The 71,684-nt window shown below is 40.5% G+C and overlaps 3 protein-coding genes across 20 annotated transcripts in view; 1 reads left to right on the forward strand and 2 right to left on the reverse strand.

The window, feature by feature from the left end:
• Positions 1–19,039, reverse strand: part of ATXN3 (ataxin 3) — a 19,470-nt gene extending 431 nt beyond the window's left edge. Inside the window, exons 1-12 of one of the 17 annotated variants that reach the window (XM_024205981.2) lie at positions 18,958–18,976; positions 15,700–15,788; positions 14,062–14,226; positions 13,573–13,617; positions 12,005–12,090; positions 11,450–11,516; positions 8,298–8,385; positions 7,741–7,873; positions 6,846–7,021; positions 6,113–6,236; positions 4,161–4,246; positions 1–3,283 (exon numbers count right to left, since the gene is read on the reverse strand). The exon at positions 1–3,283 is cut by the window's left edge and continues 431 nt beyond it. In XM_024205981.2, coding sequence (XP_024061749.1) covers positions 3,189–3,283; positions 4,161–4,246; positions 6,113–6,236; positions 6,846–7,021; positions 7,741–7,873; positions 8,298–8,385; positions 11,450–11,516; positions 12,005–12,090; positions 13,573–13,617; positions 14,062–14,226; positions 15,700–15,720 — 1,086 coding nt within the window. In that variant the 5' untranslated portion in view covers positions 15,721–15,788; positions 18,958–18,976 and the 3' untranslated portion in view covers positions 1–3,188. Of the gene's footprint in view, positions 3,489–4,160; positions 4,247–6,112; positions 6,237–6,845; positions 7,022–7,740; positions 7,874–8,297; positions 8,386–11,449; positions 11,517–12,004; positions 12,091–13,572; positions 13,618–14,061; positions 14,227–15,699; positions 15,789–18,957 lie in introns of those variants that run through there. The other 16 variants (XM_024205983.2, XM_024205980.2, XM_024205979.2 and 13 more) reach the window with 16 other exon arrangements.
• A 2,857-nt stretch (positions 19,040–21,896) lies between these two features.
• Positions 21,897–27,893, reverse strand: NDUFB1 (NADH:ubiquinone oxidoreductase subunit B1). The gene is made up of 2 exons (XM_029911482.1): positions 27,067–27,893; positions 21,897–22,083 (listed from the first exon to the last, which is right to left on the reverse strand). The coding sequence occupies exons 1-2, from the start codon at positions 27,243–27,245 to the stop codon at positions 22,047–22,049; spliced, it is 216 nt and encodes a 71-aa protein (XP_029767342.1). The 5' UTR covers positions 27,246–27,893; the 3' UTR covers positions 21,897–22,046.
• Positions 27,894–31,314: 3,421 nt separating this feature from the next.
• On the forward strand, positions 31,315–57,217 carry CPSF2 (cleavage and polyadenylation specific factor 2). Of its 2 annotated transcripts, XM_024205976.3 has the most exons (15): positions 31,315–31,419; positions 38,508–38,688; positions 41,165–41,324; positions 41,433–41,538; positions 43,331–43,460; positions 44,877–44,992; positions 45,595–45,782; positions 46,302–46,592; positions 47,900–48,000; positions 49,287–49,487; positions 50,169–50,321; positions 51,275–51,500; positions 53,372–53,674; positions 56,777–56,911; positions 57,019–57,217. In XM_024205976.3, exons 2-15 carry the CDS (start codon positions 38,540–38,542, stop codon positions 57,109–57,111), a joined length of 2,352 nt encoding a protein of 783 aa, XP_024061744.1. In that variant the 5' UTR covers positions 31,315–31,419; positions 38,508–38,539; the 3' UTR covers positions 57,112–57,217. The 2 variants fall into 2 exon arrangements, with proteins under 2 accessions (XP_024061744.1, XP_024061745.1); XM_024205977.3 differs by lacking the exon at positions 31,315–31,419 and having other exon boundaries at positions 38,545–38,611.
• Positions 57,218–71,684: the final 14,467 nt, after the last annotated feature.

The raw sequence follows: 71,684 nt of genomic DNA on the forward strand, positions 1-71,684 counted from the left end.
CACTAACGCTACAACATTAGGATGCAACTTCAGCTTCGAAAGATGGCTACTGCTAGCAAAAGACTCAAGTAGTTTAAACTTTATTTACAAAAGTGTTTCACAATTTATACATGTCAGTAAGTGCTTATCACTTAAAGAATGCACATTGAGAAAATGAGATCAGTTTTTATTGATGGCTTCTTGGCAGCTCCACACATTCTGTACTTTGGATCTACACTGTAATATGTGTATTGTCACTAGTTCATATTCACCTTTTCCTTTGGTGCAATTAATGTATGTAGCCTCCAGGGCTACCTCTTAACTGATTCACTAACAGGTAACCAGTCTGAGTGAGCTTACTATTCCTCAGAATGCCAAGTGCACATTTAGCTCACTTAATTTTTAGATGATACTGTTTATTGAAAGGAATATGGTTATCCATAAAATCTAATTCACCCTGTTGTGCCTTTTAAGCATTATATGATCTTACATTCCTTGTATGCTACAATACTTAGGCAGTGAGGTGGTTTGAGGATAGATTTGGTGCTTTAATCATGAACTTCCATGCTTTAGTGATTATAAAATCAAATCATTAACATCACTAGAATATAGGAGTTCAGATTTTTATATAGGAATGCTACAGTATATAGCCAAAGAAATATTAATTTATAATATAACATAACTGAAGAGGAAGTTAGCAATTACCATGTCTTAAAAAAGAAGTCTTTACAAATCTGTATCCATTTATAAAGATAAAACCCTGCATTTTAAATTAAGTCAAATGAGATCATCCAGCTGTTGTTTGCATCATGCCAAAAAGGAGAATGTTTATGACAGGTAAAATGTAGGCAGAGAAAAAGAAAAATCATGATGAATTTCCAGCCTCACAAAAACAGTATTTCATGCTTTATATGCATCCTTTCCCACTGTCATTTACAAGGAACAGTCAATCTTGAAGCCAAAATCTATACTGATAAGTTTGTGCAGCCATTCAGCACTGCAAAGTTGTGTGTGTGTGTTTTTATTTGTTTGTTTGTTTGTTTTGTTTTTTAAAGCAGTGACTTTGTTTTAAAAACTTGGTGCAGCAGGCATGGCAAAAGAGTTAATCTGTTAGTCAATTAGGTAGACTGAAATGCACAACAGTATTGCCTACAAAGGATGAGAATGGTGGAAGTAAAAAGCAATTCTGAAAAGCATTACTTGTCTTCTGGTCAAATCCACATTGCCTTACTCATGCAAGTGGTCCTACTGAAATCAGTGGAAATTAAGCATACAAGTAAAGGAAACAGAATTTAGCCTAAGGATCTATCTTACAGTAATATTCTAAGCCATCAAGAAGCCATCATTCTACACAAATCTTTACCAAAACCTAACGGCCCTTTTATATACAGTACTATTCTGTGCTGAATGTTTATTTCCATCTAATTATGATTCACTCTAACTAATTATAATTAAATACATTACTATGGTGCAATAGTATAATTTTAAAATATTTTGGTAAAGAAATCAAATGTATAGTTTCAAAAGATTATTCTTAGAATGTCTGTGGCAACTGCTTACATACTAAGTGAAAAACAGCTTCAACACCATACATCTATAACATATTTCCATATAATTTATATGTAAACAGAATTTATAGTTAAAGCACCATTTATGAAAAAGGAATGTGTTTAAACTGTTGCAGTAAAATTGAAAGCCAAATTTGGTCACTCTGTCACACATTCATCTTGAGTATCAAAGGGTAAGTCTTACAACTGATTGAACAAGCTAGCTTGCATACTCATGCTCCCCATTTTTCTCAGTAACAGAAACAACATGATAAACAAACTGTAAGGTGCATGAATGAAGGCCATTCCTGAAAAAGCTGTAAAATTCTGACAAAATAGAAGATATTCGTAAAAAGCATTTGAGAAAAAACATGCGCACACATACAAACATAAACAGTCAGTCTTAACAAAGCTACCTGCACAGGGGTCATTTCAGTTTGCAGGAATGCACCTTAGAAATGTGGCACTGAAGTTATGGCATCTAAATCTCTTTCTCCCTCCTTTCCCCCCACTCTCAACACAGCTTGGTGAACTAACAAACCAGGGAAGAGATAGATATTCTTACTAGGCGTGTGAAGGAAGAAATGGTGAGAGGCCAAGGTAAGGGGAGGAACTCAAAGATTAAAACAGAAGACAAAACAGGAGAGGTAGAGACAAGAATAAACTGTTTAGCCCAATTGCCAACATGTCATGTCTCTCTCACAGAAAAAAGTACCATCTCCAGTAAAGCCAACTTCAGCATTCAGTGGAAAGAGTACGAAGAGGGAGCCAAATCATCTGACCTAAAGTAAGAGAACTGGAGAAATCTTTGACATGAACTTTCCTTTAATGATGATTTTCAAATAATGCTAAAGGTACTGCAAGTACAAAAAAGGTAAAATCTTAAATCATTAAGATAACTTGGGTACCATTATAATTACAATTATATTGAAGATTTTTCTTTTCAACTGCCAAGACCTCATGGTTTTGTGTTTCTCCTGCAGAAATGATCCTATCACAAGCACAAAACAGCAGAGCAGTAAGCTCTGTTCTAGGTTCTGGGAAGCGAAACACCATCAATTCTTGCAGGAGAAACATAGAACCATGAACTCAGGGTCTAGAGGGTAAAAGATTGAATTAAATTTTTTTCATTTTAAAATGTGCTTACTGGTTTTAAAATTTGTCCATATTTTCTATTCATGATTTAAGAGCCTAACTTTTTTGTATTTATTTTTAAATTATTATTGAATGGCATCTGAATTCACTGATAAGAAAACTGCACTAAATTTAGTAATTTTGTGCTGAATTCTCCAAGCAGCTGACATTTAATAAGAAAGGAAGGTAAATTATACTTGCCCCTTATTTGGGGTATCCAACACACAGGCCCTGAGCCTACAAGGCACTTAACTTTGCTCACTTGAGTAATCCTCCTGAAGTCAATGAAACTACTCACCTGAGCAAAGTTATGCATGTGTTGAAGTGTTTTGCAGCATCAGGGCTAATTTCTAAATTGGTGCAATATTTTTGTTATTTTCAGATCTCCTTTTAACTCTGACCCCCTTCTTCTCATCTGTGGTAAGACAATATCCTGTGTCTCTGAAATGAACCCTGCTTGTACAGCATCCACACAAGAATATTATAATGGAGATTGAGTGTTCTAACAAAAGAGAAAACATTATTTTGTCATTTCTTTTCTTCTGTATTTAGGCAGTTCCTAACAGTTTCCAAGGACATATTCATGGCTGCTTGAAGCATGTCTTCTTCACTCATATCGCCTCCTGCCAGGAGACAAACATACACAAAATATTCATGTTTAATTACTTCTGGAATGCAGCTATAAAAAAGTAAACATTTTTCATATCACTTCTTGCCTCTTGTTTCTATTTGTTTATCATTCCATGTTTTTTCAGATGTCTTTTGCTTTTTTGTTTTCTATTATCAAATGATCATTTCAGACTTACTTTTCAATGCACTGTAATCATTCTATAAAAAGATATGAAATAATGTATAATTAATTTTAGGTCTGATATTTAACATTAGTAATGTTCACATATTTATTTTCTCTCTGAATTACATTGTTAACATGTTTCCACACATAATTAAAAATAATAAATGTCTCTGTTCCAGCCTAATGTATTTTTTATAAAACTTGAGAATAGACATTTAGAGAGAGATTTATTTTTCAACATGCATCCTGTTGTTGGTAATAAGAAGTGCTGCATACACCTACACCAAGAGCTACCATACTATATTCAACTGAAAGAAAGTAAAACCAGAACCTGCTTGATCTAGTAGCAGTGCTGTGCACTCCCAAGAAGGAGAGATCGACATGCAATCACTATCTCTAGATTCTTAGGCCAACAAGGGCTGAGAGCAGTGTGCAGGTAATGCAGTCCACTCCTGTGGGACAGGTGATCTCATATCACTCAAGAGTGACCCTTTCGGCCAACACAGCAGAACAGGCTCTCTAAGAGCCCTATTATATCCTCCCCAGCAAGAAAAATAGTGGCTATGTCATGCAGCCCCAAGGGCAGTTGTTAGGGGAGTTAAAGGCAAGGAAAACTGGGGAACTGTTCTTCAGCAAAGAGAGAACCCACCAGGGAAAAATCTAGATTAACATCTGTGTTGAAAACCATAGGCTGAATAAAACAATACCTGGGTCTGTTCCTAGTGCATTTGAACTTGTAGTTGGCTTATCGTGTATATCTGGGGTCTGGCCTTGCTGCAACTGTTGCTGCTGTCTGAAATTACCAAAATAGTTTAAATTAGTGAAAAAACAAAACTAGGAGCACAAAAATAGTATAAACTAGACAAACTCCTAAGTTCCTAGTATCTGGTAGAGTTCAAGTTACCACATTTACACTTCAAGAAAATATTACCAGATACAAAACTGACCGTGAGATAATCCAGAATCTCTGGCTTTTATATTAGGCACTCACTTCACTATATTCTGATCCCTGCAAATAATTTGATCCACACACACCAAAAAAAGGGCAGAAAATAGATAGCTATCTACTATCAACCTTAAGAAACCCATGGTGGGTAGTTAGAATTATGAAAAAGGGAACTTATAAAATGTATTAAAGTAGTACTGTCAACTTAAAAATCTTATGTTCTAAACAAAGTTTCTTTACCTATGTTCAACACCATACATTGTGCAGCGTTGCCAACCCTCCAGGATGTCCTGGAGTCTCCAGGAATTATGCCATGTGATGAAACCTCCAGGAGTTCATACAACCAAAGCTGGCAACCCTATATGCACGGTTGTTGTAGTTGTGTCAGTCCCATGATATGAGAAAGACAAGGTAGGTGGGGTAATATCTTTTATTGGACCAACTTCTGATAGTGAGAGAGAGATGCTTTTGAGCAGACTGTAAGCTCGAAAGCTTGTCTCTCTCACCAACAGAAGTTGGTCCAATAAAAGATATTAACCCACCCACTTTGTCTCTCTTATACCATACATTAAAAGACAAATAACTTTAAAATACCAGAGAACATGTCACAATTTATACCATTTAATTTTAACATTTATATCAGCTTTGATATTTTTCAATTATATCAGATTCACTTTCAGTTCCTTACTGTTAGGGTTCCAAACATTGCAGGAAAATATTTAGTTGTTAAAAACAACTGTTTTTATTGTTTTGTTTTTTAAATTGTGAAACATTTCCCTGGATCTGAGGCTTTACATCTGTTCCCTCCTCCTCCCAAAATTTACATACAGGTCCAAATTTAAATCCACAATCTCCATTTAAAAGCTCCTCATCTTGTCTTTATTGTCTCTTTTTCTAAGGTCCTGTTCTGACACCTCCCCTCTGCAAAAAAGTCATTTTTCATTCCATGGAAAGCCAATGAGTGAGAAATATTTGGATGGTGCCCATCATATGCCCTTGCACCCCAAAATCCCTTCAATTCAAATGTCTGGCATTCTCATCCACTCATACACAATCTTATCCCCTTATTACTTCACTTTTCCTTCTGGTTCCCCTCTCCCTCCTCACTAGAAGATCAAGATAGAGAGAAGGAAAAACAATAGTAACAACAGAAGAGATGCAACTGGTTTATAGTTCTGAAACAGAAGCTGAATTGGTATTAAGAATCTACTTGCTCATCTCTATGGTTAGCAGAGAACAAGCTCTGCCCAACCTTTTGTTCAGAGGGGGAAGGACTCAATAGATGAATATTATGTGACTCCCTGCATTTATATCTCAACTCTCAGGCACATACCCCCACTAAATATTGATTGTGTTGTTTTTTTCGTAGAGTGCACTCATTAAATCATGAAGGACACATACCCTCTATAAAATAATTAGTGTTATTTACAACAATACTCCTAAGACTTCATATAAAATAGTATCTTAGTACCTATGTGTGCACATAGCTGGACATTTACCTTACTGGCAAACAAACAATCTCCTTCTAACTAGTATCTCAAGTAACTAATTAGAAGCTACAGGATTTCCAGAATACGGTGCTAAAAAGGCCATTAAAAAAAAAAAAAAAGATAAATAAAGCTAAATCTGACCTCAATGTGTGAAAAAATATTCTACTATCCTAAAATATAATTACTTCAACAAGCAAATTCAGTTTTCCACCAGATACTTTACTTTTCAAAATATGTCTGTCTTCTCCTTCGCAGCTCTTCTGAAGAAAGAGATTCAAACTGACTTGTACCAGACGAATGTGGTATATTCTGCGATACAGAGTCTGAAAACTCACTTTGATGGCCTCCTAAAGTTAGAACATGGCATTCATTACATCAAGATGGGAAATTTTAAACTAACAAATGTAACGTAGCTAAAATTACCTATCCAAATCTCGATGAAGAAAAAATTGTTTATAACATGATCATCATATACAATTATCTAATCTCTATTACTACAGACAAAGGTCTTGAAACAACAGATCTGGCAAGGAGTGAATGGCTCAGGGAATTGGGGAACAGAGAACTTCACCTGAAGATCAATGGTTCAAATCTACCCACTGCAGTAGCCAACCTAAAAATCAATATTATCTAATGGCTATTTAGCTGTCTATGTGAATAAGATGAACTTTCAGTATACTTCCTAGTGATCAACTATTCACATCATAACTGACAACATTTTTAAGAGTCACAAGGAAAGGACCAAAGTTCACACTTAAGTATCCCTTCATGCTTAGGAGGCAGACTTTCCAGAGGGCCTGACCAGTGGGCCTGAGACACATTCGCAGGGAAAATAGCTACTGTACTTGACCCTATGAACAGATTTCAGCTGTCAGATTTCACTTTTCACAACAACTCAACTAGTCAAAGTGATCACTGGATACAAATTGTAGCTTCTTTTTAAGTAAGTCTTTTACCTTGCATACTAAGTTGAATGGCTCTACGAAGATCAGCTTCTTCATCTTCCATATCAATTTCCTGTTTACTTAGAGCAAGGGCTCTTTGGAAATTCTCCTCATCTTCATCTAACATGCCTGTTCCATCAAAGGGATGGTTAACGTCTAAAGCTTGTTCCAGGTCAGTTTTTTGCACCCTGCAGAATAGATATCTCATTGCAATCAGCCATAGATAACATTTTCATTTGAATCTCATAATAAAGAATAATACTTTGCGTTGATTTAGCTCTGCATTTTCAGGGTACTGTAAAAACATTCTTATCTTCACAACACATCATCTGAGGTAGTTAAATATTTTCCCCATTTTACAAATGAAAAACAGAAGTACAAAAGAAATTAAGTGATTTGTCCATAATCACAGTGCTAGTCAGTGTCACAGTGAAGGGCAGAACTCAGAAGTTTGTGGTTCCCAGTCCCATGCTCTATCAACTAGGCTATATTGCCACACAAGATCTCTGTTTTTACCTATTGCAGAGCCATGGAAGTTAACCTGTATACCAAGAGAAAGGAACATTTATGAAGTAATTCCTTTGAAAATTTAAAGCTCTCTTAAATCTCTTTAAAAGCAATAAAATTTAATCATGATAAAATGCAACAAAACTATACCAGGCTGACTAGAGTATTTTAAAATGTTTTAAGATTTGGAAACATTTAAGGATTAATGTTGTAGTTGTAGGATAAATCAGAAAATAGCAGCTTTACAACTCAGTGAAATTATAATAGTATATATAATGAATTAGCGGTACCTAATACTACTTTGTAAGTTTACTTAGAAATAAGTGCCTTGGTTGTAGGCATCAGTCACTAAAAAAAATCATGTTCAACACTATTAAAAATAAATCTTTATTTACCTTACCTTTCATCTCTTGATTGTGCAGTCTCTTCCCCAATCAGTTTTGGTCGCTGCATCTGCTGTACCTGAATCATTTGCAGTAGTTGGTCAGCCTCACAATCTGGCAGGTCACCCTTTACAACAAATATAGAATAACCTGGGAATAATAAAAGCAGAAATACTAAGTATAAGGTGTCAGAGTAGCAGCCATGTTAGTCTGTATCCGCAAAAAGAACAGGAGTACTTGTGGCACCTTAGAGACTAACGAATTTTAAATTTGTTAGTCTCTAAGGTGCCACAAGTACTCCTGTTCTTTTTAAGTATAAGGTGTGTGGATTATTAAATACCCTCAACTAAATATACCATGAAATAAAAAAAGATGTAATTTATTACCAGCAATATAATACAGACATTCAATATTAGGCTTTGCCTCTCATTACAAGGATTGTATAGTTATTTCACCGATTCAGTCACAAAACTGATAGACTGGATACAAACACTCTTATAAATAAAGGTTAATTATCTGATTTTAATCATGTGCTTTCAAGCAATGAGGTTTAACATTTGCAAACTAGTATTACCTTCCTGTTGTAACTGAGCCAAGAAAAGTGCAAGGTATGTATCTGATATTAGTTCTGGACCCATCAGGAGAGAGTTCAAGTTAAACCACTGTAATTTGAAAACAAAAAAAGATTTGAGAGAAAAAAATTAGCATGGAATTTATTTGTGGGCAATCTGGTCAATTTCCATGATGAAATATCGGATTTGTAAACTAATCATGTGAAATATCAAATTCCTTTCAAGCACAAGAGCACAACAACATAAGTATTGCTACCTGCCACCCTTCAAACAGTCCTCAGCTAACACAAACTCTGAAACTTTACAGGAAAATTTATGTAACTTCAGGCTCCCTCCCTACTAATATCAGGAGAGTTTAAAGGGGAGAAATTTGAACAATTTTTATGTCCTGGTTTCTGCTGTTACTTTATGATACTGTTTATTCTGGTTTGCAATATTTGTTCTTGGAGATTGTCATTCGATACACTGAGGGTTTTTTTCCTTCTGTCACTTCACCATAGATTCATATTTTTAGTGGAGAGTGGACAGAATCCCTATTTAAAGAGATGGCTGAAGAAATAGTTGAGTATTTTCTGTTAAGAATATGCATAACAGTGCTGCCTTTAATTGCGGATACTATAAAAAAGATTGCTTTAAACATAGGTAACTGGTTTCTCTACATGTATTTTAAAGATAATTATATCAACCAAGTTCACTTGGAATGCTTTTATTATCTATGTCACAAACACAGCCTATATTAGGAGGAGGTGAGACAGGATGTAAAGATGTGTCCGTATAAATCACCGCACACACACTCCAAAAGGCCCATTAGTCATTAATAGTAATTCTGGTAATAACTGAAAATGTATCCAATTTGGGGAGAGATGGATATTATAGGGGCCATTAAAACTATCAGACATATCTCTTGACACTATCTTGAATAAATGCAAGTGCTTGAAGAAAAATTCTTCACAACACCCTTCCATTGTGCTAAAATCATGACCTTCCAGAACCACTTCAGATGGCAACAGAATTCAGTTTCCATTCCATACAATTCTTGGCCAAGCTACTGAAACTGTCAACAAGAATACTAATTAATATATAAGTATATTCTTTGTGATAGAGGCTAATGTCCATTGATAGCTAGAATGAGACTATTAACTTATTTCAGATGCTATTGAACCACCAATTACTTTTGGGCCCAATCCTGCAACATTTTAAACACATTTAAATGAAATCAGTGGACTCCTCGTGTCCTTGAAGTAGAACATGCATGTGTCTGCAGGATTGGGGTCTTGATTACTGTTCACCAGGAATGGAGTCATCAAATAGTTCCATATCATACTGCCAACATTCTACCCCATTCACGCCACAAAATTTCCTCTTAAAAAAAAAAAAAAATCCAACCCCAAATGGTGTGTGGGCCAAGGGTGTGGGGTAGAGATAAAAAGGTATGGTATTGATATATGTACATGAGTGTTGGGCTTTTAAAATGAGGAGTGAGGAAAAAACCTTTTAGAGAGAATAGTTTTACTTTATAGTATAACAAATAATAGAGATGAAAGAGTCAAATTAATGTTTCCTTCATTGAGCTAATCTATTTTGTCTAGGGATGGATTATTAACTTATAAAATGAATCCTCCTTCTGTATTACTCTCTGAATAGACACCAGTAAGTGCTTTATTGTGATTATAAACTATATAACATCTAAAAAAATAAAGTTTTAAACCCAAATTTAAAAAAATAAAAATCTCTGTGACAGAATAATAGTTTATCAAAAAAAATCTGAACTACACATACACATTTAGCCTGGAATGCTCTCCCCATCAGATAACAGTTTTAAAGTGAACACTAATGCCCTTTCAATATAAAACATGAAAAAATGCTTACAAAATGAACATAATTATTTTTAAACTAATCCTGAATGTAAAGTCTGTAATGTATTCCCCATTTTCACCATTTACGCCAGATGTCATTTCCACTTGAAATAAACCACAATATAAGTGCATTTTTGAAATTTGTATTGGCCTGAAAAATCATTACTAGTATAAGGCATCACTTGCAGCCAAACCACTTTGAGCTTTCATTTTTTAACAAAGAGGCTTTATCGGGAATGTTTGGTGCATTCAATGAGCCTTTTCAGTAGAAAATAAAAAGCTTCAGTGCCATGTTAAGGGCAGTGGCCTGGTTAGTTTCATCTACAAAAAGTTTACTTATTTTTTCTCATCTGGATGTCAGCATGGCTGCAGCTTCCAAAAACCTTATTCATGGCTATGTGAGCTCCTTTCCATTATTGTAGATGTTTTTACAAAGCTTACTTCAGGAGTGTTTTACACATTTTAAAAATGTAGTTTAATTATATGAAGAATTATAGAATGTCATCTAGAAAGGGACAACTTTGATTGGCATTCTATCTCTGTGTGTTAAAAAGACCCAACTTTTTCTGATCTATCTGGCTGTTTGGTTATGAACACTTCATACAGGCACACCATCCCTTATTTTTAGCAATCTATTTTACTATTTCTAATTTAATTCCTCCTAAAAGCTCTCCTAAATCCTACAGAGTTAAAAGCTGTGTTTCTACTTTTCCCCACTACAATCCCTACTAATATCTCTCCAATGTTGGCAAACATAAATATTCAATGGTCTAATGTGTTAATCACATTTCCCATATACTGACTAGCCATTTTAGATGCACAGAAACTACCTGCAATTTATTTTACAGTATCAATGTAATAGTATTGTGTAATGCAGCAAAAACAAAAAAAATTTGACCCTCAGTACCTCTTTATAATGTATAAAGATGACCTCAAACTTTTTTCAAAAGTATGATTTTCTGTCTGTCTGTTACATTAAGTCTTCTCTCTTTTCTGACAAATATGTAGTGATGTCACATAAAGCTGTAACCAGAGCTGCAGCTCTTGCTTCCTATAACAGCATGCAGATTCTTAGGGGATCTGATCCAGAGTCCTTCCTTAAGCCAACATTAATGCCAAGCTGCCTGGCAGCATTATGATATAAATAAGCGTTTACCCAACCTATTTATTTGGGATAGTCTAAAACAGATTTCAACCCAGACCTTCAAAAGATGAAAGGCTAGCACATGGCCTCATTGCAACCATTCTTTCCACCCCCGCTCTGAAGTCAACTTTTAAATAAAAAAAGACAAGGTCACCTGTTTTCCTAACTTTCGAACTGTAAACCAGTGTTCCTTATAATTACAAATAAATGATCTTTCATTTCTGTAAAAAGAAAAACACAAGGTATACATAAAATTAAATTCTCTAATATTGGAGCTCATACTAACTTTTAAATTATTTGTTATCACTAATTTATAAATAAATTACAATATTTTGGCAATACAACATAACTATTGATGCTATAGAGTGTTTAAATTGCTCTTATTATAATTCATAATATTTTAAAGTGTTCTTTTTAATTATGTAGTGAAGTCTATATAAACCTGGTAATGTCATAAAGCATATATGACATCACATGCAACTCAATCAGCATACTGTGATGCCACAGATACTGAGATGTCATGAAGGCTCAGAGGACAGATCATATTAATCCCCAAAATATGAAAAATAAAAGGCTGAGGGGATAAAAAAGGAAACATCAAAATGTAACAGAGCTTGAAATAGTAATTTTAAAAGAAACTTAGTAATCACAGATTTTCAGCGTTACTTTTCTGTAAAATGAAAGCAGGGTGCTAAAAAGAAAGTCTTACATAGGGTCGATCCCGAGCCTCTGATACTCTGGGCTGTTGAAGAGGATTAGTTCTAAACCCCAAACTTTCAAGGCATTGCTTATAACCTGTCAAAAAATAGTACTTTTCATGAGACAAACCAGTCAACTCCAAATTTAAGCAATGCAACCATTTTAATCACTATGAACAATTATATTGTTTTCATAACGCTGTGCTTTTAAAAAGTTGATATAAAAAGGAAACCTCGGGATCATAATATTCAAAATGCAACCTTCATGAATCTACGATCACCACACAACAGAGATAGCATATACAACAAAGATGAATTACAAAACTAGAGTTTGACAGAGAGATTCTAGCAAAGCACACCTCCTGGATTATGTTATAGCCTTATATCCAGCTGTCTGCTTATTACCTTCTTACTTTCACCCTCAAAACTACATTATTAAAACTGTTTGGCATTTTGCAGCCATTAAGATAACACAAGAAACAATATTAGGGCTACTGTTAACATATTTAGGGATCATCTACTCTCATCCTTTTTGAAGACATGTCCACTAAGACTTTTAACTCACATAGGTCCTTAACTTTGCCACTACAAACTAGAACTATGTTGCAACAAGGTCCCTGACTCCATTACAACTTGGGTAGACCTGAGCATCAAGGTTTACCAAAAACCCTAGACTTCCAACTAAGGATCTCCCTAATATCTGCTAAAGTTCTAACTCATTTTAAACATTATTCAGTACGTTTGAAATTTATGGATGGAATCAAACCTCTTAACACTACTCACTTAAAGCTGTTTGGGATAAAGGTATGGGGAGATTAACAATTCATCCTCACCTCAGCCAGTCAACAGTGTAGCAAGTGAGCAAAGAGATGGAGGAGCAAGAAAGTAGAAACAAAGTAGAAAGCAATTTTTATCTGCTTCAAAGTCACTGCAGCACAATTAGGAAGTAAGGAATTGCCATGCTGGCAATGGCAGAAAATATATTTCAGAAATGAGACTGGGAAGTAAAATGAGCAAATAAAGAGAGCCCTGTGCATCTACAAAACAGAGTAATGGGAGCAGAAGCTTACATGAGAGTATGGAAAGAAATACTGACCAACATACATGGGGGCCACAAGAAGAGAAACAAAAGGTACAGAACATGACCTAGGGATCCAATATAGGTAAAAGCTACTAGTCTGGGATTTTTATGGGGTTTTTGGTTCTATTACAGGTATTTAAAAGATTAATTACATATTAAGTAAATTCCCTTTTTAAAAATAAACTTTTTTCCAAATAGCTCTAAAGTTTCAGAAGTGTGAAATAAAGCCTTTGGAACACAGATTCTGCAGCTTTTTCATTATGCAGATCACTTTGTAAGAGAAGGATTCTCTCACGGACCCCGTAATCACCAGGAAGGCCTCTGTAATCCATAATTTAAACCCGATGCTCTAGAAAGCCAGAACTCTCCTGCATTAATCCTACACACTAGAAATTGGAGAAGAATTACTAAATGCTATCAAAATTATTTTGAAGAAAATATATATAATGCAACTGCACTGGTTGTAAGAAATTGTCCTGAACACAGAGTCATGCTTACTTGAATGGAGAAGTAGCCACTATCATCCATATTTCCAGAAGGCTGCTGTTCAATTTGGGTGGAGGAGAAAAAGAAAAATTGTGATTAGCTTACACTTCTAAAAAGGTTAATGAGAAATCAAGTGTAAAAATAAATACAATCGTGTACACCTACAACAGAGACTCTGTACACCCATTTAGAAAAAGACTGCTTGCCCTGCCCAAAATACACTTTTAGTGAAAAAACACAATCCCATATCCTTCTCTCCACGCCTGTAAAATGGGGATAATATATTTCTCATTGAAGTGTTGTGATGCTTTAGTAGTGAATTAATGTTTGTAAATGCCAATTTGACATACTTGTATGAAAAAGACTATAAAATTGAAAAGCATTATCACTTGAAAATGGAGCTTCCATAACAAAGCAAGAATGACAAATTTGTAAAACAAAAAATTATGTTTCAAAAAAGCAAACAGATGCCAAGCAATCTAATGTTAAAATGATTGTTACCTGTAAAAACGTTCTGTACTCTTCACTAGAAACTCCTCCCTCCGCCATTCTTATTCTCTCTTCCTCATCTAGCTGCTGTGCAATAGAAGATAACTCCACAGGGCTAAAATATTCCCCTTGTAGTAAGTTATTCAGACAGTGCTGAGCGCACAATGAGCCTTCTTGCTAAAATTGTAAAGGAACAAAAATATATCTAAGAATTGTTTTAATGTTTTGTTATATCTTCATTGCTTCAATCATCTATGTTTGCCAAGGGAGTATATTTACCCCCAAGCTTTCCTACAGTGCATTACTTGTCTGACTTTAGAACACCCAAAAGATCATCTCTGACACATGCATACGGACCCCGGTTATTTCTCAAGAAATGTAAACATTTTTAGTCCGTAAGTTTACTTTTAATTTAGAAGGTAATTTAAGAATTGGCCAGTGACAGAAGTCTCTGCAGACTGATAAAGTCACAGAGGGACTCCAACAATTCTTGCAAACAACAGCAGCTACAGACTTCATTCTCTCCCAGGCAGCCTCCACATGTGACTCTCTCATTCTCCATACCAGTTGCACTTGTCTCATATAAATCTCCCTCTTTTCCCTCCACAACAGTGCCATGTACCCCTAAGTCGCTTCCCCCATCATGGATATACACATGTAGTCAGGGGCGGGCAAACTTTTTGGCCTGAGGGCCACATCAGATTTCCAAAATTGTATGGAGGGCCAGTTAGGGGAGGCTGTGCATCCCCAAACAGCCAGGTGTGGCCCGGCCCCCGCCCCCATCTGACCTCCCCTGCTTCTCGCCCCCTGATGGCCCCCCCGGGACTCCTGCCCCATCCAACCCCCCCGTTCCCTGATGGCCCCCCGGGACTCCTGCCCCATCCACACACACACACCCCGGTTCCCTGTCCCCTGATCGCCCCCAGAACCCCCGCCCCTGACTGCCCCCCACCGCCCCATCCAACCCCTCCTCTCATTCCTGACTGCCCCCCCCAGGACCCCTGCCCCATCCAACCACCCCTTCTCCCTGCCCCGACCGCCCCCGGAACCCCTGCCCCTTGCTGTCCCATCCAACCCCTCCTCCTTCCTGACTGTCCCCTGGGACCTCTACCCCCATTCAACGCCCCTGTTCCCCACCCTCTGACCACCCCGACCCCTATCCACACCCCCACCCTCTGATCTCTATCCAACGCGCCCCCTTACCGCGCTGCCTGGAGCACCGGTGGCTGGTGGTGCTACAGCTGCACCGCCCGGCTGGAGCCAGCCAGGCCACTGCGCAGCACAGAGCACCGGATCATGCCGGGCTCTGCAGCTGCGCTGCCCCAGGAGCTCACAGCCCGGCCGCCCAGAGCATTGTGCCGGCAGCGCAATGAGCTGAGGCTGCGGGGGAGGGGGAAAAGCAGGAGAGGGGCTGGGGGCTAGCCTCCCAGGCCAGGAGCTCAGGGACCGAGCAGGGGGGTCCCGCAGGCCGGATGTGGCCCACAGGCTGTAGTTTGCCCACCTCTGCACATAGGCCACAAAGACTTTGCAAGTTTGCCTCAAACTGATGCATCTATTAAATGCAGACATGTATACACTTCCAAATATACACATGTATATAATATGTGTTTTCCAAAGTAAATAGATATGCATACTTTTGTATTTTTTTACCTTAAGAACTTCAGTATACATGCACTCTCAATCATATGAAAGGCATTCCCATTTATTAGGGACTCTTGAAAAAGTTGGTTTTGAAGATTCTATGTGAATCAGATTTGAAATATAAGTCAAAAAAGCATCAAGAAAATATTTAAAAGAGAATGATAGGGAAATTTTTAAACCCCACCTCATTGAAAGTCCTCATGGGATTTGCCCCAAATATTTTTACCATCCTAAGCTAATATACAAATGTGTGCAAATGTTCAGGTGTACTGAGGTTTTTCTTTGGTGACATTTAAGGGTGAATTGAGGGGCAAGCAGGGGAAGGAAAGAAAATTAGGCTCATAATTTATAACTGAAAGTAGCTTTAACCTTAATAAAGGAGACATAGCATTCTTTCATAATTATAAGCCTCCTCGTTCAACCTTGTCCTGACATACATTTATGCTCTGGCCATTCATTTATTAGAGCTTTCAACATTTTACCCTAGAGCAGAACTTCCTGTCTTTTACAGTACTGGCTCCTTAGGCATGGAGCTTGCCCCCCTTAGACTTATCTGAAAAGGTATCCTTACCTACCTTTTAAAATTATATTATTTTCTTTTCACACATGATTTTATGGTTAAGAATTTGATGTGTGTGTATTAAAGTACTTTAACTGTAAATACCTAAGCAGCATTCTGAATACTTTGGAGGAAATGGGGGCACTACCAGTGAACTGAAATGTAGATCTTTATTAAAAATGATGTTACATACACACTTGTTCAAATTTTTCCCCAGTGAAGGCAATTAAAATTGAGGGCATGGTAAATAATGAAGAGGAAAGATCACTGATTCAGAGTAATTTACATCACTCCGTGAACTGGCCACAAGCAAACAATATGCATTTTAATATGGCTAAATGTAAATGCATACATCTGGGAACAAAGAATGTAGGCCATATTTTCAGGATGGGGGACACTATCCTGCAAAGCAGTGACTAAAAAGATTTGGGTGTCAGGGTGGATAATCAGCTGAACATGAGCTCTCAATGGGACGATGTGGCCAAAAGAGCTAATGCGATCCTGGAATGCATAAACAGGGGAATCTCGAGTAGTAGTAGAGAGGTCATTTTATCTCTGTATTTGGCTCTAGCACAACCACTGCTGGAATACTGTGTCCAGTTCTGGTGCTCACAATTCAAGAAGGGGGTTGATTAATTGAAAAGAGTCCAGAGAAGAGCCATGAGAATGAGTAAAGGATTAGAAAACATGCCTTATGGTGACAGAATCAAGGAGCTCAATCTATTTATCTTAACAAAGAGGAGGTTTAGGGGTGACTTGCTCACAGTCTATAAGTACCTACATGGGGAACAAACATGTAATAATGGGCTCTTCAGTCTAGCAAACAAAGGTATGACACAATCCAGTGGCTGGAAATTGAAGCTAGACAAGTTCAGACCAGAAATAAAGCATACATTTTAATGCCGAGAGTCTTTAACCATTGGACCAATTTACCAAGGATTGTGGTAGATTCTCCATCATTGTCAATTTTTAAATCAAGATAGAAAAACATCCAAACAGATAAATTCCAGGAATTATTTTGGGGAAGTTCTATGGCTTGTTCTATACAGGAGGTCAGACTAGATTATCACAATTCTGGCTTTAGAACCTATGAAAATGATTATTACAACAGAATAAAAATATATGTTGCTTACTGCTTAAGATATCTAACTAGATGTTTTACCTCTACCTAAGTAATCTAACTACTAAATTGTCAAAGAGCAAGTATGTTTCCATATATGTAAACACATTTCCTGTACTGCAGGCTGATGTAAAATATTTGCAGTTTACACCACTTACAAAATAATTGCCATTTATTGTGTAACTTAGATTAAAGGGCAGAGTATAAATAAGAATATCAATCTTCAGCAGAATTACTTCTATCATTCCAATCCTATAAAGCCATCTTTCCACAGTAATTTATTTTAAAACAAAAAATGTTGGGGTTTTTTTGTTTGTTTTTTAAATTCCCCTTCTACACATGGCAGTCTAGGTCAGATAGGAACTAGTTTGGTTTAGTTACTATATCTCTTGGTAACTAGAGCAACCTGCATTTACAAAAGGAAATTTATTAAGAATGACAATTTGAAAAACTATTATTAATAATAAAGATGGCTAAAGAAACTAAATTACAGGAAGTACATAAAGACGACACTAGAATGTGATGGTGTGATATAGAGATTATTGTTTAGGAGTTTGAAGGCAATCATGAGTAACAGAGGTACTTGTCATCTGAAACAAAATATTTAACACTCATTTTCAGAAGCACTGTACAGCTATTAAATAAATTTTAACAACACCCACTTTGAAGTAAGTGTCATAATCTCCACTCTGTACATGCAGAAACCGAGGCAGAGAGAGGTTGTCATGAGCAAAAGCACAGCAAGACAGTAGAAGAAGTCAGGAATAGAGCTCATATCTCCTGCTTCCCATCTTTATGCTCATCTCTCATTTAAGCCATGCTGCCTTTCTCAAGAGAGTAAAAACTTCATTCTGCACGATCAAATTCTTTCTGTATTTATCTTTAGAGGACCAAGAGAAAAAAAAACAGGAAATAAAACTCAACATGAAAAAGTTGCTCTATAAAAGGAAGTAATATTGACACTTGTTTGTGACCACTTTTGAAGCTTTATAGACTTATTTGTCCAGCCATTTTTTTAAACCATTCAGCTGCTAGGGACTTCAGTATTGGCAAGGTATGCCAGCAGACTGGCCGAGAAATCGGATTCCCCTTCTGAAAGGGGCCTAGATTTCTTCGAAGATGTATTTAGTTGAACTATCATTTCACCTGGCTCTCCCCTTCCACTTGCGAGGAATCTTATCAGCACAAAGATGCTATAGTAAGGGGCAATATGACATCAAGATCAATTGGATAAGAGAATTTAGTCAGGGGGTTGTTTTCGGGAGTGTTTAAAAGACAGTTTCAAGTACTACCCTACTCTAAGTCATCCACGGGATGGAGAGAACTCACCAGCCCCGGCTCCCAGCTTCTGGCTACAGCTCCCCTCACTTCCCCCGCCCCAGGCTACCGCTCCACTACCACCTGCCAACCCCCTCCCCGCCATAGGCTACCGCCCCTTCCTTTCCCCTCCCAGCCCAGCCCCAGCTCCTACTCAAGCCTCTGAAATACCCACCCCCCGCATCCAACCGCTGGCGCTCTGCGGTGCCCTCCCCCACTCCCGAGTCCCCGGCTCAACCGTACGCGCCCTCTCCCCCCGCCGCACACTCACCCTCTCATGGAAGATGGCCTCCATGTTTATTTGTCCCAAGCCAGCAGCAGCCTCCACCTCACGTGACCACATCCCAGCCCCACAGCAGCCAATCATCGCAGCTGCCCCGCACCCCCTCGCCCTCTGCCCACCACGTGATCTTACCCCGCCCAATAAACCGCGGCCTCTCCAGCTCCGTGACAGTCATGTGATCACAACATCAGTGCTTGCGCTGGAGTCCTGGGGGCGGGGTTGCGGGAGCCAGAAGCGGCTTCGGGACTCGAATAGCTGGTGCGGTCGCCCCCCGTCGGCTGTCGGGGGAAGTGGGGGCTGGGTGCCGCAGTCAGAGCCGCAGCCCCGAGCTCATCGCTGTGGTCTGAAGAGCTTTGTTAGCGCTTACAACCACTTGATTGCCCTGTGTGTCACAAGCCCTGTATTGCCAGGAACTGATGGGGATTATCCCGCACCTCCGTAGTATTTTAAGGGGGCAGGGTTGTGCTTTGTGAGTAGCAGAGTCTGTTCTATTCCTACAGGTGGCAGGCCCTTCCAAAATCCACCTTGTTCAGGGTGGTGATTATTAAGTCTTAGCCAGTTTTGTCACAATGCCCATATACTATTCTACACTAACTCAGTCAGAAATGAATTTAATTCACTTTCAAAGCAGATTATCCCATTTCTCATAACTGCCCATTTAATTGAAGGGAAGAATTGTCAGCTAGTTTCAGGGCACTTTAATGAAATTAGGTGGAAAAGCGCCTCCTGGTGAAGGCATGCCCTGTGTCAGGCTATATGAATTATGAAGGGCATTTCCTACTCTCTCCTTTATCTGTACAAATGGTGGCATTTGAAAACTAATGATTATGACTTATTTTTTTAATTAAGTGAACCAGCTGTCCGCTCTGCTGACCTAAACCTCTTTCTCTATCTGCTTTCCCCAAACTCATTCATTTCAACCACTATAAGGAGGATGCAAATGAAGAGGATGGAGAAAGGGAGTGAGTGGTTACCACTGATACCTCATTGCCAAGTGGCAGCATGGTGCTGAGCTAGGCATAGGCAACAACCAGTCATAGACACACTGGTACATAAAACATTAGTATTGAAGGCAAGGGAGGAAAAAGAGGGGAGAGTAGAACACAGAGAATTTGGAGGGGAGGGGCTCCAGCAGGAGGGTGGGGCTAGAATGGAGCAAAAGGGAAAAGAGAAGAGACAGGAGGAGACATTTTTAAAGATTGCAGTAGCATCAGAAATGTGTTAGGCTCTTGCCAAACATGAGGAAGGTACAACTCCTTTCCCAAATTTACTGGGACAGAACAAATCTGATCATGCTCATCCTCAGTAAATAGGATAAGGGAGAAAGAATCAACCAGCAAAGACAAAATTATCTGTTTTGTCTTATACCTGTATTGCCCATCACTGTAATATCTGAACACTAAGGCACTCAGATACCAGAATGATAGGCATTAACTGATCAGTCCTAGGATGAACTGTTGGCTAGTGCATGTAATTTATGCTACAAATCCATCAGGGCATTGTTTAGGTGGATGACATTTCTAGAGTACAGAAAAATAGCTCTTCCAAAGGAGCATGTCCTAACAGTAGGTGCTTAATTTGGAGTTTTCCTTTCCAGATGAGCTGTCCCAGTAGTCTACCACTTCATCTGTGGTAAATTATGAGCTTTCTGGGAGGCAATACATTCTGATTACTATCCTATTCTGGCTCTGTCATCATTTAGGAGGAGGAAACAGAAGTGGGAAGTACGGACGCCACTGCATAATGACTAAAAAGTTTCATCTCCAGTGCTCTCTATAGCATCATTCTAAATTCAACACCACAGGGATCTTGGTGTAAGTTAATACTGATACCAAAACTCATTGAAAACCATTGAGGATTGTGGAACAGCAGCAGTTGGGGAAACCATAGGCTTTTTATAGCAGACAGACTGGGAGGTATTGAACCAATATGCAGATTTATGGAAAGCTGCTAGTTTGAGAGGTGACCCTTCCATGTTCTGAAGCAGAGTAACTACTGTGAGAAAAATCAGTCAAACTCTATGACTGAATTCAAGGCTGTGTTTTAAGCACCTTTACACCACACCACAATCATAAAGATCTGGAAAGCAGCTGGAACCCCTCCCTCACAGCCAAAAATTTCCTCAGCACAGGGAATTCCTTGAACAGCATAGGGTTGTTTATTATTTGTATTGCTGTAGCACCAAGGAAGCCCATCATGGACCAGGATCCTGTTGAGCTAGGCATGTAGAAATACAGAACCAAATATCCTCCAGTCCTTGGCTCCAGCCGCTTACCATCTAACATAATGCCCCTATGTCCCTACCCCTCACAGGCCTTGGGGCAAAGAACAGGCTGCGGCATGGCCCATAGATGGTTCCTGGAAGTTTCCATAAGTTACAGCAGTTCCAAAGGCTGCTCCACTTTATCCTTGGTGCATGGCAAACACCTATCCATGTCCAGAATTTGCAACATGCCATAGGACAAAAGCACCTGTGCCCAAGCCATGGCTGCACCCTCTGAACTGCTCAGAATACCTACACGAGAACAATAAGGAAGAGGACCAACAGGTCTCTCTACTTTATAATGATTTAGGGCAAACCCACACACTTTGTTATAACTAACTCAGTATTTAAATAAAAAAACCAAAAAAACACAAATTAATTTCCATTTCACTGTTAATGCTTCCCCCCCTCCATTTTACTCAATTAAAATACAAAGAGACTAGTCTTAGCCTTGGAGGGGGGTTTTGTTCATTTGGTTTAAATGGGAGTGCCTTTTATATAGTTTTTCTGCTTATTGTGTGCATTTTTTCCTTAGGAACAAGACTTTTTAGAAAAAACATTTCTGAACAGGATATTTATTAGTCATATGATTAAATTGTCCTTCAAAATGGAAATGGAGAACAGGGAATTAAATTGGCAGAATTAAAGCCACTGAAAAGCGTAGTTTATTTTTTTTTTAATACTAGGAATGAAGTGTATCAAGTGTAAAAACATGGTTCCTGTTCCACAGATGACACAGTAACAAAGACATCATCCACTTGTTATACACGCTAATTTAATTACATGGAAGCATTTCCCATTTCACAGACAGCCTTTATCTCCAGGTAACTTCTTCACCGGGTTTCAATTCCCTGTGTGGAGGGGCGAAAAAAATGAGGATAGTAAAATTAGGTAGTGCACAGGACTTTTGCAGACTGTAATCTAAATCTATGAACAATAATGTAAGTTAGTGTTTCACTAGCTTAATTGTGAGGTATTTTGTAACAGATCTTGATTTCTATATTAACTTTTAAGAATAATTAATATCTTTGACTTCCCTTGTAACTGATAATCAAAAACTATATCATTTGAACAACTCGTCTTCTCCTTCCTTCCCCTCTTCTTAAAGGTTAGGATCATTTTTTTCTGTGTACTTTCCTTATGATACTCTTGACTCCCTTCCACATTAGGCCCCCCCCACAATGAGCGCTGTGGAGAAGATCCTGCAGCAGCATATCTCTATTGACTAAAATGGGACTTCATGGCAGGGTCCACTCACATTGGAGTTGAGCTCATTGGACAACTGTGGCCTTAGTTATCAAGTGTGGCCAATGAGGGCTTGAAGTAGATACTTTAGGAGCATGACAAAGACACCCATAAAATAGTTAGAAGAGTTGCTAGAAAGCAACTGAACAAGGTGCATCTTCAGGGCTCCCTGCCCCTTTTAGTCTGAAAGCAAAAGATGGAATTAGGAGCCAATCCCTTATGTATGTGTGGTTCCCAACAAAGTCAATGGGACTTCAGTACCAGGCAAACTGGTTGAAACTATAGTAAAGAACAGAATTATTGGGAAAGAGTCAACACAGCTTTTGTAAAAGGAAATCATGCCTCACCAATCTATTAGAATTCTTTGAGGATGTCAACAAGCACATGGACAAGGGTGATCCAGTTGATATAGAGTACTTGGACTTTAAGAAAGCCTTGGACAAGGTCCCAAACCAAAGGCTCTTAAGCAAAGTCAGCAGTCATGGGATAAAATGAAGGTTCTCTCATGGATCAGTAATTGAATAAAAGATAGGAAACAAAGGGTAGGCATAAGTGGTCAGTTTTCACAATGGAGAGAGATAAAAAGCAGGATCCCTGAAGGATCTGTACTGGGACCAGTGTTCCCTCTAATTTTTTATGTTCATGTGCAGAATGAATTTTGTTATGTGCACCAATATGGAGGTGGTGTGTGACATCACCTTCATATTAGTGCTAACAAAATTCATGCAGTGAGGGTGGGACCAAGGGGTTCGGAGTGTGGGAAAGGGCTCAGGGCTGGGGCAGAGGGTTGGGGTGCGGGGAGGGTGAGGGCTCTGGCTGGGGGTGCGGGCTCTGGGGTGGGGGCGGTGATGATGGGTTTGGAGTGCGGGAGGGGGCTCAGGGCTGGGGTGTGGGGGGATGGGGGATCTGGCTGGGGGTGTGTGCTCTGGGGTGGGATTGGGGATGAGGGGTGCAGGAGGGGTTCAGGGGCTGGGCTGTGGGCAGGGCTCCTTTCCCCGGCAGCTCCGGTGGGGCTGCGCTGGGCCGTGGGAGGGGCTCCTCTCCCTGCCTGTCTGCGCAGCCCTTGAGAGCCCGCTGCGCAGCCGCACAGCTTACAGGGAACATAGACTGTGACCTGTGCTGTTCAACATATTCATAAATGATCTAGAAAGGGGATGAACAGTGAGGTGGCAAAATTTGCAGATGATACAAAATTACTCAAGATTTTAGTCAGCTTTGGACTTATCTAATAGTGACAAATGGATCTCTGTCACTGGGCAACAAAATGGCAGATGAAATTCAGTATTAATAACTGCAAAGTAGGGGTGTCAATTAATCGCAGTTAACTCATGCAATTAACTCAAAAAATATTATTGTGATTAAAAAATTAATACTAATTAATCGCAGTTTTAATTGCACTGCTAAACAATAGAATACCAATTGAAAATTATTAAATATGTTTGATATTTTTCTATGTTTTCATATATATTGTATTATGTTGTAATTGAAATAAAAGTGTATATTATTATTACAAATATCTGCACTGTAAAAAAAGAAATAGTATTTTTTCAATTCACCTCATACAAGTACTGTAGTGCAATCTCTGTCATGAAAGTGCAACTTACAAATGTAGATTTCTTTTTTTTGTTACATAACTGCACTCAAAAACAAAGCAATGTAAAACTTCAGAGCCTACAGGTCCACTCAGTCCTACTTCTTGTTCAGCCAATCACTAAGGGCTTGTCTACACCCAGCCGCTAGTTCGGCGGCTGGGGATCGAAGTTCCGAGTTCGATTTATCGCGTCTGGTCTGGACGCGATAAATCGAACCAGGAAGTGATCCCCGTCGACTGCGGTACTCCAGCTATACGAGAGGAGTACCGCGGAGTCGACGGGGAGCCTGACCGCCGCGTGTGGACCGCGTCTGAACCGCGGTAAGTTCGAAGTAAGGTATGTCGAATTCAGCTACGTTATTCACGTAGCTGAATTTGCGTACCTTACTTCGACTTGGGGGGTAAGTGTAGACCAAGCCTAAGACAAACAAGTTTGTTTACATTTACAAAAGATAATGCTGCCTCTTCTTATTTACAAGGTCACCAGAAAGTGAGAACAGGCATTTGCATGGCACTTTTGTAGTGGGCACTGCAAGGTATTTACGTGCCAGATATGCTAAACATTCGTATGCCCCTTCATGCTTCAGCCACCATTGCAGAGGACATGCTTCCATGCTGATGACATTCATAAAAAAATAATGCATTAATTAAATTTGTTACTGACCTTTGGGGAGATCTGTATCTCCCCTGCTCTGTTTTACCTGCATTGTGCCATATATTTCATGTTATAGGAGTCTCGGATGATGACCCAGCATCAGACATGCCAAACACGTGGAAAAACAAACAAACAGAAATTGGGCTTGTTTTTTGCTTAATTGGCTTGAGAGTTCCTTGTTGGCTAGTTGTTGATTCTTCTCTTCCCCCTCCTCCTCCCCCCCAGCTCGCCACTTGCCCCTGCTTGCCGAGAGCCGATCAAAAAAAGAGTCAGGGGTGCACAGTGGGCCCACCACAGTCCCAGACTGCACGCTGGGGGATCTAGTCATATAGAGTGTTGGGGTTCTTAGGATTTGGCTTGTTTTGGCCTCGTTTTGAAAGGAGATTAGCTTGATTTTTGGCTTATTGTGAAAGTCAGGTGCTTATTTACCGTGTGAAATTTGGCAACTGTGCCCAGCACATGTTGTTCATTTTAAGAACACTTTCACAGCAGATCTGACAAAACGCAAAGAAGGTACCAATGTGAGATTTCTAAAGATAGCTACAGCACTCGACCCAAGGTATAAGAATCTGAAATGCCTTCCAAAATTTGAGAGGGACGAAGCGTGGAGCATGCTTTCAGAAGTCTTAAAAGAGCAACACTCGGATGCGGAAACTACAGAACCCGAACCACCAAAAAGAAAATCAACCTTCTGCTGGTGGCATCTGACTCAGATATTGAAAATGAACATGCATCGGTCTGCACTGCTTTGGAGGGATATTGAGCAGAACCTATCATCAGCATGGACACATGTCCTCTGGAATGGTGGTTGAAGCATGAAGGAAATATGAATCTTTAGCGCATCTGGCACGTAAATATCTTGCAACGCTGGCTACAACAGTGCCATGAGAATGTCTGTTCTCACTTTCAGGTGACATTGTAAACAAGAAGCGGGCAGTATCATCACCTTCAAATGTAAACAATCTTGTTTGTCTGAGCAATTGGCTGAAAAAGAAGTAGGACTGAGTGGATTTGCAGGCTCAAAACTTTTACATTGTCTTATTTTTGAGTACAGTTTTGTTTTTTTTACATACTTCTACATTTGTAAGTTCAACTTTCATGATACAGACACTACACTACAGTACTTGTATTAAGTGAATTGAAAAATACTATTTTTTTTTACAGTGCAAATACTTGTAATCAAAAATAAATATAAAGTGAGCACTGTACACTTTGTATTCTGTGTTGTAATTGAAATCAATATATTTGAAAATGTAGAAAAACATCAAAAAATATTTAACTAAATGGTATTCTATTATTAACAGTGCAATTAATCGCACAATTAATTTTTTGAATCGCTTGACAGCCCTACTGCAAAGTAATGCACTTTGGAAAATGTAAGTCCAACTATACATACAAAGTGATGGGATCTAAATTAGTTACCACCCCTAAAGGAGATCATGGAATCATTGTGGATAGTTCTCTGAAAACATCTGCTTAATGTGCAGCAGCGGTCAAAAAAGCTAACAGAATGTTAGGAACCATTGGGAAAGGGATAGATAAGAAGACAGAAAATATCATAATGCCACTATACAAATCCATGGTATGCTCACACCATGAGTACTAAGTGTAGTTCTGGCCACCCAATCTCAAAAAAGATATATTAGAACTGGAAAAGGTATAGAGAAGGGCAACGAAATTGATTAAGGGTATGGAACAGCTTTCATTTGAGGAGATGAAAAAGACTGACTGTTAAACTTACAAAAGAGACAACTAAAGGGGGAGTGATAAAATGATTAATGGTGTGGAGAAAGTGAATAAGGAAGTGTTATTTAACCCTTGACATTAAACAAGAACCATGGGTCACCCAATGAAATTAATAGGCAGCAGGTTTAAAACAAGCATAAGGAAGTATTTCTTCACACAATGCAGTCACCTTGTGGAACTCTTTGACAGAAGACATTGCTCTGAGTGTCCCTAAACAACTGACTGCCAGAAGCTGGGACTGGAAAACAGGGAATGGATCATTCCCTGTTCTGGTCATTCCCTCTGAACCATATGGCAGTGGCCACTGTCATAAGACAGGATACTGGGCTAGATGAACCATTGGTCTGACCCAGTATGGCCATTCTTATGACATTCACATGGGGAAGGATTGCAAGATTTCTTAACTCCAACTAATTTAAATGGCAGTTGAGAACAATGATCACCTCACTTGAGGTGCCAACGTTTTGCAGGACAGGACCTATAGGGCAAAATCCTGCTTCCTTTGAAGTCAATATCAAAACTCATATCACTTCAATTGGAGCAGAATTAGGCCTTTCAGACAGATTATTTTGTTAAAAAGTTGTGTCATAAACTAACCTTTTAAATAACTTGCTCTTGTTTCTGAAAGCCGATAGTTTTTCATCATTCCTTCTGTCCAGATAGCATCCAATAACAAATCCCATGGGACACAAAATATGGACCCAGTAGTCACGCACAGCTTGGACAAAATTCACCATGATTGCTAGAACGAAGGAAAAACAAAACAAAAAAAACATGGGGGTGGGGGGAGAGGAAGAGAGAGGAGACAAAAATCTATGCAATCATGAACATTTGAAGGCCAGCATATATTTTAACAAGAGAAAAATGCTGCTCTCAGGTCCACACGGAATTCCTGGGAACAGCCGGATACTGGAATCTAGATTGAACTTGCAGTACTGACAGTAGAATTTTGCCCTAAGGGAATAGGAATGCAACCCAATTAATAAACTATTTTAAGGTGATGACAGGTTGAGTATTTGCATTTAAAATTATGACAAAAGTCCCTCACTAGAAATCATCCTAATTATGCACCATTTATGAGGAGTCTGCCTTGTTCTAAAATATAATACTTGTTCTCAACAAACATTTATAAAGCAGGAATTTTCATAGTATTCATCTATAAGTCTAGATGCAATTACTGTAAGGTGGGTGCACAACTGGTTGAAAGGCCATCCTCAAAGAGTAGTTATCAATGATCCACTGTCAAACTGGGAAGACCTATCAGATGGTGACCTGAAGGGATCGGTCATTGGTTTGGTACTACTCAATATTTTCATTAATGACTTGAATGATTGAGCGGAGAGTATTCTTATAAAATTTGCATATGACACCAAGCAGGGAGGGGCTGCAAGCACTTTGAAGGACAGGATTAGATTTCAAATGATCTTGATATTTCAGAGAATTGGTCCGAAATCAATAAGATGAAATTAAATAAAGGCAACCGCAAATCTACACTTCAGAAAGAAAAATCATGCACAAATACAAAATGTGGAATAAATGGCTAAGCAGCAGTACTGCAGAAGAGGATCTGGGGGTTTTAGTGGATCACAAATTGAATATGAGTCAACAGTATGTTGTTGTTGTGAAAAAGGCGACTGTCACTCTGGTATACATTAACAGGGGTGTAAGACATGAAAAAATTGAAAGAACTGGGCATGCTAGGCTAGATTAACAAAGAAATTTAGGCGCCTAGAAAATCAACAGGATTCACAAAACCTGGGTTTGGCACCTAGGCTCCCTATACAATGAAAGAGCAGAGATAGGTGCCTAAGAATTGAATTCACAAAAGGCAGCATGCCAGGACATTCTTTGCCTAAGGTAGCCAACAGGAAGCATACCCCTCTCTCAGAGCTAGGCACCTAAGTCTGGACTGCAGGAAGATGTATCCCTCTGATTGGGATTCTCAACTGCAAATGCTGTCTTGGAGATAGGTACCTATACCACTTTTGCAAGAAGATGGGGGACGGGGGGAGGAGCGGGGAAGGGACGGAATGAAGGGAGAGGACAGAGGGTCACGAGAGGAGAAGCTCTGTCATAACTTTAACCCAATGGTTAAATGGGTTGTGGAGACCCCAAGTTCAAGTCCCTACCCCACTTGAGGGAAATATGTGAATTGAACAGGGATCTGCCATATCTTAATTGAGTGCCCTAGCTACTGGGCTCTGAGATATTCTAATCTGAGGCTCCCTCAATCTTTCCTGTTGAAGCTGTTCCACTGTAGCTAAATATTTTAAACAGTCATTGGAGCAGGGGAACTGGATTCTGGGAGCTTGTCGACACTTACATTTTATAGTGCTCTAACTTGCTGGCTCAAGGGTGTGAAAAATCACCCTCCTGAGCACAGCAAGTCCGAGCGCTTTAAAGCACTAGTGTAGTCAGGCTCCGAGCACTGGGAGCTGTGCTCCCAGCACTAATCCCCTCGTGGAGGTGGATTACCAGGAGCGCTGGGAGACCTCTCTCCCAGTGCTCACACGTGACCACACTCATACTTCAAAGTGCTACCGCGGGAGCGTTTCCATGGCAGTGCTTTGAAGTTTCCAGTGTAGACATACCCTGGGTCTCCCTCCTCCCAGGTGAATACTCTAACCAAAAGGTCACAAAGTCATTCTCATGCTTGCTCTCTCTCTCGGGTCCAATAATTCTTTCATTATTATCCACAATGCAACAGTTTCAAAATAGGGGAGGTCAGAAAGAGGGCAGGGGGAGAAGAGATAGAAAGTGCATGTGTGAGAATGACTGTAGTCTGGTGGTTAAAGCACTCACCACAGAGGTAGAAGATCCATGATTCTGTCCCCCTGCTTCAGTGACTTATTTATTTATTCATACACAGTGGAACATCTTCAATCAGAGAGACTGAAGGAGCCCCACAACAGAATATACCATACTCCAGTAGCTAGGAAGCTCACCTGAGAAGTGGCAGATCCCTGTTCACGTTCCTTCTCCCCTTCAGGCAGAGGGGGGAGTTGAACCAGTGGTCTCCCACCTCACAGATGAGTAACCTAACCACTGGGCTAAAAATTATGACAGCTCCTCCCCACCTCTGGCCATTGTGTGAACTCGTCTATAAGGCCCAATCCGGTAGGTGAGGTCTGAACACACTTACCAGATCAGGCCCCACAAGCAAGTTAAGTGTTCCACTGCCTAATTTAACCTGGTTTGTCCATCACTCTGGAGCTTAGGTGTCCAGGTGCCTGCCATGGGTCTACAATATGAATGCACAGAGGCAGAAACATAAGTGCCTACCTCAAAAATTTAGGTGCCGAGCAATTTTGGTGCCTACAGGATTTAGGGGCATCTGAGTGGGGGGTTTTGTGAATCCCCATGAGGCCTGATTCTGGGATTTAGGAGCCTAAAGTGGCAGCTGGATGCCTAAGTCCTTTTGTGAATCTAGCCCATTTAGTCTAGAGTTGAGAATGCTGAGAGGGACATGATAACACTCTATAAATATAAATAAAAGATTGATCACCATCCTTTTTACAACAATCATTCTCCATAGCCATCAAGGGTAGAACAAGAAGTACCGGTAATCAACTTAATTTACAGCAAGGGAGATTTAGGTTAGAGAGGAAAAACTTTCTAACTATAGGGATAGTTAAGCACTGGAACAGATTACTAAAGAAGGTGGTGGAGGTTATCAAGAACAGGTTAGACAAACGTGTCAAAGATGATCTGGAGGGGTTGGGGGGGGTGGACTAGATAACCTTGAGGTCCCTTCCATCCCTCCATTTCTATAATGCTATGACTACCGCGCAGTTGGTATTTCAGTAGCAACAAGTCAGAAAAAGAAGAAGTTCTATATTAATGGTAAGATCAGACTTCATAAACTCTCTCATGCATGTTTTTCAGAATGACCAAGGAGGAAAGCTGAGGAAGCTGTGGTCCAACAATGAGCTTAAAATGGCTGAACTAGACTTTGCCTACATACAAATCCCAAACAATAAAAACCAAGTAGTATTAACCAGGTACCTTAAAAGCAACAGAAAAATCAAACGCTTTTAAAGTACTACATCAAATGTATTTAGGGACATAAAACTCAGGTCAGAAAGGAGTGTAGTCACCTGGTCTGCTCACAAGCCCAGGCACCCCGGCTCAAGCCTCACCCTGCAAGGATGTGTCTGAAGATTATAACACCTATCCACACGGTGAGTTGTGCGGTACTTGTAAGCTCTCCACAGGAGGGGCCGCGTCCGCCACTCAACTTGTACAGCACCTAGCACGGGGCCCCGGCTGCTCCCAGTAGCATTACGGTATAAGTACCACACGATCTGAGGACGAGAGCCACTCCACACGGGCCCAGTATTATTGAAGTACACCCCCCCACACACACACACTACCCTGGCCCGGCCCACCCCGCGCCCTGGAGCCGTGTTCCCAGGCAAGAAGGCGCCACGGCCAGCGACCAGCACTAGGCAAACGTGCAGCCCCCGGGGCCTCCTCACCCACAGGTCCCGCTCACCTGCCGCCTGCTGTCGGGCCTAGACCTGCCGCCGCCTGCGCCAAGCCCAAGGGCAACTGGGGCCTCTCAAGCTGCTGCTACTGGACAAACCACCAGCCTGGCAGGACAGACCAGGGGAGGGCGGGGGTTAGCTTCCCCCTGGGCGCGTTTATTTCAAACTTCCACGCCGCCGCCCTTGTGAGCCTCTATGGCCCGGCTCCCGTATCTAATGCGGATGCGAGGCCGCAAGGCCCTAGTGTCCCGCTCCGAACTCCCCCGGGCTGCCAATGGTACAGTCCATTCCCCTTTCGCTTTCTCCTACGCCAAACTCCCAAGCCCCACCTCCTCCTCTCAGTTCAAAATGGCGGCGGCTGTGGAAGACACGGGGTCTGACTGAGGAGGCGGCCGGGGTTCCCCCTGTGCTGTCCCCACTGGGTTTAGGGGGCTGGGGGCAGCGGCGTGGGGCTGGTGGTGAGGTAGGTGCTGGGGTGCCTCGCTCCTCTCCCCCAATGTCCCTGGGCAGAGCCTGATACAGCGACCGGCACACTAGCCCCTGGCGAGCAAGGAGGCTCCCCGTCCCAGCGCATGAGGCCTGGGGGACTGGTCTGGGTGGGGGAGCTTATCTAAGCATCCCCCTTGTCAGCGAGAGTGGGGGGAGGCGCTTCCCTATCCCCGGGATGTCTTGGGATTGGGACCCTCCTCCCCGGGAGCGCCGGAGAGCTGGGGGCAGGAGACCCCCGAACGAGGGGGGGCACCTCCAGAGAGAGGCGGGAGTGAGAGTCTGTTCTCACAGAGTGAGGCCGCTGGGGGCAGGTGGCAGTGAGTGAAGGGGTCATGCACCAGGTCTGTGTATGTGTGTGTCCTGCTCGCATTGCATCTCCTTTGGAGAGACCTCTAGTCTTCTGGCAATCACAGAATCCTAGACGTGTGGCTGTAAGGGATCTTGGGAGGTGCTCTAGTTCAGCCCCATGGCAAGTAAACCTAGACCATCCTTGCCAGGTATTTGTCCAGCCCGTTTTTAAATTCCTCCAAAGATGGGTGTTGTACAAGTTCCCTGGGAAGGGAGCTTAACTACTGTTGGAGTTAGAAAATATTTTCTAATATCGAACTCTGTTTTTTCTTGCTGCAGATTAAGCCCTTTACTTCTTGTCCTGCCTTCAGTGGACATGGAGACCAATTGAGCATAATCCCCTTAATAACAGCACATATTTGAAGACTATTTTCAGGTCCCCTCTGTTTCCTTTTTTTCAAGACTAAATATGCCCAATCTTCAGAAAAAGGAGGCCAAAGGGTGATTCACTGTTTTCATTAGTACTTTTTAAAAGTTATATTTAAAAAAATATGATTGTAGTGACCATTATGAAATGGTGAGTTCATGATTTTAAGGAATGGTAGGAGGGAAAACAGCACAATAAAGATAATGGATTTCAAGAAGACAGACATTAGCAAACTCAGGGAATTGGTAGGTAAGATCCCATTGGAAGCAAGTCTAAGAGGAAAAACAATTTGAGAGAGTTAAGAGTTTTGTAAAGAGACATTATTAAGGGTATGAGCATACTATTCTGCATAGGAAAGATAACTATGGCAAGAGACCACCATGGCCTAACCAGGAAATCTTCAATGATCTGAAACTCAAAAAAGAGTCCTATAAAAATGGTAATTAGGTCAAATTAAAAAGGATGAATATTAAAAAACAAGTAGGAGGGACACAATTAGGCCGAGGCAGAAAATGAGATTAAACTAGCTAGAGACATAAAAGGTAACAAGAAAACATTCTACAAATACATTAGAAGCAAGAGGAAGACCAATGACAGGGTAGGCTTGTTACTCAAAGGGGGTGGGGGCGCAATAACAGAAAATGTGGAAATGGCAGCAGTGCTAAATGATTTTTTGTTTCATTTTTCACTAAAAAGATCAGTAATTTTTGGATATCTAACAATGAACACCAATGAAAATGAGGTAGGACCTGAGGCTAAAATAGGGAAAGAACACGTTAAAAATTTCTTAGACAAGTTAGATATCTTCAAGTCAGCAGAGCCTGATGAAATACATCCTGAAATACTTGAGGAGCTGACTGAAGAAATATCTGAGCCATTAGCAATTATCTTTGAAAACTCATGGAAGATGGGAGAGATTCCAGAGGACTGGCAGAGAGCAAATGTGTAATTCCAGTCTATAAAAATGGGGAATGTAGACCAGTCAGCTTAACTTCAGTATCTAGAAGATAAGGTGATAAGTAACAGTCAACATGGATTTGACCAGAACAAATCCTATAAAAAAATTAATTGTGATTAATTGTGAGAGTAAACAATAATAGAATACCATTTATTTAAATATTTTTGGATGTTTTTTACATTTTCAAATATATTGATTTCAATTATAATACAAAGTGTACAGTGCTCACTTTATATTTTTATTACAAATATTTGCACTGTAAAAACAAGAGATAGTATTTTTCGATTCACCTAATACAAGTACTATAGTACAATCTCTTTATCATGGAAGTTGAACTTACAAATATGTACAAAAAAATAACTGCAGTCAAAAACAAAACATGGCAAAACTTTAGAGCCTACAAGTCCACTCAGTCCTATTTCTTGTTCAGCCAATCGCTCAGACAAACAAGTTTGTTTACATTTGCAGGAGATAATGCTACCCGCTTCTTGTTCACAATGTTACCTGAAAGTGAGAACAGGTGTTCTTATGGCACTGTTGTAGCTGGCCTTGCAAGATATTTACATGCCAGATGCACTAAAGATCTATATGTCCCTTCATGCTTTAACCACCATTTCAGGGGACATGCGTCCATGCTGATGACGGGTTCTGCTCGATAACCATCCAAAGCAGTTCAGACTGATGCATGTTCATTTTCATTATCTGAGTCAAATGCCACCAGCAGAAGGTTGGGTGGGTGTGGTTTTTTTTGGTGGTGGTTCAGGTTCTGTAGTTTCCATGTCAGAATGTTGCTCTTTTAAGACTTCTGAAAGCATGCTCCACACCTCATCCCTCTGAGATTGGTACCTTTGCATTTTGTTAATGAGCATCATCAACATGGAAGCATATCCTCTGAAATGGTTGCCGAAGCAGGAAGAGGCATACAAATGTTTAGCATATCTGGCACGTAAATATCTTGCAATGCCGGCTACAAAAGTCACATGCGAACTCTTGTTCTCACTTTCTGGTGATGTAAATAAGAAGTGGGTAGCATTTATCTTCCGTAAATGTAGACTAACTTGTTTGTCTTAGTGATTGGCTGAACAAAAAGTAGCACCGAGTGGACTTGTAGGCTCTAAAGTTTTGCAATGTTTTGTTTTTGAGTGCAGTTATGTAACCAAAAAATCTACATTTGTAAGTTGTTTCACGGAAAAGAGATTGCACGACAGTACTTGTATGAGGTGAACTGAAAAATACTGTTCCTTTTGTTTACCATTTTTACAGTGCAAATATTTGTAATAAAAAGTTATATAAAGTGAGCACTGTACACTTTGTATTCTGTGTTGTAAATGAAATCAATATACTTGAAAATGCAAAAAACATCCACATTTTTTTAATAAATTTCAATTGGTATTCTATTGTTTAACAAGGTGATTAAAACTCTGATTAAGTGTGATTAATTTTTGAGTTAATCACGTGAATTAACTGCAATTAATCAACAGCCTTAGTAACAAGGCTTTGTGGATGGGGGAAAATGGTAGCTGTTTACGCCTGGTGGAATTCTGCACCACTGTGTGCATGCAGAATTCATGGCCTCTGCAGATTTCATTGCTTCCCTGTAGAAATATGACTTCTGAGGGGGAAGCAAAGGGAAGTTGCAAGAGTGGTCATGGGGCTCCTCCCTAGCAGCACGGGCATGTGGTTTCGGGTGCCCGGAGCAGCCAGCGGACAGGTAAATCACTGGGGGGGGGGGATGCCCCGGCTGGTGGCTCCTACCCTGTGCCAGGCTCAGCTGCTAGTCTCGGCTGGGCTGGGGAGGACAGAACTTCCTCTTCCCTTGCAAGTAGCGGCTGGGGCTGGGTCAGACCCACCCCCAGAAACCTCTCCTGGCTGCAGGAAGCTCTGCGTCCCCACTTCCTGCCCCCATCATTCCTTCAGCCATGGGAGGGGGAGTCACTGTATGGGGACCTGCTCCCCTAGCTGCCCAACCCCCATGCATCCAGATCTCTCCATACCTACGCCTGCTGAGCCTTGCCCTCCCTGCGCTTGAACCTCCACCCGGCTGATTCCCTCCCCCTGCATCTGGAGTGCCACCCCTGAATCCATACCAGCCCCTGTTGAGCCCCCATACTTGAACCTCCACCCCAATGGACTTCTCCCTGGACCACTCTAACAAGCTCTGTATCTGGACCCCCAACTGACTGAGACCCAACCAGCTGCACCCGGACTCCTGCCCCAGCACCTGGACCCCCTCTCTGAACCTCTCACACCCTCTCTTCTGATTCCCATCTCCCCCACACCTCCCTGCTGAGCCCTAACCATCTTCACCTGGACCCCTCTGCAGAGTCTCCCTGCATCGGGAACCCCCCCAATGAGCCCCTCTGCATCTAGTTACCCCCACCCCTTTCACACTCGGACCATAAGAATGGCCATGCTGGGTCAGACCAAAGGTCCATCTAGCCCAGAATCCTGTCTTCCTATATTGGCCAAGGTGCTTCAGAGGGAATGAACAGAATAGGGATTCATCAAGTGATGCATCCCCTGTTGCCCGTTCCCAGCTTCTGGCAAACAGAGGCTAGGGACCGCTCCACTGAGCCCCCCACATCCAGCTTGTCCCACATAGAACTCTCTCACCCCACTTCTGGATCCCCCTCCACACTTGGGTCCTGCAGGTCTGAGCCTGCCTGCCCCACACCTGGATTGGGGACCAGTGGGTATGTGTGAGAGACGATGCCCCTCTCGCTTGCTATCTTGGTTCATCTGGTGTGGAGGGGCATGACTCTGGGCTGTTTGTGGGATAGGCAAAGCCCTTGCACTGTGTGAGGGTCAGGAGGAGCATCACTGCTGAGTTTGTTTCTGGAGGGGCGCTGCAGGGTGATCTCCCACCTCCATGCAGCCAGTGGCAAGTGCTCCCGACTGCCATGTTAGAGCCTGTAGATTTATTGACAAAATATGCGGAGTTTTAAAATATGTGCAGAATTTCCTCAAGAGTAAGATGTGGTATATCTTGACATTAGGAAGGTTTTTGATACTGTCTTGCATGACCGTCTCATAAACAAACTAGGGAAATATAACCTAGCTGGAGCTATAAGTTGGCTGCATAACTGGTTGGAAAACTATTCCCAGAGAGTAGTTATCAGTGGTTCCTAATGAAACTGGAAGGGCATATCTAGTGGGGTCCTGCAGGATCGGTCCTGGGTCCAGTTCTGTTCAATATCTTCATAAATGATTTAGATAATGGTATAGAGAGTGCACGTATAAAGTTTGTGGTTGATACCAAGGTGGGAGGGGTTGCAAGTGCTTTGGGGGATAGGATTGCAGTAGAACCTCAGAGTTATGAACACCAGAGTTACAAACTGACCGGTCAACCGCACACTTCATTTGAAACCAGAAGTATGCAGTCAGGCAGCAGCAGAGGCACTCCTCTCCCCCCAAAAAGCAAGTACAGTACTGTGGTAAATATAAACTACTAAAAATATAAAGGGAAAGTTTTTAAAAAAAGATTTGATAAGGTACTCTTTCTGTGTTTGATTCATTTACATTAAGATGATTAAAAGCAGCATTTTTCTTGTGCATAATAAATTTTCAAAGCTGTATTAAGTCAATGTACATGGTAAACTTTTGCAAGAACAACCATGTTTTATTCAGAGTTACGAACAACCTCCACTCCCAAGATGTTCATAAATCTGAGGTTCTACTGTAAAATTCAAAATGATCTAGACAAACTGGAGAAATGGTATGAAGTAAATAGGATGAAATTCAGTAAGGACAAATGCAAAATACTCCACTTAGGAAGGAACAATCAATTACAGACATACAAAATATGAAATGACTGCCTAGGAAGAAGTACTGTGGAAAGGGATCTGGAGATTATAGTGGATCACAAACTAAATATAAGTCAACCATTTAACACTATTGCAAAAAAAGGGGATGTATTAGCAGGAGTGTTATAAGCAAGACACAAGAAGTAATTCTTCCACTATACTCCATGCTGATATGGCCTCAACTGGAGTATTGTGTCCAGGTCCGGGTGCTGCATTTCAGGAAAGATGTGGACAAACTGGAGAAAGTCCAGAAGAGATCAACAAAAATGATTAAAGGTCTAGAAAAACATGACCTATGAGGAAAGACTAAAAAATTGGGTTTGTTTAGTTTGGAGAAGAGAAGATGTGGGGAGAGGGGACATAAAAGTTTGTTACAAGGAGGAGGGAGAAAAATTGTTCTCATTAACCTTTGAGGATAGGACAAGAAGCAATGGGCTTAAATTGCAGCGGGGGTGGTTTAGGTTGGGCATTAGGAAAAACTTTGTAACTGTCAGGGTGGTTAAGCACTGAAACATTGCACAGGGAGGTTGTGGAATCTTTGTTTTTGAAGTTTTTAAGAACAGGTCCAGCGGTTCTCAAACTGGGTTGTGGCGCTGTTTTAATGGGGTCACCAGGGCTGGTGTTAGACTTAAGAACACATAAAACATAAGAATGGCCATACTGGGTCAGACCAAGGGTCCATCCAGCCCAGCATCCTGTCTGCCAACAGTGGCCAATGCCAGGTGCCCCAGAGGGAGTGAACCTAACAGGCAATGATCAAGTGATCTCTCTCCTGCCATCCATCTCCACCCTCTGACAAACAGGCTAAGAACACCATTCCTTACCCATCCTGGCTAATAGCCATTATTGGACTTAACCTCCATGAATTTATCTAGTTCTCTTGCTGGGCCTTGTGCAGCAAGACTCAGGTTACAGCCTCCCTCCATGGGGTGTCGGGGCTCGGGCTTGCCCCCCCGCCCAGGGTTGTGTAGTAATTTTTGTTGTCAGAAGGGAGTCGCGGTGCAATGAAGTTTGAGAACCACTGGATTAGACAATTATCTGTCAGGAATGGTCTAGTTATTACTTAGTCCTGCCTTGAGTGCAGGGACCTGGACTAGATGACCTATTGAGGTCCCTTCCAGTCCTACACTTCTATGATCTAGTTTCTCAGGCTTTTTCTGTTTCTTTGTCAATCTGCCTTTCTCCATCTTCAGTGGAAGCTTATGTATGTCTATTTATCTCCATCCAGGTCTCTTTTAATGAACAATCCCTTTTAAATAGGAAGTTGCCATACATTGACTTGCAATATTTTTGATTGTTGACATCAATAAAATTTGTTAGGTTTTAGGGAAGTATCTGAAAGCAATCCCAATCTCAGAACAATAGATTGTTTTCTGTGTTTGTATTTAAAATACAGCAGCTCAAATAATAGTGTCAGTAGAATTTCTGGTAATTGATAACGAGGTATTATCTAGTAATAATAATAATACAAAATTATTACTGACTTGCATATGTTTACACAAATGATAAAATAACGGTTGGTCTAAATATCTAAATACAAACTTCTTTTGTATTAGATGTTTACATTTTTTTTCTTTTTAAAATAGTTGTTTTGGTAAGCAGACATTTGGACAGCAAAATGACCTCCATTATCAAGTTGACTACGCTCTCAGGGGTGCAGGAGGAATCTGCTCTCTGCTATCTGCTGCAGGTAGACGAGTTTCGTTTTTTATTGGACTGTGGCTGGGATGAGAATTTTTCAATGGATATCATTGATTCTCTAAGGAAGTAAGTAATTGCTTATCCTTTGTTTTTTTTAATAAAAGCCCTGAAAACACATTACTGCATGTTTTAAAGCATGATATTTTATGCTCATGATGTAGAATAAATATCCAAAATTTTTGTTTTCTGTTTAAAATTGCATATATGATAGGGAAAAACACTCTTCTAAAACCTTTTTAATAAATAGATCTGCTCTGTGTGTATTCTGAGTTATATCAACTTGCATTAGTTACATAAATATGATTTTTTTATATCTAATAGCCCTGCAGATCCAATATATACAGCTATGAGATACTTAGCTTGGGTCAATTCTGGCCTATGTATTATCAATAAGGCTGCGAGTCTGTCAGGGAGGCCATGGATTCCATGACTTCTGCAGTGGCTGGGTCTGGCTCAGGGGCTGCCCAAAGTGGGCAGCCCCTGGGCCAGCAACAATAGTTTGGGTGTGTGGGAGGGCGCTCAGACTAGGGGCAGAGCGTTGGGGGCGCTTACCTCAGGGTGGGGGGCTCCCACTGGCATGGCCCTGCAGCTCCCAGGCGGCGGAGGGTTCGGGGGTGGGAAAACTGGCTCCGCGCTGCCTGTGCCCACAGGGTCCCGCCCCTGCAGCTCCCATTGGCTGGGGTTCCTGGCCAATGGGAGCTGTGGCAGCCAGTGCTTATGCCCCTGCGCTGCCTAGGAGCTGCAGGGACATGGGACCGGGTATGGAGGCCCTGCCAACCCTTCCCACCTCACCCCCCCAGCACCAGCAGTGGTCCTAAGCCACTTCCCCCAGCACCCGCGGCACCCCTGGACCGCCCACGGCCCCCCTCCCAAGTTTTAGTCACAGATATTTTTAGTAAAAGTCATGGACAGGTCACAGGCAGTGAATTTTTGTTTACTGCCTGTGACCTGTCCATGACTTTTACTAAAAATACTCGTGACTAAAACATAGCCTTAATTATCAACAGAATTAACTAAATACAAATAGTAGACTCTTACTGCTGATCATTTATAAGCCAGAAAGAAAACAGTTTGACCCTCTCCTGCTATCGGGTGTTTGGGCTGTCAGGAAAAAAAAAATCTGTGTTTTAAACTGAGCAAGTTAGACCTCAGTTCTGCAGCAAATGCATACAGGTGGGCTCTTGCACTGAACCCCATTTAATTCAATGATGGCTCTGTGCATGTGCAGAAAGGGGTCATCCTGTACTCCCTGTGATTACAAGATGGGGGTCTAAATATGGAAGTTCCTGAGAGAACATAAAATCCTCACAATGCCAATTTTAATCACTATTCATAGCATCATCACACATTAAAATCTTTCAAGTACACATTATGGTACAATAATTGCAATATGGCCTTTAATATTTTGAAAAGTTTCTTGAACCAGACAGTTATTCTTCAGCAAAAGGGTTTTCCTGCTACATGTGCTACTCAAATATGGGCAATAAACATGCTGTTAGCATTTCAGAATAAAACATTTTTTTCACTTGTCTGTTGTTCAAGATGTCTCTGTTTTTATAAAATGTTTAGCCAGTAGGTCAAAGAATCGATTTTCTTACTTTTTAAAAAACAATCCAGCCACTTACTGTTGTTTGAAATACTTACATTTGACCTCTTCCTCTTTCTTTAAATAGATATTTTTTTAATTTGGCTTTTACAGATTTGGGACTTGATTCTGTAGCCTTTACTCCTGTTTTTTAAATGGGACTATTCAAGTGAGTAAAGGCTGTAGAATTGGGCCCTGAGTCCTAGACTAATTTAATTTCACAATTAATAAATGTAATGTTTCTTAAAATCTTTTGATAGTGTTAGCCATTCAATTATGTAGCAAGGATATTAAGTCATCTCATGTTTTATGATTTATAATTATAATACAAATAAGCACTAAACAAGCATAATCATTCTGGAGGAGAAAGAAAATATTACATTAAAATGTCAGGTTGGCATGGTACAGCTAGAAGTATTCATGTTCCAGAGCCAACCAAACAGTCATAAATAATTAACTGTGTATACTTTTCAAAGACCTTTGGAAAACTAGTTTTGCAAAAAGCTAAGGGAAATTGCATACTAAATCTGTTTAAATACTGGATTCAAGCTATTTCAATTTGGAAATATTTTAATCCCTTATCTTACTATTTATCACTTGTCTGAAATAGTAGTAATGCAATTCCTGTGAGTTTGGAGTTTGCCAAATTAGGAAATTAGGCACTTTTGAAACGTTTACTCTAAGTGACTTGGGATCCTTAAGTCCCATTTTGAAAAACGACTTGGGCACTTAGGCTCCTAAGTCACTTCAGAGCTTCTTAAAATTTTATCCTTCATCTTTATTTTTTATAACAGTTATTAAAACTTTTCCTTAGTTCAAAGTCACCATTCTGTTGGGGATAAACTGAGTGATGTTTTTTCTGCTTGGCATTTCAGTTTTGCACTTGATGTTACCACAAATAGTCTTTCTTTTTTTTTTCAGTAATTTTTTTCACATATATTTCCTTTTCCCTCCTAGATATGTACACCAGGTTGATGCAGTGCTACTTTCTCACCCTGATCCTCTACATCTTGGTGCTCTCCCATATGCAGTTGGAAAAATGGGTTTAAATTGTGCTATTTATGCAACCATTCCTGTGTATAAAATGGGACAAATGTTTATGTATGATCTCTATCAGGTATATTTTATTTCTCATTTTCACATGTATTTAATTTATTAAACTGTTTCATATAAGATGATTTTCTGGCTTTTTAATATGTTTTCCTTTGTTTCCTTTTTGTGCTAGTCTCGCCACAATACAGAAGATTTCACTCTCTTTACATTGGATGATGTAGATGCAGCTTTTGATAAAATACAGCAGCTCAAGTTCTCTCAGATTGTGAATTTGAAAGGTAAAAACACAGCAAAAGATGCAGAAGCTGACTTGTCTTTTAATGGATTTACTGTGCATTTTCATGTTGAACTGGAGTTTGCTTTTTTGAGGAGAGTACTTGGCACAGGTCCTCTGACTCACTACAAGTGGATCAGTAGCACCACAAAGTAACAGATCCTCATGGGTGTAAGCTGTCATAGCTCCACCCCCAGCTGAGGCTCTGCCCCAATGATTACATTTCAGAAAAGGGCCCAACTCCCATTGAAGGTAGTAAGGATGATGCCGAATTGAATTTGACTGTCCGATCCTATGTTTTATTTCTCATCTTTATTTTTCTGATACCTTCCACATCTCTAAAATGCATCTTGTTGCTAGCTAATTGAAGGCAACATTATGGACAGTTGCTTACATATTTTCCCCAAGTGAAAAGGAGCACAAATAAAAACAGAAAAGCAAGTTCTTCAGGAAATGGACAGGAGTGTTGGAGATTTCTGCTCAGATTATAGTAGTCTAAAGCAATGGTTCTCAACCAGGGGTATTTCTACCCCTGGCGGTATGCAGAGGTCTTCCAGGGGGTACATCAACTCATCTAGATATTTGCCGAATTTTACAACAGGCTACATAAAAAGCATTAGAGAAGTCAGTACAAACTAAGTTTTCAAAAAATGACTTGTTTATACTGCTCTATGTACAATGCACTGAAATGTAAGTACAATATTTATATTCCAATTGATTTATTTTATAATTATATGGTAAAAATGAGAGAGCAGTTTTTCCAGTAATAGTGTGCTGTGACACTTTTGTATTTTTATGTCTGATTTTGTAAGCAAGTAGTTTTTAAGTGAGGTGAAACTTGGGACTGCACAAGACAAATCAGGCTCCTGAAAGGGGTACAGTAGTCTGGAAAGGTTGAGAGCCACTGGTTTAAGGCATTAACACATTTACTGGGGCAAAATTAAGTCCTGTCCACACTAACTAAACCAATGAGAATACATGTAAAGTTTGAACTGTCTTATAACTGGGTCCCCTGACTTGTCATATTTGTAATGTAAATGAGTTCAGAGAGTGTGTGCTGGACACTTCTAAGATTAGAATGTTTGTGCTGGTTACAGGCTAAGTTATGCTCCATCTTTCCCTCTACTGCTGCATGACCACACTTGTGTGTTGTCATCAATTCTAAGAGTATTTCCGTGCAGATAAGTGGTATATTACCTATACTATGGCACACTAGAAACACATTTCCTGATATTTTTCATAAGAAATGAGTGTGTGTCCTCATGGTCTGGCTGATTTCTAATCTGTGTAACTACATGCACCTTCTGTAATTTCCTAGAAACTTTAATTATTTAAAGCTTGCTGTTCACTTGCTGTTAGCTCTGTAATATTGCATCTCTGGGGTAGAGAGTAGTTAAATGCAGCCACTCTCTACCCCAGAGATGGCTGCATTTCACCAGTGTGGTTTGTATGTTATGTTCTTAGAATAACTGGCAAAAAGTGCTGCCAGTTGTGTGTTTCTTTTCCTCCTGTTTTCATGGGCAATGCAGCACAGCTGGAACAAACTTAACCTGAGATTGGTGTACCTTTCCCAGCTCTTCATTTCCCGGAGGCCAAATGGGGAAGAATCCTTAATCACAGGGAATACTGGAACCTTACACTGTTGTTAGTAGTCAGGCTGGAGGGAATAATGATTTCTGATCTCCTTCACTAGTAACTCTGGGTTAGTGGTTTATTTCAAACTGCCTTGTGGTTGGGATAATGTAATATGCATGCTATATCTGAAATATTGAGAGGTTACAATATTGTTCCTATAGGGAAAGGGCATGGTCTTTCTATTACACCACTGCCGGCTGGTCACATGATAGGAGGCACAATTTGGAAGATTGTCAAAGATGGAGAAGAAGAAATTGTTTATGCTGTTGACTTCAACCACAAGAGGGAGATGTATGTACAACACAGCAAATAATTTTTTTTTTCCAAATTTCAGTTAGTATTGCAATATAATTTAACAGTGCCTGATAAATACTTGCACTGGCATGAAATGTTAAGATTGCAAACTTCACTTCAACTAAAATAGCTGGATTTGATGATGGCTATGTACAACAGAGCAGTAAGGTCTCTGTTTCCTCCTTCTCAAATCCTGTTTTCAATTTAATTGTAAGTTTTGAAACAGAAAATGTCCAGTGCTACAGCTTGGGAGAGGAGGGGATATCTCTCCTCCTAGTTGAAAAAGGAGAATAAAAATATAAATAGTGTCTTTTTTTAATAAAAATAAAAAGAAGCAATCTTCTAAGAAGAAGACTAAGACAATGATAAATAACTGTCCCTTTTATCAGGGGAAAAACAACCATGCTAATGAGCCCCTGAATGCCAATATATGGTCCAACTTGTAATCAAGACTGCAGATGCGGTGGAAGTCGGGACAGACATAAATGTTGCATAGTAATCTAGGTACAAAATGCAGATACCAAAGGCTTCAGTGTGTGTGTGTGGGGGGGGGGGGGTAATGTGGGGGAGAAAGAGGGTTTGAATCTTAGATTTATATTTGTTGGAAATTGCAGTGTTCATTTTCTCCTTTGATCAAAATGTGATTACAGGGCAATTTTTGCTTGTAGGAGTATTCACAGCTGGTCTCATAAAGAAGTAATTGAAGAATAAGTGAAATGGGGCAGGCATTTCTTAGACAATGAAAAAAAGTACATAGGTGACTTGGTGCTTAAAATGAGGAAATAATTATATTTAGATTATTGTGAAAATCTTTAAGATCCTTTAAAAAGAGAAGAGGGCAAATCTCCCCTCTCTTCCCCCCACTCCCACAAAAAAGAGAGATTATATTCTGTGTTGCTTTAGGAAGATTTTGTTTTAAATTAAAATGTGTCAAAGGGACAAATGGAGACGAGAATAAAATCAGAGTGGAAGAAGTTTGCAGACTTAAAACAAATTATTTGGGGTTTGTTTGTCTTAAACTAAATTTAAGGGGTGGTGAGAAGTTTCGGGGAAGGAAAGGCATGACAAGTAGAAAATGAAAGCAGGGTGAAGTGCCATGCTTTTGGCCTAACAAAAAACTCTTCTTTCTAAACATGGCATAAGTACATGGTTATGAAGCCAGATCATCCATGTTCTAGTACGTTTTCTCTTAAGAAATATCATCCGATTCCTACGATAGAGGGGGGTTTTCAAGGTTTTTTGTTGTTGTTATTAAAAGACAGTAAGAATCTAATTGAAAATATGCCAAATAATGGGGAATGCCAGTTCTGCACATTGAAAACTATCACATTGAGAACTATCTTATGACTTTTTTTGCCTTGTCGTTAGAAATACAAAAACTGAACTTGTGTGGCCTAACTTCTTTTTCTTCAGCCATTTAAATGGATGTTCTCTGGAAATGTTGAGCAGGCCTTCGCTGCTTATCACAGATTCCTTTAATGCTACTTATGTACAACCCAGACGGAAGCAAAGAGATGAACAACTGTTAAGTATGTACTTTGCCAAATCAGTTAAAGCAGTAGTAATGCTTTTTCAATTGAGTTATAAACTTCTACAACAAATGCAATATACATGAAAATTGAGAATCTTTAATTTTCTTTTAAGTTTCTGATTTATTTTTATTTTTTTCTAACAGTAGTGATCCTGTGAATAAACATATTTTCAGATAAGAAGTGATTGAGTCATGCTTGCTAAAATTGATTCAAAGACTTCATGTTTTGATCTAGCCTGAGCTTATCTGTTCCTGTGAGATAAGGAAGTAAATTTCAATAGTTCTTTGTGCTTCATTTAAAAAAATCATTAAAATGGATTTAAAAAAAGAAATTACTATTAAATATTAAGGCTGAGCCTTTCAAAGCTCTATAAAAGGGGCACAGCTCCCAAAATGGGAATTGTGCATCAATATCTCTTTGAAGCCGAGATTTTTCAGTGCTGCTTATTGTCAGTTAATCTTTGAGTTTAGTTTTCCTCTGATTATAGTTGATGTTTGATAGAGAAAATAAAAATCTTTCTCCTCTTCTAATTGTGGTTCAATGTGCAGCTACTTGATTTTATTTTATTTTTTTATTTCTCCCCTCCCATCCCACTCCAGCCAATGTCTTGGAGACGTTGCGAGGTGATGGAAATGTGTTAATAGCCGTGGATACAGCAGGCAGAGTTCTGGAACTTGCCCAACTTCTTGATCAGATTTGGAGAACAAAAGATGCAGGATTAGGAGTCTACTCTTTAGCACTTTTAAATAATGTCAGCTACAATGTAGTGGAGTTTTCTAAATCACAGGTGTGTTCTGATATTAAAATACAATTATGAAGGGGCTAATTATTTTCATTCTTAATGCTGCTTGATAACAATAGGCTTATCCAAGGACATGTAGTTCTGTTTAACAGGAAGAAAAATTTCTGTGTTACTGGTCTGACTTCCCTATTTCAGAGTGGGCACTCATGATCTAAATTCCCTCCATCAAGTAATATACAACCAGAATACTGCCAGTAGTATGACTTGATAGATAGGGAAATCCATTTTCTTTGTACCACATGATCTGTTAGCCTACGTTGCAGGTGTGATAAAGAATATTTAATTTTTATACATGATATGTGATTGCCCACAAAGAGGAATTGGTAAAGAGACTGATTTGATGTGTGTGCATACTGCACCCATCAACCTGAAAATCTCTAGAAGAGCATTTTTTTAATGTTGTCAAGTACAAGTATCGAGTTTGTACATCAGTTTTAGTTATTACAAAGTACCATGTAAAAATCTTACAGATGACTTAGCACTTTTTTCCAATACCACCCTTAGGTTGAATGGATGAGTGACAAACTGATGAGGTGTTTTGAAGACAAGAGGAACAATCCATTTCAATTCCGCCATCTCTCATTATGTCATGGTCTTTCTGACCTGGCTCGAGTGCCTAGCCCAAAAGTCGTGCTTGCCAGCCAGCCTGATTTGGAATGTGGGTTTTCAAGAGATCTCTTTATACAGTGGTGTCAGGATTCCAAAAACTCTGTCATTTTAACTTATAGGACCACACCTGGGACACTAGCACGATTTCTTATAGATAACCCTTCTGAAAAAGTTATAGATATAGAGGTAAGGAAATATGTTACAGTTCAGTTTTTCTGATGTTTACCAACTGTGGCAGTGTGTGCAAGACCTAGCTTAAATTTCTTTTTTGATTGTACTATTGAAAATTTTGTCTAGTTGCTGAGAGAATTCTTAAGCCACTTATTTCCTGACGTGTCAAACTGTAGTTACAGTTAAGCATGGCATCGTCAAACAAGAATAAGATCAAAAGTAGATTTTATGGTAGGGAATTATAATATATTAGCTGAAGGGCAAGGTTATAAAATCTGTAGCATAAGCATAGAAATTGCTAAAAGTACCTTTCAAATCACAGAAGCGTCCCCATGCTACAGTAAACAGAAAGTAATTGTACAGTTTCCTGTCGATGTTTAGATGGCAAGGTACATTAGCTTATTTGGACAAAAAAATCATTTGGAAAAAGAAAGTCAAGCTGAGTGAGGTTAATATAACACAAGAAATTTAAAAAGAAAATGAAGGGTGGAAAATAAAAGGGAATAGTTGACTTATACAGCTGATTTCAGTCATTTTTCATACTACACCTGCTCCTGATTCTACCTGCCAAATTTTATGGTTTGTATGGGAGTGTACACATCTGTGACTTTAAAGGGGTTCTTTAGCAATTCCCATATAGATTCTGCAGCTTTCTTTTATAATTTCCTAAAAGCATAGAATGACACTAAATGCATTATTGTCCTCGGGATACAGTATTATTTAGAAAAACTTATACTGTTGTATGCCTTCTTTAAAGCCAGAGCAAAATTTGCTACTGTTCCCTATAATAGTATTCAACTTTGACATTCTGCTCTTGTTTGTCAGTTGCAAAGACAGGAAAACCAGAATACTAACACCAAATATTATTTGGGGATGAATTTTGCCCTGTTCAGTTACTGAAAGAAGGGGAAAAAATAATTCCCTCACTGTAAGTTACTAAATGAAGATCAGTTTCAATTTAGGAGTTTTGCAAAGTGAATCAGTTGATTTTTAATACAGTTTTACTATAACTATTTTATTGTTAAGCATGGTAATACTATATTTGCTCAATTTCCGCAGTACTAGGGATTTTATTTACATTTTAGAGTAAGTTACTACTGAACTCAATGTGGGTGGCAGAATGTAGCCTTAATCACTTTGGTATCCTGATACTGATTATGACTGGGTAAAAGTTTTAATCGGTTCAATAGAAGGGGTATTAAAACTTCCAAATAAAAGTTACAGCTTGTTTGAAGTTGCTTACTCTAATGCAGTTTTTCCCCTCCTTTTATATTTGTACACACGCACACACACACACACACACACACTTTTTTTCTTTTTAGTTGAGGAAACGTGTCAAACTTGAAGGGAAGGAACTTGAGGAGTACCTAGAAAAGGAGAAACTAAAGAAAGAAGCAGCTAAAAAGTTAGAACAGTCCAAAGAGTAAGTATATTTCCTATTAATGCAGTGGGCTCTTAATGCCAAAGGCACAGCTTTCAAGTAACCAATATACCTTTTGGAAATATACTGCCTTTTGGAAATAGCTGAAAATTGTAGCTTCCATAGGTGAAAATACAGTAACTCCCCACTTAATGTCCTCTCGCTTAACGTTGTTTCGATCTTACGTCCCTGCTCACTTACAGAACATGCTCCATTTAAAGTTTGTGCAATACTTGGCTATAACATTGTTTGGCTGCCTGCTTTGTCAACAGCTGGCAGCCCCCCTATCAGCTCCCCTACATCCGCCCCCCTTACCCCTCTCCCTCCACCTCCCGCCCTCCGGCAGACCCTGCGGATCAGTGCCTTCCCCTCCTCCCCTCACCTCCTGCCCGCGGCAATCAGCTGGCTTGCGGCGTTCAGGAAGGGGGGGGGAGGAGCGAGGACTTGGCGCACAGGCTCCCCCTCCCTCCCCTGGCTCCAGAACGGGAGGGGGAGCCTGCGCGCCATGTCCTTGCTCCTGCCTCCTGAATGCTGCAAGCCAGCTGATTGCCGCTGGCAGGGGAGGGAGGGGAGAGGAGCGAAGACGTGGCATGCGGAGTAAAGGGGGGGGAGAAGAGGTGGGTTAAGGGTGGGGGCTTGGGGGAAGGGGTGGAGTGAGCGGGCCGAGGGTTGAGCCCCCTGCCCCTGGTGCTTGCAGAGTAGGGGAAGCCGCCACTGCTGCTGCACAACGTGCTTCTCCTAGCCTACAGCACCTTCAGCCTCCTTGCCTGCCTCATTGTCTCCAGTGCCAGTGGGCTGTGCCTGTGTGGGGTAAGGCGGGGGCACATCCCAACTATAGTACTGTACTGTATGGCAAAAAAAAATTTCCCTGGAACCTAATCCCCCCCCATTAACATTCATTCTTATTGGGAAATTGGATTAGCTTAACATCGTTTCACTTAAAGTCACATTTTTCAGGAACATAACTACAATGTTAAGTGAGGAGTTACTGTATGTCAGATCATTCGTTAGTCAGCTATGGAGTTTTGTTTTAATGGGTCCCTTTCAGCTGATCTCTTTGACAATCACAAATGCTTTCTGAAGTTTGTAAATCATCTTAGTTCTCCAGCAATAACTGATTTTAAATGTTTCTAAATGTTCATTAATTGCAAAATTGGGCATGTGACCATCTGAATGCAGGCAATGGCCAGCAAATGTTTGATATGTAACTTAAAATGAAATTTTATACGTGTGTGTAAAATGAAACTTAAAAAAAATAACTTAAAATCCATTTTGGGGTAACATTTCAGGGTAGATATTGATTCCAGTGATGAGAGTGATGTTGAAGAGGATATTGATCAGCCATCAGTGCATAAAACTAAACATGACTTGATGATGAAAGGTGAAGGAAGCCGAAAAGGAAGCTTCTTCAAACAGGCCAAGAAGTCTTATCCAATGTTTCCAGCCCCAGAAGAAAGAATTAAATGGGATGAATACGGGGAGATTATCAAGTATGTGCGGGGAAAAATAGTAATATTTGTATAGTATTTTGTTTTTGAAGCACTTGCGTCAGACCTGTGAAGTAGGTATTATCCCCACTTTAGACAAAGGATAACAGACAAAAATTAAGACAAGTTGCTGTAGGCCCCACAGCGAATTAGTGATAGTGCCAGGACTGAAATTAAGAAGTTCTTCCTTTTTTCCTCCTGCTCAAGCCATTTAAATTATGCTGCCTCTCTAGGCACTTTCTTTACCCTAGAAGAGAGTAGTGATTAAATTCTTTTCTGTTCAATGTGAACCTGATTTTTGTTTAAATTACACAATCTGATTTGTAAACTTTAAAATGAAAAGGAGGGAAAACAGAAACCGCTGGCTTCCAGCAAAGAGGATATCTGCCTTTTAAGGAACTCCTACTAAAAAGATAGAGAATCTTGCAGACTGTTGGCTGAATGTAAATGCCAGAAATTGGAATATCTAAAAGATATTAATCTGGAAGAAATATAGTTAATCTGGGGTGGAATATCCTTGAGCATGTTTAGATATTGTAATCTTAAAAGCATTTCTGCTGAGCTTATATACTTTTAATTGTAAAGCAACTCAACGGTAATATAGTGTAATAGTAAATATTGTTTGTGTAGCACCTAGAACCATGGTGCTACTTTAATACAAATAATTAAAAATTTCAACATTAGGCCTGAGGATTTCCTAGTTCCAGAGCTTCAAGCAACTGAAGAAGAAAAGAGTAAATTAGAATCTGGTCTGACAAATGGAGATGAGCCTATGGACCAAGATTTATCAGATGTTCCTACCAAATGTATTTCAGCAACAGAATCAATGGAAATAAAGTGAGTGATTTTTAGATAAGCTGGAGGGCACTGTTTGTCAGGGATTCACAATTGAAATGGCTGATGCATTGCAAACAGTGTTTAGTTGCTTATGGTTTGTTTGTTTTTTTCTCAAAAAAATATTTTTCAGGCTGAAACTTCATGATGGCTGCTTATTTTTTTTCCAAATCCAGAGGGAGATTTTTCTGGGGAACTGGAAGTTATATATATATATTTTTTTTTAAGTTTGTGACAAGGGTAGAAAATCATTGAAATAGCTGCATGTATTTCAAGTATCACCTATTAAATCCCTTTTTTGGAAAGAAAACTAATTGAAAGAAAACTACATCAATGTAGCATTAATCATTATTTTATGGCACCCAGAAGGATGCTAGGTGCCTTGTAGCACAGATGAAAAGACACAAAAGAAGATTTTGCCCCTTTCTCTCCCTCACCCCCACCTTAGATGGTGCTTGGGTGGTTTAAAGGGCTGGGGGAGAATTCCACTGGTGCAAGCGCTGTATTGGGCTGCCATATATGGCCCAACTGTGGCCTTTTCCCCACTCTCTTCCTCTTGCAGTCTCTGGCATTTTGGGGGGCATAGTGCACATAACTACTGCCATTCTGGCTTATGCTGCAAGCAACACTGGTGAGGCTTCTGTAACTTACAACAGACCCACCTCCTTAGGCTGCCTAAACTAGGCTGGGGCCTGTTTTGAAGTCAGGAAGGCACAAAGTGGCTTAAAGCTTCCTGTGGGCTGCACCTCTTGTGCTGCTCCTCCTGGAGGTGACACAGAATTTGACTCGTGGTTCCTACTGTGAAGAGTTTAGTCTACTTTTATACATGATGTGGGATAGGGCAGGAGAGGGAATGGGAAAGGAAGAGCAAGTGTTACAGCAATAAGACAACATAATTATTCTCTCAAAATTTAGGACAAAGCATTAATTATTTTTTTCTTTTAAAATCAAATTAGAGCCAGAGTTACATACATAGACTATGAAGGACGCTCAGATGGTGACTCCATTAAAAAAATCATTAACCAGATGAAGCCACGTCAGTTGATCATTGTCCATGGTCCACCTGAGGCCAGCCAGGACCTTTCAGAGTCTTGCAGAGCTTTTGGTGGGAAAGATATTAAAGTTTATATGCCTAAACTGCATGAAACTGTAGATGCAACCAGTGAGACTCACATCTATCAGGTAAGATGGTTGAATTCATCAATTGTATGAGTACTGAGGGATGTGAGAGCTCTACATTGATCAGATTATGTCATTATTTGGCTGTGCCTTTTGGAGGGAAAGATGATAATGGTATGAGCACTTACATCTACTCAAGACAATCAACTTGTTTCTGGGGAAAGATGGAAACATTTCCATTATAATCTTGTGGATATTACATATGTTATACCTACACATTAATGTAATCACTACATTAGTAGACGTTTAAGATTACATATTTAAGCCTGCAATTATAAAGTGCAAAAGGAAAGTATCTCATTTAACTTGCTCTGCTGAACACATTGTATATATTTAGGTATCCATTTGAGTCCCAGTCCTGCATTCCATGTATATCCAAAATTCTTATTGAAACTGCTATAAGAGTTTTGGGTGCAAAAGAAATAGCCCAAGTAGTAACTGAAAATATGCATGTCAAGTAAGAGCAACTTAATTTTACTAAAAACCTTAACTATACCATTAGAGAGTGTGTGTGTGTGTGTGTAACATGAAAAAAACTAGAGAAATTGCCTGAGCATGTCAGCATTATAGATGGTTCCAACTAAGCTTTGAAGCAGAGATCTAATGGAGGGGCAATGGGGCTAGAGAGAAGAGTACATACCTCAGTTTGAAGGGAGAAGTGTATAAAAGAGAGCATGCGAGAGCTGGTTGGAGAAACTCCAATGGAAATCCAAACTGAAATGCTTCTCGAAATTGTTGGGTGTGTGTTTTTTTTTTTTTTTTTAGAAAACCAGGTTAAAGTTCTAACAGTATTGAAACATCTCATTTCAGCTGTTCTGGAATAAAACATTATGATTTTTCATTTTGAAAAAACTTCTTATAATTTTGCATTATAATAAAAAAATGTCAAAATTGCAAAATGTTTTGATGGACTGAAACAGATTCCTTTATGGAGAACTTTAGAACTTTCAAGTCTCATTCTAATTCAGAAGAAAATCAGATTTCAAAATCAGTCACAAAACAAATTTTCTGCTCTCTGCATAGTGCTAGTTCATGCCTTTGCAGTATTAACAACTGAAAAAGAAACAGATGGGGGGGCATCAGAAGAATAAATCAAATTTGTTTTTTGGGAGGATTGTGATGTGTGTTTATAATGAAACCTTTGCAAGTCTCCTTCATACACTTGATCCCAACAGCAGCATCTGGGGCTGGGAATACAATGCCACTGTGAATAGTGATGTCTCAAAAAAGGCAGGTTTTTACTGGAATCTGTTAAAATCTTAGATTCTAGTTGAATATGGTTAAAAGTGATGTTTTAGTCACTTAAGTTTTAGATTTTTAATGTTTTCGCATCATGACTGGTAAAGAGCTACATAAGTGCCATTTTAATGTAAAGTTGATAAGTTGTGTGGCCTTTTTTTTTTTTTTAATCTCTGCAATAATTCAAACAGCAGAAGGAACCATTCTTAAACACCCCAAGACCAATCAAGGATAGTTTCAGTCCTACAGAAAAATATTTCAGATTAAAAATATGTGAAAAGGAGAGTTACAATGAAAGTCTCTCCTTAACCTAACAAGATCTTGCTGTCTCAAAAGCCACAGTCTGATCTGTTTATCTTTACCAAGAAAGAGCACTAACATTGGTTTGTTTTTATCTGCTGATTTCCAAACCAATTGTCAGGTGCAAGCTGTGTGTACTCTTCTGTCACTTAGTGTTGTGCCTTATTGCTGGGTTTTTTCCCCCAAAGAGTGTGATGGATCCAAACAACATGGTGTCATAATGAATGGGGAAATAATTAATTTTAAAAAAGTTTGGTGTTAAGAGCCTGTGAAATGTGCTGTCAGGTTTGCTTACGTAAATAAGTCATTACAGTTTTTGTCTGTGTGCAACTTAGGTCAGGTTAAAAGATTCTCTGGTCAGCTCCCTTCAGTTCTGTAAAGCGAAAGATGCAGAACTAGCCTGGATAGATGGTGTCCTGGACATGCGGGTTTCAAAAGTGGACACCGGAGTCATTCTGGAAGAAGGAGAGCTGAGAGAAGATGGAGAAGACTTGGAAATGCAAGTGGATATGCCTTCTTCTGACTCCAGTGTTATTGCACAGCAAAAGGCTATGAAGAGTTTGTTTGATGATGATGATAAGGAAGTATGTGAGGAGAGTGAGATCATTCCTACTCTAGAACCACTGCCACCACATGAGGTAGAAAAGCTTTTGCCTTCCCTTGGCTACATGCTCTCTTATATTTGTGGGGATTTGAGTCTTATATTTGTGGGGATGATTTGTAGGTATAGTTTTTTCAACATTTAAAGCCTGACTTTAAGCGGGACTTATTCAGGTAAAAGTCTCATTAAAGTCAGGAGCTTTGCCTGAATAAAGCCTCCAGTATCGGACTGTTCATGTTGTAAATTGGTGTCTTAGGGTTTATTTTCACTATGGGTGTAAGTCGACCTAAATTACGCTACTCCAGCTACGTAGCTTAGGTCGACTTACCCCAGTGTCTTCACTGCGCTGCGTCGACAGGAGATGCTCTCCCCTCGAATTTCCTTACTCTTCTCGGAGAGCTGGAGTACCGGGGTCGACCAGAGAGCGCTCTGCCATCGAATTAGCGGGTCTTCACTAGACCTGCTAAATCGATCGCTGCTGCATTGATTGCAGCAGCGTCTATCTCCCCGTATTGAAGACCAGCCCTTAGTGTGATTTTTACAGTTTTTACACAGCTACTGCTTTCTTTGTTCAGGATGTGAGCTCTTCAAGACAGAGAATGTCTCTCTATTATATATAATATACAGTGCCTACCACAATGTGACCCTGATCTCAGATGGGGCTTCTAGGTACTGATGCAATAAAAATTTTTATTTATTATGTGACCTGTGCACTTACCATACATGGCTTTGGAAATCAGTTGGTATTTGGGTTGTCAAACAATTAAAAAAATAAATTGCAATTGATCCTGAGATTAAAAAAATAAATTGCGATTAATCGCAGTTTTAATCGCACTGTTAAACAGTAACATAATACCATTTATTTAAATATTTTTGGATGTTTTCTATATTTTCAAATATAGGCAGGGAGCTTGGGGCTTCAGCCCTGCTTGGGACTCGCTCGGGGCTTGCGTGGGGCTCCAGGCTCAAGCCACCACTCCTACACCAGGCTCCGAGCTGGGGCTTCAGCCCCCTCACTGCCAATGCCTCTCTCCCCTCCACCCAGAGGTATGCAATTAATGTGTTTAAAAATTAACGCATTAATTTTGTTTTCAGTTAATCGCAGGCATTAGCTGTGATTAATTGACAGCCCTAGTTAGTAACACTCCTTGGATTTACTCTTAAATTTCATCTGACACTATGGTAAATGTTTCCTTATCATATGTAGGTTAAAGATAGATACATGCACAAATATAATTTCAAAAAGAAGCACCTAACTGACGAGCAGAAGATCAGACAGTGCAATTCTTAATAGCACTCTTCGTCCTTAGTCCTCAAATACTTTTGCGTATTTGGATAGATATCATTAACTCCTTTTAAAAAAGAGAAAACTGAGACATACAGATATTAAGGGTAAGGTCTTGTGCTGCAACTCTTAGCCCAAATGGAGGTAGGTTGCTATCTTTGTATCTTCCCAAACCAGTACTGCTGAGGGCCTCTGTATCCCTTGGAGCATAACTTGGGAAGGCACCTAGGGCTATCTAAATTATGGCAGCCTCCCTGGGCTGTGCTATGAACCACAGTGTTGATTGTCGGGGCACCACTCCCAGCACACCCCTTGCCCCAGGGCTTGTGAGCAGGTCCTACAAGGGCAGCCTTTGGCTGTCTTACACAATGCCTATGTAGGGGGAAATCCTCTCTTGGCTAGATCCAGGGCTTATAGAGCTCTTTCATCTGACATAAAAGGGCTTGAGTATGGGTGAGAATCTCACCCTAGTAGACTTTGCTAAGATCACAGAGCTTGAAAAGGAAACCAGAGTTTCCCATGCCCTGTCCTGCAGGTCCATGCTCCCAGCAGAGACCAGGAGTTGCGAGTGAGGAGGCCTTCTTAAAATCATTACACCTATCAAAGGGGAAATCAAATAAGTTAGGGCTGTCGATTAATCGCAGTTAACTCACACTATTAACTCAAAAAAATTAAATCGTGATTTAAAATATTAATCGTGATTAAACTCAGTTTTAATCACACTGTTAAACAATAGAATGCCAATTGAAATTTAACAACTATTTTTGGATGTTTTTCTACATTTTCAAATATTTTGATTTAAATTACAACACAGAATACGAAGTGTACAGTGCTCACTTTATGTTGTTGTTTTTATTACTAATATTTGCACTGTAAAAATGATAAACAAAAGAAACAGTATTTTTCAATTCATCTCATACAAGTACCATAATGCAATCTCTTCATTGTGAAAGTGCAACCTACAAATGTAGATTTATTTTTTTGTCACATAACTGCATTCAAAAATAAACCAACGTAAACCTTTAGAGCCTACAAGTCCACTCAGTCCTACTTCTTGTTCAGTCAGTCACTCAGACAAACAAGTTTGTTTACATTTGCAGGAGATAATGCTGCCAGGCGTTCACATGGCACTTTTGTAGCAGGCATTGCAAGGTATTTACATGCCAGATGCACTGATTCATATGTCCCTTCATGCTTCAACCACCATTCCAGAGGCATGTCCATGCTCAATAATGACCCAAGCAGTGCAGACCGATGCATGTTCACTTTCATCATCTGAGTCATGCCACCAGCAGAAGGTTGATTTTCTTTTTTGATGGTTAGGGTTCCGTAGTTTCCGCATCGGAGTGTTGCTCCTTTAAGAGTTCTGAAAGCATGACTCCACACCTCGTCCCTCCCAGATTTTGGAAAACACTTCAGATTCTTAAACCTTGGGTCCTGCTGTAGCTATCTTTAGAAATTTTTGTACATAATTCGACATTTGTATGTTCAACTTTCAGGATAAAGAGTTTGCACTACAGTACTTAAGTGAATTGAAAAATACTATTTTTTTTGTTTTTTACAGCACAAATATTTGTAATAAAAAATAAAGTGAGCACTGTACACATTGTATTCTGTTATAATTGAAACAATATATTTGAAAATGTAGACAACATCCAAAAATATTTAAATAAATGATATTCTATTATTGTTTAACAGTGCAATTAATCGCGATAATTTTTTGTAATCGCTTGACAGCCCTAGAATATTTTTTTTCCCCAATCGTATGCTGAGTTACTTTATTATAAAGGCTTCATAAAAATGTTTTACTAAAATCTTTAGAAGATTTCTTCTTTGTACTTTATTAATTGAAAGGTTATTGGACATCAGTCTGTTTTCATGAATGAGCCAAGACTGTCTGATTTTAAACAAGTTCTTCTGCGAGAAGGAATTCAAGCTGAATTTGTAGGAGGGGTGCTTGTGTGCAACAACCTAGTGGCTGTTCGTAGGGTAAGTATGTTGTTTTTAAAAATATCTAGAATATATGCAGTGCATTGTGTATCTCCCTCACCACTTCACTGTAAAGATAATAGATTCAAGTATGTTTTTTGTTTCAGACTGAAACAGGGCGCATTGGATTGGAAGGCTGTCTTTGCCAGGACTTCTATAGAATAAGAGATCTTTTATACGAGCAATATGCCATTGTCTAAAGGAGATGCTGTGAAGATGATGTCTTTACTTGAACTTTAAAAGATAGTGGAGATTTCTACCTTCTTATTTTTGTGGGTATCTTTTTGTAGTTTTCTAATTTCTACAGAGATTCTTCAGAAAAGTTAGACATCAAAATCCAGTAAACTAACCTAAACAGCTAAATAATTGCTACCACAGTTCTATGTAAGACATCTCTTGGTACATTCCACATTGTTGGCTTTCAAACTGTTAAAGATTATTGTTGCAAATACCATTGGTATGCTATAATTGAGATTGACAGTTTCCTTTATGAACTTTCTTCCAAGAAGGATTTAACTGGTCATAAATGTGCTCTTTGACATGACATGGCATTCCAAGTCTCTGCCTAAGAATGCAAATATATAAAAAGAATCAATTTTCCTATTTTAAAAATATAAGAAAGGGTTGTCTTTGATTTTTGTGGGGAGGTTCTTCTACTGAACAGTAGAAGTTTCAGTAAAAAGTTTCTAGGCCATTGAAAATTGGCCAAGTGCTTAATAGTGACTTTCCTGCAATGGTTAATATGCACCCTTGTTAATACTGTAACTGCTTCATGCTACTGATTGATACAGTACATCATAAGATATTGTGAAATAAAATTTGTTTCCTGGATCAAAAAGCCAGCTTTAAAATGTTATAAGGTACTTTAATACAGAATGACTGGAAAAACAAAAGTCTGACAGATCTGCTAACCACATGTTTTTGCATTTTCTAGCTACTGTATATGTATATATGTATAACTTCTAGTTGTTGCAATCTGTTATGCCAGCTATACCTATCTTTTGAGAATTTTGATTTTAATACTTTCAAGAAAAAAAACACCTGCATTCTGTTACTTATAATAAGCAGTGCACAGTGAGCTAAGTTCAGGAAGGTATTCTGTCCTTAAGTCTGAATTCTTCACTTTGTGGATTTATCCCCTTGGTACAAGGTTTCATACTACTTGTTTTTTCCTATTGCTGGCAGTGGGATTACAGCCACTGGTACCAAAATTTGTTAGATTTTTAGTTGAATATGAACAGTCTTGGGTCACTTAACTTCTTACATTTCTGAATTGAAAACAGTGATGGAACACATGCAGAGCACTGGTCTATTAATGAGAAATTACTTTTTTATTCTTGACCTTTGGTTTTAACCAGTGTTTGAAATTATTCTTTGTTTATTACAACAACAGTGGCTTAAACTTGAGTTCTGCTTTCATTTGTTTATTTAAAAAAAAAGGCAAACAAAACTTTTAATGAAATATGGGCAAAAACCAGCTCTGTGGGCTGCTGCTGAAGTGAAGATTAGTTTGTTGTTCATTCTTGACTATTAGGCATTTTATAGCTATTCTTCAAGTTGCCTGTTTATACTGTTTAAAAGTTGGAATAGGAACTTAAAAGAAAACTGGGATAAGCATTCAGAAACTTCTGATACTAGATGTAAAAATGTGTAATGCATTCTAAAATATGATTGAGAGGAAATATATGTATTTTGATACACACAAATTCCTGACTAGAAATAATGAGAGATCTGCAGTACTTGGGTGCTGAACCCAAGTTTCTTCATTCTCCTCTCCTTGCCTACCACCACTTCATGGAATTTGGAGGAAATACCATGAAGGAATTTTAAGTAAGTAGGTTTTTTTTATGGGAAAGAAATGTAGGACCACATCTTTTAATATAAAATGTAATGAAGATTTCTATAATCATCAGTCCCCATAACCTAAGTTGAGGTTTACCTTGAAGCTAAATGACTTTCATGTGGGTGAAAGGCTAATTTTTATTCATTCTGCTTTACCCCAACTCAAATACACTCTACCAAAGTTGAAAATCTACTCCTCCCCCACCCCCTTGGGCAATATTGAGAATTGTTTAAGGCAAAAGATTCAGGGAAGCCTTTGCAAATAAGTTTTAACAGCGGGAAGGAGAATATGCCCAGTATTAAACTGGAATGGAAAGGTTCTTATGAGAATACTTGAGAGCAATCCTTTGATAAAACTATGCTGGAAAATTGGGATGTCTGGCACCCCTGATCTAATTGTAATTGTAGTCAGACACTGCTTCATTTGATATAAACAAGCAAAGAGACAACCCCTTTGGGTCCCAACTGTCAGAAAAGTTCTACCATAAAACTCATTGCTACTATGTTGAATCAAAAGCACTCTGATGTAGCAAGGCACAAAAAAGTGTGAATTTTCCAGTTGGGAAAGGAAGCTTTTTGCCTTTGGAGAACATTTTAAGGTCAAGCATAAGTTTTTTGTTTTTTTTTTTTTTTTTAAAGGCTTTCAGTAAGATTCAAGATAGAAGCAGCTAGACGCTCGTATAGTACTTTACACTCCATGGTTGTTACTGATATTTTATTTTTTTATATTTGTTAAATTAATTGAAAGCCTTTATGCATACAAATCTGTTAGACATCTGTCCAGTCAGGAGGATGAAATCAGTTGTTTTTTTGTTTTGTTTTTTAGTTCATACGAAGCACCACAATGTTTGGTTTTTTCCACCCTTTAAAAATAATGGTTGTTGGGGAGGGGTTGGTTTTTCTTTTTAATTGGATGGTGATTTGAGGTATAGGGCTCAATCCCCAAATCATCTGTGTCAGGGATTACTATTTAAATTAATGGAAGTTCCAAGTGCGCTGTGCACACAGTAAATGACATTACTCATCAAAATATTTTAAAATGTTTAGAATTTTGTAAACTATCAGTGTAAGGTAAGTTATAAATATGGAGGTCTAAAGATCTTTTCCTGTGTTACAGAGAAGCTTTCTGGTTGAAAAGACATCTGAGTTTAAAGAATAAACATTTTTGGTTCAAAAGCAAGTGTTCATCATTCTGAGGCTCTGTTTTGTAATAGAATCTGTAGAATAGTGACTCCTGAGTCTGGTAGACCCAGAGTTGGGCAATTAACTGCGCCTGACAGAGAGATATACTCATTTTTAGAAAATGCTGCTTTTTTCTCTCTCTCTGTTTCCAGCAAGGTTGAATACACCCATGTAATAAGTGAAGCTTTTTATAGAGAATTTTCTACGGTGAAGTCTGTTTCCTCAAGGAACAATGCCCAACTAGACTAAACTTCTTACTTTGTGTGAGATAATGGTTGCTACACATTATGAATTATTGATGTTTATCATATTGCATGACCCATCATGGCCAAATTATGGAAGAGATCATTGCATTCTGCCTGCCTAAATTCCCCTAATTTTATAAGTTACTTTTCACTTCCCTGCCCTAAAAATTATTTTGTGTATCATTGCCTTGTTGTCACATTGTACTGCAAAGATGGTTGCATTTCAGTGGTGACTTTAGATGACCCAGGTCTTTTTGTGTGCAACACTTTGATATTAGTAAACAGTGGGGGGAAAGATTTAGAGAAAAAATATATGCAATATATATATATACATATTTTTAGATACTGCTGGGGAATCTTTCCATTCAAGGGAGCCAGGTTTAGTCTCTGGCATGTAGTTACCTGAGTTAACAAAAATTTGGTTGGTACTCCTCAGGCAGAGCTCCAGGGCTAACAACTAGATGTGAATATTTGTTTAGTGAGGGTAGTTTTGACATATCTAGTGAGGAAAAGGAGGCTGAAATTTCCAGATCTACCTCCAAAGCAAAGTGTCCAATTGTCTTTGAAGAATGTTCCTAGTGTTGGAAAGAATTTAGGAATTAGTCAACAGAAGATGAGAACTTGTTCCCACTAAATAAGTCAGCCATATTCTTAAATACTGAGATTCTTTTATACTACAAACACTCATGACATAGAAAACCTTAAGGAAGATATTCTTGTGCTGGTGGGTGGTTCCTAGCATCTTTCCTCCACTTTTTATTTCCCCAGAAACATGCTTAACCCCTATAATTATTCATTAGCTATTTTACATTTGTATTGTAAATATGTATATAATGTATATTTAGATTTGCTACCTAGCAAAAATGCAGAAGAGGATAAGTCTTAAAACAGGGGTCCTCAAACTTCATTGCACTGTGACCTCCTTCTGACAACAAAAATTACTACACAACCCCAGGAGGGGGGACTGAAGCCTGATCCAGGGTGAGGGGGCCAAAGCTCAAGCCCCACCACCTGGGGGAGGGGGGGGTTAAAGTGGAAGGCCAAGGGCTTCAGTCCCAGGCTGGTGGGATATAATCTCAACCCTGCTGCCCAGGGCCAAAGCAAGTGTAAGCCAGCCCTGGTAACCCCATTAAAACAGGGTCGCGACCCACAGTTTGAGAACTGCTGTCTTAAAAAATGCATTTTTAAAAATCCATGGATGGAGATTTGGGGGACTAGATTTTAATCATACTGTGCACCATCAAACTGTACACTCATGGACAATGATAATTTGCCACTGTAATGTTAAGTAAAATAAACTACATTTGTTTTTCCAAGTGAGATGTCTGTTGAACCACTAGCTGTTTTCCTTGAAAAAAGGTATCCATAGAAACCTAAAATGTTATGGGAGACAAGCTCAATATGAGAGGTTTAAGCAGTAATCACCTGTTGTTGCATAATCCTCTTAGGTGGTGATGTAGTCTGGAGCTGTGGCTCAACAGCTGAACAATAATGAGCTAAGCAACTGCTAAAATTGCTTGCCAAAGGCTAGTTTGTACTGCAAGTTTGGTAAATGGGAATTACAGTAAAGAAAGGGTTCTTGATTTCAGTGACATAAATTGAACCTAATTAAGCACTACTAATCCTCATGAGGAGGATAGGTCCTTTAAATGCTCTTGGCCAAGATGGTTAGGGATGCTGCCCCATGCTCCAGGGGTCTCTAAACCTCTAATTGCCAGAAGCTGGAACTGGATGATGGGATGAATCACTTGAAATTGCGGTGTTCTGTTCATTCTCTCTAAAGCATCTAGCACTGGCCACTATCAGAGACCGGATACTGGGCTGGTATAGCCATTCTTACATTCTCCATGCAGATTTTCCAGATTAAGGCAAATTTATGTAAGGTCTGATCCTGAAATGGTCTAAAGAAATTTAGAATTTGTTTTTTGGAATTGACAATAAAACCTTTGTGACTGTGTTGGATTATACAGCCCATCCCTTTCTATGTTTCAGGCAGAAATTTTGACATCTGCTTTCTGTCCTTTTAGCCCTATATAAGAGACACTAAAGGGAAAAAGTTGTTTATGTAGTACATAGAATTTTGGCCACCTACGGTAAATATATACATTAAAATAAATACTGTGCTTTAGTCTTTGTCTGCTAATAGTGATTGAACCTGTCAAACTATGGTAACTCACATCTCTAATGTAAAGTGATTGTGAGAAGGATTTGGAAGAGTTTACCCTTTCCACTACTATGTGTTGCATTTGTATAGTTATTTCAGTCTATGTAGAAGTCTCTAGCATTCTGTGTGCCTTTGGTATAAATTGCAAAAAACCAAATACCCCTCCCCCACCTGTTGAAATTAACTGCTCCGCTCCTACCAGCAGCCACCAATAATACCCAACCTACAAGACAACTTGCTTTAAAGATCCCATTCCCAAACAAACCTTAATTCTCAAGACCCAAGTATAAATAGATATGAAGGTCAACAAACCAGGCTATCTTAGCACATTCCAAAGCTGCGGACCCCTCACAGCAAACTCTTTCCTGCTAGCCCTCTTCAGTCAACACTGCTGCTCATAACTATGGTAGATGGCTTTTCTCCATGTGCTGTGCTTTTACACAGGACAGTCCCAAGTCATTGAGGGCTGTATAGGTCAAAATAAGGACCTTAAACTCCACCTTGAAACCAAGAGGCAGTCAGCGTAGACCACAGATGTCATGTGCTGCTGTCAAAAAAAGCTCTTAATAACCAGGTTGCCAGATTTCATATCTTCTTAAAATAAACCCAATGGGGTTACTTAAGGGTAGTCCCATGTAAAGCCAATTGCAGAAATCCAATCTTTAGGAAGCTACTTCTCGTTCTCTTCTTCCTTATAGAACAATAATCATTGTAACAACACTGTTGTTGTGGACCATTATTGTAGAATGTTGTACTTTTCTATAAAGTAATGGAAAATCTGTTAGGGTAGGTATTTGTAATCCACTTATTTCAGGTGTTTATGGTAACCAAGCTTCTCAGTAACTAATTTTGAGATCAGATGGGCTGCATGCCCTTCTCCAACACTAATAGTCCCAAATGTTGTAGTAATATTAGAAGATGCTACAATATTTTGGGAGAGAGAATTCAATTTCTTTCTGCCTATGAGAATTGATATGTTTTGGTGATAGCCACTGTTAAATCCCAACAAAGGGGAGCACCAGGCTAGACAGTTGTAGGCCTGTCAGTCTCTGCTGAAAGGAACTAAAACTTTAGCTTTCTCTCCCCACCCCATTGAGCTATACAAAAGTGATGACAGCATTAAACTAGTCTCTGTGTCTGTAGAAGTGTTGATGCTTTAGACCAGGGGTAGGCAACCTATGGCACGGCACGCGAACTGATTTTCAGTGGCACTCACACTGCCTGGGTCCTGGCCACTGGTCCGGGGGGCTCTGCATTTTAATTTAATTTTAAATGAAGCTTCTTAAACATTTTAAAAACCTTATTTACTTTACATACAACAATAGTTTAGTTATATATTATAGACTTATAGAAAAAGACCTTCTAAAAACATTAAAATGTATTACTGGCACGCGAAACCTTAATTTAGAGTGAATAAATGAAGACTCGGCACACCACTTCTGAAAAGTTGCCGACCCCTGCTTTAGACTATGGTTTTTCAAACATCTGCATGATGTGGTTCCCAACTTCTAGAGATGGCAAATGTTTATTGATATCTTCCCTCCTGTTTGCAATTCTATAACATGCCTGTGGAAACTTCAGCAGTTAATTACATGGAAAAATAACATTAGGAAAGTATTTATGTATTTTCAGCTGTCTGTTAATGTATTTATTTAGCAGCTGCAAACGAGGAGAGCCAGCACCATGTGATGAGCCAGCTCCCTCCAGACAATCAGCAAGTACTCCACAAACCACAGTCTGGGAATCTCTGCTTTTAAAAATTGAGACACATTTTCCTCTTCTGCTGCCCCTGAAGCAGTTGCACAGCTGGTTGAGCATGCTGCCAGTCATCTCTCCAGCTGTGGCACTGAAAGCCTGCCAGGTTGCTCTGTACTATTGCACTACCCATGGAAATGTGCTGCTGCATTAAATAGCATACAGATAAATGAGAAAAATCGGCTTTGCTTCCCCCATGCACTTCATTGGGTCAAATAAGTTAACATGTCATTAAAAAAAACCACAAAAACCTACTGCAATCTGTTTTCCTAACACATCAGATAATCAGACTATATGAGCCAGACAGTTCAGAGTCCTTTAGCCCCTCCTCTACCCGCATGGATTCATATAGGACCAAATCCTGGATCCACTGTACTCTGGCAAAATTCCCACACTTGAGTGGGCGCAGGATTTGACCTATCCTTTGTAGCTTGTCAATTATGTGATTTTATTATGCTTCAATTTTTTTTCATAATCCCCATGATTTTACTAATGCATGATATTGCAAATGCACTACAAAATTAGCCAATGGACTTTAAATCATTTGAGTACCTCTAAACCTCATAAGCTGATTAAAAGTGTGAAGGTTGTTGTTTTTATGTAACTAGATCTAAATTTAATTTTTATTACAGTCGAAAGAACACTGCTATTGCAAGCCATGGTCCTTATCCTGTTCCTTTTGGAGTTAATGGCTAAATCACTGACTCCGCAATGATTGGTGCACATCTGTGAATTCAGAGGCTGGTATCTTGCGTAGTTGAACCATCTTTCTTGTTTTAAGCTAAGTAATGGCTTTTTTAAGTTTTCTTTTTCTATCTGGAAAGCTGCCTAAGGAGCTCTTTAATTATCTGAAAATCAGAAAGGAATTCTACAAAAAGGTGGAAAATGGATAAATTGCTAAGGAGGCATATAAAAGAATAGCACAAGCATGTAGGGACAAAATCAGAAAGGCTAAGGCACAAAATGAGTTAAATCTATCTAGGGATGTAAAAGCCAATAAGAAGAGGTTCTTTAAATACATGATTAGGAGCAAGAGAAAGATGAAGGGAAATGTAGGTCCTCTGCATAGCGGAGAAGGAGAGCTAATAATTGATGACATCAAGAAAGCTGAGGTATTTAAGGCCTGTTTTTCTTCGGTCTTCACTAAAAAAGTTAATGGTGACTAGGTACTCAACACAATAACCAGGGGGAAGGAACGCAAGCCAAAATAGGGAAAGAACAGGAAAGCAAGTATTAGATAAGTTAGATGTATTCAAGTCGCCAGATCCTGATTAAATTAATCGTAAGATATTTAAGGAACTAGCTAAAGCAATCTTGGAACTGTTAGCAATTACCTTCAAGAGCTGACGGAGGAAAGGAGAGGCCTGGAGAAGGACAAACCGTACCTCTCTTTAAAAAGGGGAACAAAAAGGACCCAGGGAATTATAGACTAATCAGCCTAACTTTGACACCTGGAAAGATAACTGGAACATACTTTTAAACTACCAATTTTTTAAGCACCTAGATCAGTGGTATTCAATTATGTTTTCTGGCAGGCTGAATAAGGCAATGTCCAAATCTTGGTGGGCCAAATGCCACTCTCCAGGCTAAAGGGATCTTCAGGTGCTTGTTTTCTAGTGAAAGCATATCAATTACCTATCACTAAGGCTACGATTAAGTCACAGAGGTCACAGAAGTCACAGAATCCGTGACTTCCAGCAACCTCCATGACTTCAGTGGTCAGGAGTTGCAGGGTCCCCTGCTGCCCGCAGGGCCAGAAGCTGTGGGGTATGCCCGCCGCCTTTGGTGGCCCCCGCAGCTCTCAGCCACCATGGGTGGCAGCTGCAGGGGAACCCCCAAGTTCCCGAGTGGTGGCGGCTGGGGAACTCCTGGGGGGCCCCTGGAGCAACGAGCAGCAGAGGCACCCCACAGCTGCCATTCCCTACGGGCAGCAGGGGAACTCCAGAGCTCCCAGCCCCCATGGGCCCCTGGAGCTATGGCTCCCGGCTGACACTGGAGCCAGGGCACCCCACAGCTCCCGGCCCCCACGGGCAGCAGTGGACCCCCAGAGCTGCAAGTGGCAGGAGTACCCTGGAGCCCCTACACAGCTGCCCCGCTTCAGGCAGTGTGGGGACCTGCAGATCCCCATTTTGTCCTGGATATTTTTAGTAAAAGTCAGGTCTCACGGCTTCCATGAGTTTTTCTTTTTTGCCCGTGACCTGTCAGTGACTTTTACTAAAAATATCTATGACAAAATCTTATCCTTATCTATCGCTGTATGTTGCCTAAATGTCTGATTAAGTGCCTGATTAAAAATGTACCATTGTAAGATGAAATGTATCAACACAGCCTAGCTCCAGTGTGTTTACATTTAAATTAAAAGTTTCTTAAAGAAATACAGGTGAAATCTGTTTATCTGAATGGCTTGGGAGACATCCAATACCTTTGCATAACAGGGTGTCCAGCTAAAAGGAAGTGATATTTTCAGTTAAGTTTCACAGTGAAATTCCTTTAAGTCAGTGACCATGCTGACAGACTGTAATGGGAGATGACATTCTGTCCCCAGCTGAAGTGGAAATGTTTGGTACTTTCACACAGCCTGCTCACTTACTCCTGTATCGTTTCCGATCTTTCTGACATATAAACCCTCATCATCACACATCACTTTTTATTGCCTTTTTTGAACTTTTTTTATTTTACTGAATTTTATGTCTGAATAAAAGGTTCTCTAACATTTAATATATGAAACAAATTTCACTCCTCTCCATGTAATTTATTGGTGTAGTGGTGGCTAATAAAAGATCATCTGTAACATTATTTGCCTCTTGTTACCAGTGAGCCAAGTGGCACTTCTTGCTTTGTGCTAGCTTGTTAAAATCTACCTTAAGTGAAATGACTGCCATACCAAGGCAGCTCTCCAGAGACTCCTTTGTCAGTCTGTTTTGAGTATCGTTCTTGATGACATTCATGACTGCAAAGCTGGATTCTCACATATATGTTGATCTGAACATTGAGAGCACCAGAAAGCAGAGTTTCTTGAGGTCGGATGCTTTTCTGTGTCCAGATAACATGTTGAGAATGTCATGATTTTGGTGTTCTTGAATTCACTCTTCAGGATGTCTGAGGTCTGCAGGTCAACCAGTTCCAGCTAAATTGCACCCTCGTCTATTAAGGGGAAGACCCCCTGGGCATGAGATAGAAAGTCACTCAGTTCCTATGGAGAAAGGATCACATATGAAGCCAATAACATCCTTTATCATGAAAAAATCTCCAAATCAGGAACTGAAATTGTCCCTTAGCTGTTGAAGGAAGCTTTGTTGTGAGGGGCCTGATCACATCTGCCTCCAATGCTGATCGGTAGTTGCAGATTTGAGTGAAGTGCAAAAATGAGAGAGATTTGTCCAGTTTCTTCTGAAGACTTCTGATTGTCTTCTGCCAGCCTGAAGGGACTGATATTCAGCTGCCTTCTTGTAGGTGCTATGCTGAAGGAACTCAACTTGAGCTTGCAGAAGCATGCCAGCAGTGTACCCTTACCATGGTAGCAAATGTCATTGTGGTGAAGAAGATCTTCGTGATTTGCAGAGGACTCAGTGATGAGCTCACAAAGTAGCTGGTGCTGCAGACTTGAGACGCCGATGAAATTGATTATTTTCATCACAGTCTCCATCACATCTTTCAGTTCCCCACTCAGCTTGGCACACAACATGCTTTGGAGTGTGATGCAGTGCAGGGCATTCATTTGTGGTGCTACTACTGCCAGGCATGCTGCAAGGCCCTTCTGCCTTGCCAACATTTAAGATGCTCCATCTGTTAACAGAAAGCAAGTCTTGCTTAGCGAGAGTCCCTGTTCTCAAATGCTGCACTGGCTTTCTCAAATGTGACATCTCTTGTGACGTATGATTCCAGAGGCATCAAACTCGAGAGTTCCTATTGGAAGATTTGGCCATCAAAGTATCCCACGTACGAATACAGCTGCGCTATGTCCTTATTGCCTGTTGATTTGTCAATGGCCAGAGAGACAAGCTCAGCACATCTCTGATCTCTCAATGATAAAGGAGCACTTAATCCTCAATTCCTGGACCTGGCACATTATGACTATCTGATCTTGACAGCATTCATGACAGCTGCATTCATCTTTCTCATCAGCAGCCACTTCCTGGAGAACAGCCAGAATACACTCGTTGATGGTTTCAGAATGAGTGAAGGGCTTCTTCTTTTGCAGTAGAGTCCAAGCCCCTGGTAAAGAAGCTGCCATAGCCTTCTCCTCTTGTGATGCAGAATATGTGAGAATCTTACTTCCATTAATTATAATATGTAATCAGGGAGTCAGCCTTTGATCACCTTGCATCTGAGTTCAAAGGATAATTGCTGAAAGTTGGGTGGTTCATCTGAAAGTTGCATTTCAAGTTGTATTTCTATATGACAAACACACTCATTGCACAACAGGCATATTGGGTTTGCTTTAGCTATACTTGGTAGAATGAACAAGTATCCATGGATCCATTCTTCTTCAAAAGAACTGTTTCCGGTTTCAGTTTTATGCTATTTTTTTCTGTGAAGGTAGAGAGAGCTATTTTTATGACACAGCTGATTTTGGCAGACTCACTACAAGGAAGCAAACAGCACAGAGAGAGCACTGCTGCTTCACCCAGCCAGCAGAGATTGGCAACCTATGGCACGTGTATGGCTGATTTTGAATGGCAAGCAGACTGCTAGTCCAATCGGGGCACATTTTGGGATGCCCTGCAGTTTATTTTTCCTCTGTTTACCATTGTGCCATGTACAGATGAAGTCTGTTTATACGTATGTCAACTAACCAAAATTCCTGATTAGCTGAATGAGCATGCCCCCCCCCGTCTTCTCCTACGCTCATTTTGGTAATCAGGATTTTTGATCCCTGAGGGTGGAGAGAGGGAAGGGGAGTAGTGGCAGGAGCCAGGAGCCTCCTTCATACTGCTTGTGGGAGGAAGATGGGGCAGTGTAGGATCCGGGGAGTGGAGCAGGGAGTGACTGGTCCCAGAACCTGTCCCATCCCTGACCCTGCCTGTGCCTGGCTCCTGGTCCCAACTACTGGCTGTGCTGTAAGGATGTCCAGCACCCTACCCCACACCTGCCTGGGCCCGGCACCTGCGGGCTCAGAGGAGACTGCAGCCAAGGAGGGAAAGGGGCTGCCTGGCAAGGGAGAACAGGGGCCTGCAGTAACTTGGAGCTAGGTGCGGGGGCTATCCTTGTAGCCAAGCCCCCAGCAGGGATCAGGAAGGAGCAGCTGATGTCTGGTAGGCCAAACAGAAGACCTTGTCAGACTGGATCTGGCCCACCAGGCCGCCAATTGAAGAACAATGACCTAGAGGATAATAGGGTTATAAGGAATAGCCACCATGGATTTGTCAAGAACAAATCATGCCAAACCAACCTATCTTCCTTTTCTGACAGATTTACAGCCTTAGTGGATGGGGGGAAGCAGTAGATGTGACATATCTTGATTTCAGTAAGGCTTTTGACACAGCCCCATAAGACATTCTCATACGCAAATTAAGGAAATGTGGTCTGGATGAAATTACTGTAAGGTGGTGCATAACTAGTTGAAAGACTGTACTCAATGATCAGGGGGTAGCCGTGTTAGTCTGTATCTACAAAAACAACAAGGAGTCTGGTGGCACCTTAAAGACTAACAGATTTATTTGGGCATAAGCTTTCGTGGGTAAAAACCTCACTTCTTCAGATGCATAGAGTGCAGTGAGTAGTTATCAATGGTTTGCTGTCAAACAGGAAGGACTTATTTAGTGGGGTTCTGCGGGGGTCTCTTCTGGGTGCAGTATTATTCAATATTTTAATTAATGACTTGGATAATGCAGTGGAGAATATGCTTATAAAATTGGTGGATTACTCCAGGCTGGGAGAGGTTGCAAGCACTTTGGAGGACAGGAATAGGATTCAAAAGGACCTTGATACTTTGGAGATTTGTTCTGAAATCAATTATATGGAGTGCAAAGTACTGTGCTTAGGAAGGAAAAATCTACAAAATGAGGAATAACTGGCTAGATCGGGGTGGGCAAACTTTTTTGGCCCGAGGGCCACATCTGGGTGGGGAAATTCCATGTAGGGCTGGGATAGGGGTGTGGGAGGGGGTGCAGTGTGCAGGAAGGGGCTCAGGGCAAGGGGTTGGGGCACAGGAGGGGTGCGGGGTGTACGGGGGTGCTCAGGACAGGGGGTTGGGGTGAGGCGGGGGGCTCAGGGCAGAGGGTTGGGGTGCGGCGGGGGGAGGGGTGCAAGCTCCGGCCCAGCACCGCTTACCTGGAGCGGCTCCGAGGTGGCAGCGGTGCACAGCGGGGCTAAGGCTCCCTGCCTGCCCTGGCCCCACACTGCGCTGCTCCTGGAAGCGGCCAGCACCATGTCCCTGCGGCCCCTGGGGGAGGGGAGGCAGAGGGCACCGCGTGCTGCCCTCGCCTGCAGGTACCTCCCCCGAAGCTCCCATTGGCTGCAGTTCCCCATTCTTGGCCAATGGCAGCTGTGGGGGGACGGTGCCTGCAGGCGAAGGCAGCATACGGAGCCCTCTGCCCCAGGGGCCGGAAGGACTTGGTGCCGGCCACTTCCGGGTGGGGCCTGCGGGGATGGCAATCCCGCGGGCTGGATCCAAAGCCCTGACGGGCCGGATCTGGCCTGCGGGCCGTAGTTTGCCCTCCTTGGAGCTAGACAGTAGTACTGCAAAAAAGGATTTGAGGGGGTTTAGCAGATCACGAATATAAGCTACAATGAGGTATAGTTGCAAAAAAGGCTCATTCTGGGGTGTATTAAAAGAAGTGTTGTATGTAAGACACTGAAGGTAATTGTCCCATGTAGCAGGGTGGTTACCCCGCTCCTGCCTGGAAGGGCTTAAAACAGCCCTGGGAGAGGGCTGTGGCAGGGGAAAAGCTGGGCTGATTGGGGAAGCGGCCGCAGCTGGGCCACGCCCCAGTCAGGTCACAGCTGGCATGTATAAAAAGGCTGTGAGCCAGAGGCCCAAGAATCTGTCTAGCTGTAGAGGGAGATGGGCCTGGCTGTAGGGACCTGAGCAGAGTACCTGAGTGGAGCGGGGCTGGGGAAAGGCAGAGGAGTTGGGGAGGCTCCAGCCTGGAAAGCCCCAGGCTGCGGCCTAGCAGAAGGCCAACGGGTACTGGGGGTTGCAGAGGGCAGCCCGGGGTAGGCAAAGGCAGCAGGTCCAAACCCTCCTTGCCAGTGATGAGTGGCTTGCCAGTGATGAGTGGCTTATACTGTAGTCTGCCCCAGGGAACGGAGGCTAGTTGGTGACTGGCAGTAGCCCACCAGTGAGGCAAGGCGGGGATAGAGGGTTGGAGGTTCCCCTGGGTGGGGAGACCCAGAACCTGAGAGTGTGGGGGTACTGCCGGGGGGGGGGGGGCAGCAACCCAGAGGAAGGGGCACCGGGGTCCAGGAGGGACACGGGAGCCCAGTGGTAGCGGGACACCGGCCTGCAGAGAGTGCTCCAGAGGCTGGAAGAGCTAATTCCCGAGACGACCAGCAGGAGGCGCCGCAGGGGTGAGTCCCGCATCGCTTACCTCCCACTTTACTCTGCACTGGTGATGCCTCAGCTGGTGCACTGTGTCCAGTT

The sequence above is a fragment of the Terrapene carolina genome, unplaced genomic scaffold (assembly GCF_002925995.2).
Source record: "Terrapene carolina triunguis isolate 2854851 unplaced genomic scaffold, T_m_triunguis-2.0 Scaffold96, whole genome shotgun sequence".
Classification (NCBI taxonomy): Eukaryota; Metazoa; Chordata; order Testudines; family Emydidae; genus Terrapene; species Terrapene triunguis.

Bases quoted from the DNA above. Each gene is read 5' to 3' on its own strand.
- CPSF2 (XM_024205976.3), top strand. From the start codon at position 38,540: ATGACCTCCATTATCAAGTTGACTACGCTCTCAGGGGTGCAGGAGGAA. The intron at 38,689-41,164 runs GTAAGTAATTGC...TTTCCCTCCTAG, and splicing joins ATCATTGATTCTCTAAGGAA to ATATGTACACCAGGTTGATG. The intron at 44,993-45,594 runs GTATGTACTTTG...ATCCCACTCCAG, and splicing joins AAGAGATGAACAACTGTTAA to CCAATGTCTTGGAGACGTTG.
- NDUFB1 (XM_029911482.1), bottom strand. From the start codon at position 27,245: ATGTTTTTTTTGTTTTGTTTTTCCTTCGTTCTAGCAATCATGGTGAAT. The intron at 22,084-27,066 runs GTTAGTTTATGA...CCCTCCACACAG, and splicing joins AAGAGCAAGTTATTTAAAAG to GGAATTGAAACCCGGTGAAG.